Genomic DNA, 72,089 nt, shown 5'->3' on the forward strand with positions numbered 1-72,089 from the left:
GGGGCATTGGTATAAAGTAACTGACCAAAACAATAAGTTTTACGAGATAAGTTTTAATTGATATGAACCTGTTTCGTCAAGAGCAACAACCCCAGTTTCAGCAGACGACGAGTGGTAGCTTTACAAAGAAGCATTGTGGTGTGAGCACTGATCAGGTCTCTTTACCTTCATTCTCATTAATTACCATTCGTTTTCAACGTTACGCAAACGTTATCTGTATTGTTTGTTTTGTATTTCGCGCAAAGTCACATGAGGGTTATCAGCGCTAGCCTTCCTTAATTTAGATTAGAGAGAAGACAGCTAGTCATTACAACCCTTGGGCGACTCTTTTAGCAATAAATAGTGGGATTAGATGTGATATTATAAGGACTCACGGCTGAAAGAGAGAACATGTTTAAACTACTTTTATTAGAGGTCCCTGATTTTAAGCTGATAGGCTACAGGGAAGCTAGAGAATCAACAACATATACCGCCAACTTTTGAATTACTTTTATTGCATATTGGAGAGGGTAGAGATAGGATATACCTCTGAAAGGCTCTTGAATTCTACGTGTATACAACCTATATTTCGCTTCATATTTTTTCGAGTTCTTACTATTCACTTCGAGTTTCACGCCAGTAGATACAGAGACAGAAGACCTTATTACCTTTTGAATTAGCCCGAGACAGCAAGTTCAACTTCGCTAAACAACGAGGCGTCATGCCGCCCTGGGAGTCCGTAGACTTACGGCTATACTGGAGGGGGAAAGCTAATCCCCTACTACATAAACTTTTTTAAAGACAACTTAACGCCATTAGCAACAGCAACATATCTAAAAAAAAACCCTTATTTGGAAACATTTTTAACGAAACTATTTTTGTTCATTGAAAAGTGTCTAATTTCACGACTCTGGGGAAATTTTGGTGCTGGACGTTTGGTTAAAACAAATCTCTAATATTTTCTGTTATAAATTGTTTTTGTGTACAATTAATTCTTAAATCCTGTGTAAAGTTTACAGTTCTTACATTTTATCACAATTATGTTTGGATACTTGACTGAAAAAAGAAACTTCAAATATGGACTGTCATTCACTTCACTAAATAATAACACAATTCAGTCAGTTGGTTGTGGATAAAAAATAAACATTTACATATAAAATCTGGCCCGGCATGGCCAGGTGAGTTAGGGCGTTCGACTTATTATCTGAGAATCACGGGTTCAATTCCCGTCGCATCAAACATGCTCGCCCTTTCAGCCTTGGTAACATTATAATGTGACGATCAATCCCACTATTCGTTGGTAAAAGAGTAGCCCAAGAATTGGCGGTGGATGGTGATGACTAGCTCATTTCCTTCTGGTATTACACTGCTAAATTAGGGAAAGCTAGCCCGGAAAACCCTCGAGTAGCTTTGCGTGAAATTCAAAAAACAAACAAACATATCATATATTTATTTCCAGTTTTCACACGGATTCTACATCATAAATGTAATTTAATCAATCGTCTCAAATCGTAAGTACAAGAATAGCGAATTATTCGAAAGCGCTGAGTTTTGAGTCTAGTTTGAAAATCATTATAAATTTTCTAAGTGGTCGGTCCTGTGTGCTGACTTCTTAATAAAAATGGTAAAAAAATTTCATAATAGTTTTTTTCAAATCACTATATGGCCAATTTTTAATAACATGATCCACGAATAAATTTCAGATAAACTGTGATTTTACTGAACATTATCGATTAAGGTTTAGTAATTAATGTTATAATTTTTAAATTTGCTACTATTAATTAAATCTTCTTGTTTATAACTAAGCACAAAGCTTCACAAAGGGCATTCTGTGTTCTGCTCACCAGAGGTATTGAAACCCAAAGTTTGGGGTTCTAAGTCCGTAGACATTGCACGTAACCAACGAGAGGCTAGTTAGATCTTAGGATGAGTCTTTGTAGTTATAATTGAATAAGACAAAAAAAAAGAATGTTCTTTATTAACGAACCTCTATCATGCAAATATAAAGAGTTGAAAACGTTATATTATAAATGTTCTGAATATGCATATCAGCAAGTCACGTGATAGTCCCAGCTGATATATTAATTCGTAATGCAGCTGGATGTACAAAAACTACATTTTGGTTTTTGTAGTGTTTCATACGTAGGTAGTGCCATACCACCGAAAATTGATCGCTTTTGAAAAGATATGTAGTAGCTCATTCTGATGTAAAATATCCACACATACAGGCCGTAAAGATGTTACAGATCGGATATTTAGAATATCCAATACAGCGATATTTATTGTACTTAAACATCAGCTACTACGATCCTCATGGGCGTTCGACGGCTCTCATATGAGGTTCAGAATTCCGATGTCTATAATATTTCAGCAATATAGAGTCCTCTACAATGAGTTGTTTCTCCTTCTGTCGCCATCCTCAGTGTGTACAATGTATACCTGGTCAAATTTGGAAAAAAATTAAACTAATAATATTTAGTTGCAATATGGTGTTTCATATTCTTCAGAAATATTAGGCTAGGGACGGCGCAATGTGAATCTACTCGACAGACACTTTGCAAGAGAAGGGGTTTATCATTTCATTCTGACAGACATACCCAAATATGGATAGAGGATGCCATAAACAGGTGACACATCATGTGTGCTTCAGTTCATTGCTAAAAAAAGAGACAAAAGAAAAACCTACAGTGTACAAGTAATGTAATCTGAGATTTCGTTCAGACTACTTCTGAAAATACCACACTGTAAATAAATAATAAAACGTTATGAAGTAGAAATTGTACATAATAACATGAAAACGTTAAAATGTAATGTAGTGTAGAGGAAGTTGTACACAGTAAAGTGCAATTATATATATATAGATAATAATATATTAGTTTGTTATAATCTAAAAACAAGCCAAAACAAAAATAAATTATAAAATAATAAACAAATAACAAACTAATATTAGTTTGTTATAATCTAAAAACAAGCCAAAACAAAAATAAATTATAAAATAATAAACAAAAATGCTGCACTATCTGAAAAGATCCCAAACTATAATGTGGTTTATAAAATGAACCCTAGGTGCATATATATATAGTGAAGTGAAATTCTACGTACTTGAAGAACTATATACAATATTGAATTGAAAATTGTCCAAGAAATGGATACTAGTGCTAAAGGCGAGTAAATTGATATAAAGAGCATAGGTCATCCATCCCTCCAAGTTCTCCTTGTCACTCCTACTGAGCGCCTCCGGAGTTACCGGGAGCTATCAGTATGTAATATCCATAATCTCATCATTTCCAAACAAAGATTAAAAAATGTCGTTTTTCTTCGTAGCAATCTGTGTACTCTTCAATTTACAAGAACAAATATCTCTTTAGCATGTTTAATGTTTATAGAACAGAAGAAGATATAATTAAATTCCCTTTGTCGCGTCTAACACTGAAAACGAAAGTCATATGGATGAGTCTGGGGAACTCGGACCATTTAGAAAAAGATTTGCAACTATTCATAAACCGGGTAAGGACGACATGTAGACTCTCGGATTTTCCATCTGCGGAAATAAAAATTAATGTCAAATTCTGTTTATATGTTTTGTTTGTATTTTTACGATTTCCAAAGTTACGTTTAAAACCGATTATTCGGGATTTTGAACTAACCTCTATAAAGATGCAAAATATTATCAGGAATGTTGTCACTGTTTAACACCAACTGCTATTATGGACATCGCAATGAATAGTTTTACCTCAATAAAAGTAGTTTTCGTCTTACAGTCGTAAATTCCATAAAACGTCTATAAAATAAATAAATAAAAGGTTTCGTGAAATGACGCTCCTTCATCGTATTACCCATTTTTGACGCAAAATAAAAATTAAACATTTCAAAGTATATAAATCTTCAATCTTTGTGTTCTTTCTTTCAAAATTCCGCACAAATCTAAATAAAAGGCATATAGCTCACGAATTTTGAGACGATAGGCTAAATATAAGAAAGCTGATTCTCCGTGAAAGCTTGTGAAAGCTTATTTCACAAAAAGAAGGTTTCGATACTCGTGGTGAGCAGAACACATTCATTTGTGTAAATTTTTCTTAATAACAAACAAAACAGTACCACAGCATACTCTTGGGCAACTCTTGTTTGCTCTAATAAAGATATTTGTCAATACATCACAGTAGATCTGTAATCCCATAGTTCATAACGTCTTTTTTTATAACATGATACGAACTTTGGAGTCTCGGATCTACCATCCGGGGACACTAACCACTGAGAGACGCCTGGCTATAAATTTCTGGACTAAAACGTTTACTTAAAAACACACCATAAAAAGATGTATAATAATGGGTTTTACTGTAAAAATATTGGAATGTTCAACTTGGACACAAGTATGTTCCAGGTGTACTTAACGAATATGTATTTCGAAATACAAAATTTTATGTTTGTAAATATTTGCTTATAAGAGGTCGTTGACAACAAGTACTGATTAATTTAAATTTTAGTGACACTTAGTTAATATCAGTTATTAACACTACAAAGAAACTAAGCCTTCTGTAATAGAGAAGTCTGAATGACCAATGTTGTGATGGAATATTACAATTAAACTGCGTACAAGTGTATATATTAACCCATTCTTGATCTAATTTCTGCTGTCATGAACGTTGTTGCACCCGTGTGAAAACCTAGAGTTTATACATATTTTACTATAGTGAATGTTATTCTGCCTGTCTTGTGTATATGTAAACCCACTGCTGATATAATTTATATTTTTTAACGTAATTTCTACCTGTGATTATGAATTTTAAAACGTAGCACGGGTTTTACCCATATAATGAAATAAACCAAACATAGCTTCTTCGAAGAGTCCGTTTTTGTGTTTGTGTGTATTCATGTTTTGGGTTCGTTCTTATTTATCATATAGTTTTAACTCTTTCAATTGTTTTGGAAGAGAAAAAATATCCGCCTGTTTACCACATCCATCATTTAATCTATATATTAATCTGTCAGAATTTATTATACTAGTTTAGTTTAAAAATAGAGAGCGTGGACAAACTTTGATTTCATCCTGTTATCCCATCATGCTGAAGTTTGACAAGTTATACCAATACTTTGTGTCAGTGCTTACTGTCTTACTAGTTGGTAAGTGAGGGTCTACAGAGATATTTACTCTGTGAGAAGTTAGTTAAGTTTCATGTGAGTGTTTACAGTCTTGTTATTTGTCAAATTTCTCATTAGTATTCTTATAGGCAGTGTATTATAATAGGAATCTTGTAATTAGTTTTGTATATATATATATTATTTTGTTATGTAATATTATTAACATATTCTGTTGTAAGAATACGGAGTATTTATGTTTATATTCCCTTTATGAGGGCAGATTAATAAAAAAATGTCTGCTGAGTTATAATGTTAGAAATCGTTTGTGTTGCTTTGTGCATGATTAGAAAACAAACAAGCTTTACTAAAAATGTCCAAGATATCATGTTACAAAGTCTAATAATTTAACTTTTTGATTTGCCAGTTTACAGTTATAGACCGAATGAAATTTATGTGCTTTCAGAATTGTCGAGGCTTATGTTAAATTTTACACAAATTAGAACATTTTTAGTAAAAAACAAACACAATTCAAGCTATTTACTGAACACTATACCTCCATGATAATTTGTACATTTAGATATTGTTATACAAAGCTTGTGAACATAGAATCCATAAATAACTTTAGTTTCATAACGTGTATCACATATTGTGGTCAGCAGGAATATTAGTAAAATGTTTTTTTTGACAATCTTATATGTACTCCGCTGGTCAAGCGGTAAGTCTAAGAATTTACAGCGCTAAAATCAAGGGTTTGATTCCCTCGGTGGACTCATCAGATAAACCCATGTGGCTTTGTTACAAGAAAACAAAATATCAAAATCTTATACAGTTATCATTGAAAATCTAACGGCTAATAGAATACCTTATACCAGTTTAACAACATCTAATAAATATTGAATTTAGTGTTTCTGGTATAATGGGGTTCAAAAACCATTGGATTCAAAGAATACAATAAACGTTAATACCAAGTATTTTTCCAGGATCTTCTGACAAATGTTAGAACTTATCATACAAGGAGAACGTTTATAAGTTGCTCCCGTTAAACATTTAACGTAGTGCTGTGCTGTTAGCTATTCAATACATAAGTTATTAAGCATATCATTATTACTTAAACGTAAAATTAAAACAATTTGTAGTAGCCATGTATATGGTTGGTATGTTGAACATTCTAATACTTTGCTTTGAATTGTATTTGTTAGTGGGGTAGAAGTGTTTTTGTATTTTATTGTTTGTCTACATATTCAGGGTTTGTTGTGACTTAGCAATTACCGTACTAGAATGTATCTGCATAAGGCATAATCTTAAATGTGTGAATCCTAACCGACCCGGATATGTGACATCAATTTCTAGTATTTGGTTCGGTTAGTTTTGTATATGTCCAAAGCTACTCCAGGGATATCTGCGCTAACAGTTCACAGTTTAGAGGGAAGGCAGCTAGTCAACACCACCCACCATCAAGTCTTTGACTACTCTCATGTCTGGTTTGGCGCGAGCAACATGTGAAAATTATTTTTTAAGCACTTGTCTGTTAGCTAGATTACATGAAAGATCATTTATGTTGTTGAGCTAGGTGAGCTATCTTTAAAAAACACGAAGAAGGAATAAGCTAGCTTTTGTGTCTTAACAATGAAATGTTCAAAGTGATTGGACGAGATTTTTTGGTTCTTTATACTTGAACACAAAGCTATATAATGAGCTATCAGCCCACCACAGATATCAAAACCCGGCTTCTGTTGTTGCAAATCCAAAAACATACCGCGGTACCACTGAAGGGCTGGACAAGTTTAATAATAATTTGTATTATTCGAAAAGAAGAAAGAAAACTTAAAATTTTCACCTTCACATCGTAGGCTGTTTTATAAATATACACGTAAGAAAGTTTTAATGACACTGTTGTACAAAATTCCATAACTTATTTATGAATATATTTTCTGGAATCCTAGTTACATTTAACCCAGTGATGGGCAAATTTTCCTTAAATAACAAATGTATCTTTCGGAAGTGAAATAGTGTGATTATATATACAACGTATACTGTTGCAGACTGTTACGTAAGTTTAGTGATACTTTGATTTTTATTCAAATGAGGAGAGATAATAGTTCCTTACCTTTTTACTTTAGGCTATACTCTACGTATTTTTCATGTTGATTCCAAACAACTAATGGAAGCTCTAATTTTACCATTGCGAGATAAGTTTTATTTGTTTTAAACCTGTTTCGTCAGGAGCAACATTCATTGCGTCAGCAGACGGCAAGTTGGAGGTTTATTAGGAATCATTGTGGTCTGAGCATTCGAAAGGTGTATTTCTCTTCAGTCTGTTAATTATCTATCGTTTTCAACACGCAATATTTGTGAATAGAGGTTAAGCCTGATAGAAGGTTTTCTGTTAACGCTTTGTAATTTGCAAAAGATCAGAGAAGTTTGAGGCCTTAATCTTAAAACAATTACACATTTATTGGTGTACGATAATGACTTGTAATTATAAAGAAATTTTAATTTAAGATGTTTTTTTAGGTGTCATATATTTTCTTAATATATAAACTCACCTCAGATTTTAGATTTTATGTCTGAGAAATTCTTAAGTCAGTAAAAATGTGTTGTGAATCACGTAGGAAACAATGTTTGGGTCTTTGTAATCGAAGGCTAAATTATTTAAGAAATATTTTGTTTTACCTTTCTACAGAAATCGAGAAGAACAAAACTAAAAAAAAAATTCATTCAAGATGAGAACTGTTAATATCTGGTTAACTCTCTTTCTTTTCTACCTGATGCACATTACAAGAGAGGGTGACTGCACATGTGATAAGACACTGAATCATTTCCTTTTGTTACATTTTCTAACAACTTTTTAAACAGATTTGGATGATATGTGGTATCGTTATGTTAAGATGAAAAGATGTTAAGTGTCTTGATGGAGGTTTGTGTCTGCTCATCAGTTATCCAACTTCACAAGTTCTGTTTCTCCTCTTTCTGTGAAAGAAATAAGTTTTTTATGAAATATTTGGCCATACAGTCAGCTTTTAACCTTGTTACACTTATTTGACTGCTGCTGGTGTCTCCACTGGTGAGAAACTGTTGAAAATACTTAGATATTTTATAATATCAGTTTCACTGTAAGACTGGAACATTTCGCCTATCAGTACAATTCTATAGTATTTATTTTAAATGTAGTTTGCTAAATATTATATTTTCTATGCTTAGTGATCATGGTGAAATACCTAATATTTCAATGGAAAAACTGTTTTTTTTTTAAACATGATATCTCTTTGAACAATTCTAAAAAAAAAAAATTTTAGAGTATGCTGCTTTAAGAAATATTTATACAGTTCGTATACATAGAGTAAAGGTTATTGTGCCTATTTTATCCTGAAACTTGTTTTTATTTTTCATAATTTATTTAGAAGTCGTAAAAGGGAACTTTAAACCCTTTATTTATGTCTGTGTATATTTACGTCCGACTTTCTCCCTGTAAACAAATATTTTATTAACGCTCATAATATATATATATATATACTATAACTTAACACAATTAATTATGTTATTTTCATGTTATCTTCCACAGTAACAGATAATACTCTGGATGGAACACTGATGAAACACCCTTCAAAACCAGAAGTTTACCAAATTATAGATGGGTGTCGACACTGGGTGCCAAATCCTCCCACTTACAACAATCTCTACAAAACCTGGGAATGTATTAAAACGAATGTATTAGTAGAACACATTTGTAATTGTGACTCTCTTTCCAATGGTGCAGAACTTATAAAGGGAAGTGGACCAGCTGTATATTTACTGAGTAATGGAGTGAAAAGACATATTGCTAACCCTGATACTTTCAACGCCTTCTGTTTTGACTGGAACAAAATCAAGACTTATTCAGATATTGCCATCAATAATATTTCGACTGGATCTGTTATAGAACGTTGAATTTTATATTAACTTCATTTTACCACAGACACAGTTGTATTTTATTTTTTCTCATTCTTGAATAAAACATGATTATTTCTCAAATAAATTACAATCGCTTTATAAAAGTCTTTGATTTTTAATACTAGTAGTGACCACATTACAGGTAGTCCATTGTGTAGCTTCATACTTAACAACAAACTAAAAACTATAATTTAAGAACGTTATTTAAAGCAACATTAACCCTTAAACGTTAGCATTTGGTGCTGCTACCTACAACATTCCCGCTGTTTAAAAGCTGTAGCAGCTTCAAGATGATATAATCCTCCACAGATTTGAAATATTAGATCCTGTAATATTAGGATTAACCCAAACATCTGAGGACCAAAAGGGGTCTTGGCATTTTATAATAGATATTGAATTTTTGACAGAATGGAAATAACTTTTTCAAAAATAATTCTAAAACATAACAATTTTATTTCAGAGTTTTCCGATGTGTATTATACCTTAGTCAAAATTCTCGCTGTGTTTTGATCCAGAATTTATAGTTTTAATGTGTGTAGGTTCCTTCATTTCCATTCTTGTACAGTTTGTTTCGCTTTAAATAACATCAGTTTTGTCCAATTGAACTTTCTTTTAGCAACTAAAGCGGTCTTCAACAATGACAGCTAATTTTGTATCAACGAACATTAACCAGTTTCTGGTTGATTATTGCATTTCTTAACATTAGAATCATTATAGGACGAGCTGATGACAAAGTACATTTTCTTTAGTACACATTCCGTGAGGCCCGGCATAGCCAGGTGGTTAAGGCCCTCGACTCGTATTTTGAGGGTCGCGGGCTCTAATTCTCATTAAACCAAACACGCCAGCACTTTCAGTCGTGGGGTCGTAATAATGTAATGGTGAATCCCACTATTCGTTGGTAAAAAAGTATCCCAGGAGTTGGCGGTGGGTGGAGATGACGAGCTGTCTTACCTTTTGTCTTACACTGCTAAACTAGGGACGGCTAGTACAGATAGCTCTCGTGTATAAATAAAAAACAACAACAATAACAAACAAACAGATTCCGAGAGCTAAAATACATTCTAATATAACGCGGAAGTATGGCACATTATAATATCAGTTATGTTCTCCAGTTTATCTTTGTCTATCTCTGGTAGTGCCTCCCAGGTGTAGGCCTCTAGATGTAAGAACAAAAATTGGACTTTCATACTTTGGGTTGGTACACCACAAATAACGAATTGTGTAGCTAAGGAGTTAACAACAATCAAACAATGTTTGATTGTTCACTAGAGCATGGCTTTTTAAATTATGCTCCGCGGAGTATGAAACTGGTATCCAGTGGGTATTGTTAAACATTTTCTTCCTTTCTCGATAATATTTTTTAAATATTATGATTAAGTGAATAATTTTCATAAAAGTAAAAACGCGAAACATGTAGAAAATTTATAAAGACTAATAAACACGTAAGTAAATATCTAGTAAGCCTGGCTAACTAATGAACGGATATTTGCTGTAAAGTTCTTATCAATGCTACAAGTGTAGCTACCAGTTTGGTTGCCAATTTTCTTTTCATTATTTTAAGTCACATAATGAATTCTTTTCTAAAAACTCACCGTTTTTCACACCTAATGTATTTCTAATTAGATCCAATTCACCAAACCAATTTGTTATTTATATTATTTTAGTATGCTTTACATATTTTGTTCGTGATTTATCAAACAATTTGTATATCCAAGTTACCTACATCATAAGTTTTAACAACAGATTAAAGGTCCACACCGACCTTTTTCTTGCAATATAATTGAGATGTAATGATTTAAAATGGTAAACGTCAGCTCTTAAACATGTACTACTTGAAGAACTACTTTGTAGGACTTTCTCATAATGTTTGTTTGTTTTTTGGAATTTCGCACAAAGCTACTCGAGGGCTATCTGCGCTAGCCGTCCCTAATTTAGCAGTGTAAGATTAGAGGGAAGGCAGCTAGTCATCACCACCCACCGCCAACTCTTGGGCTACTCTTTTACCAACGAATAGTGGGATTGACCGTCACATTATACACCCCCACGGCTGGGAGGGCGAGCATGTTTAGCGCGACGCGGGCGCGAACCCGCGAATTACGAGTCGCACGCCTTACGCGCTCGGCCATGCCAGGCCCCTTTCTCATAATACGTTATTCTGTTTCACAATAGTATAAATATAAAAGATAATAAAGTTTTGCGAGTTTAATAAAGAATTATTAAGAGTCTGTTATTTTGAAATTAACAAATAAAGAACTTGTAGAAGTGATTCCAAGAAACGAAAATCGACAACTCCCGGAACAAGATAATTAAATGTATAAGAAATAAAAGAAATATAAGAACACAGATTTTCATTACATTTAAAGTAAAAATCTCAACAAAATAATTCACATCAACTTAGTTCAACAAAAACGACAGAACAGCAGTGCTCACAGACTCCTTCCAAGTCACGTATCCGACTGAAGGTTACATGTAGAAATATTCATCAGTGGAATCTGGTACTTGTCATGTGAGAAGACATTGTCCTTATCTGGAAAAGTCGTATTGGCCATTGATCTCGTGTTCAGATTATCATCTATCCTGACGTTTCACACAACTAGAATTTAGATTGTTAACATTGGAGATCATCGTACCAATAAATTGGTCCTCGGCTAAGAACACGTACTAAAACTAAACTAACCCTGAAATTAATGATAATATTGTTTTTACAAATACAATTCAACTCTCGGTAAAAACATTATAACTTAAATTAAAACATTACAGCCATAACAATGCCTTTTAAAAATGACTCTCTCTTTTGGATCTGAAAATAAATTTATTATTCTTTTTAAGCTAACTGAAACCATCAAACTTTTGAGGATATTTGTTTTTCCTTTGCTTATTCAACTATATCTATTTAGAGGTATTTTGAGATTTAATTTATCAGCTAAAGTACAGTAATTTACATATAAATCTGTTCATGTCGTGTCACTCGTACCTCTATTTATCTGACTACGAGTTTATTGGTCATTCAGTCTATTTTTTTCTATCTGTTTATTGGTCAACATCGTTCTATACATAACTTATTTTTATCATTTCATTCACCTGTCTCTCTCTCTCTGTTATTGATGAAAATTATTAATTATTAAAACGTTCATAAAATATTAAAGAAACAACCTGTACTTTTTGTTACTCAGGAAGCTTACTTAATGCTACCTTAAAGCAACTTATTTAAAGTTCCACCACTCGGAGATAATGTGTACTGCCGTTCTAGTTGGACTGGTGATACTTTTGTTGTTCCTCGAAACGTCTCAAGTTGAAACAAGTACAAAGTTTAACCTGAACCTCTGATAAGTGGATAAATTCACTTTTTATAAAAAATTTCCTCAAGTTCATTAGCCTTTAAAATATTAGGCTTTTTTAATATTTAGATAGACACAAATACATAAAATATTTTACTTCAATATTATTTGAAACAGTATTTAGAAAGTGAATGAAAAAGAAATACAACGTGAGTTTATGTTTAATAATGATAACAGATCATCAAATTGTTTTATCTAACGTGGTTATGAACTATACAATGCGCCCCCAGTGGCTCAGCGATATGACGATAAAAACCGGGTTTCGATCCATTTGGTGGGAAGAGCGCTAATGCCACATTGTGTAGCTTTGTGCTGAATTCAAAGGAACAACAACAGCTATACAATGCGACCTCTATGTATAACGAAATGAAAGTATAATCAAAACGCAGTAAAATGAATGATAAATTGAATTAACTGTATTTAAGAAGTGGCTGTTGTATATGTCGTATTATAATTAATCTCGGACAAGTCTCCAATTTATTATGTTAGGTATTACATTTTGAAACAGCCGGAAATTTTAATTTAGATAGTAATTGAATTTATATATATATATTCAATTTTTGATATTTGCTAACAAGACGGATGCACACAAGTTTCTTTCTTTACACTATTATATTTTAATATTCGAATACCAATACAATTTATACTAACAGTTATTATAAATAATAATTTACATACAAACCTGTTGCAAACTTACAAACCATACAGTCTTTTATCTGATATGGAACTGATTATTTTATCGACGTTTGAAGGGAAGTGAATTAATTCTAGGGTGATAAAAAGGTACAATTTACTTGACAGGGAAGCTATTTAACAGCTTCACTGAGGCCACAATTTTTTTTTCACACACGATAATATTCAATGTCCTCCTAGAAATACTAACTTCTGAAGTTTATTCCCTGAAGTTAAACGATTTGTAATGTTTCAAATCTGTAAGCATTCCTGGTCAAATATTTCTAGTTTTCAATCAATAAGCGTTTATCACAATTACAGCTTGCGAGATTTATAGAATACTAATTGTAGCAAACCAGCAACTTTATTACACTGTCTCGTGTTGTGATTTATAAACTTTAAGGCGAGGTTCTCGAAAGCTCAGTTGGCAACAATGTAAAACACATATAGCATTGTTTTCTTACACTTGTGCATTTTCTTCAAATTTAGAGATAAAGCGGTCCTTTCGCAATACTCATTAAACAGTATAAGTTGCATGCATTTCTAAGTGTATATTAGATTGACACAAACATAGATATCAAAATAAATATTAATTCCTTTACATATACAATAAAAACAGTAAATGGATATATAAACACAGTGGTTCCTAACCTTTTCTATGCCCCGCACCCCTAAAAAATTTAATATGTTCTCGCACCCCTCACAGTAATTATTTATTTAAGAATAAAGGTGAAGGTGGCCAAAACAAATTTTTATAATTAGTTTTTAATAATATATAAACATTTGTTTGTTTGTTTGTTTGGGAATTTCGCACAAAGCTACTCGAGGGCTATCTGTGCTAGCCGTCCCTAATTTAGCAGTGTAAGACTAGAGGGAAGGCAGCTAGTCATCACCACCCACCGCCAACTCTTGGGCTACTCTTTTACCAACGAATAGTGGGATTGACCGTCACATTATACACCCCCACGGCTGGGAGGGCGAGCATGTTTAGCGCGCCGCGGGCGCGAACCCGCGACCCTCGGATTACGAGTCGCACGCCTTACGCGCTAGGCGATGCCGGGCCAATATATAAACAAAAACGAAACATTTGAAAAGGAAAAAATATTACAACAAACTAAACGTTGCATAAACCCTACATGGCCTACAAAAAAATAAATTTTCATCCATGCATGAAATGAAATTTCTTTGAATATGAAATGTTCAAGTGTTCATAAACCAATTTAAATTTAATGACTCTTTTGTTCCTGTTTATTTCTTACGAGATTTTCAAAGCGTGGTTACTTTGTTGTTGATAGCAATCCACAAGTTTGTCTGTGCACCCAAGCGTTTACGTTTCGTGTGTTGTTTGTTTACAGTTGTACATTGACATTTCGGTCTGCGGCGGTGACGGTAGAAACGACAGTTTATTGTAATAAGGTAAAAAGCTACGTCTGTAACAAGAAAAATAAGAAATCAAACTCAAAAGTAACTTTTGAATATGAAGGACATACTATAAACAAAAAAAAATTAAATGTTATCTCGCACTCCTGGTTGGGAACCACTGTATAAACAGAACACCCTCTGATCTTCATATATCGTTATTAATTAATGTAATTTTATGAATATAAAGTAACTTTTTTCTAAAAATTGGGTTTGTATGCTCTCGATGGATAAACACAGATTGTACGTGTGTCGAGCTACTCTTAACAATAAATAAAAATTGTTATACATTTCTCTCAAGGTGAAAATCCTGCCTTTGTTCGTAGTAGTATCACAGTGGTGAATGACAAATTATAGAAAACAAAATAAAGTAAAATTATTACAGAAGATATTTTATAACATTGATGTATTTATAATTATTACTTGTTTGGTCAAATTTCCTTCATCGCATTGTCTCTAAATACCTTTTCATATGCAAGAAGTGCTTTGAAAGTTTCAAAGTCTTTTAAACTATGCTTTCCTTATTATTCAAAACAGATGTTTTTGCAATTTTGTTATTGTTGTAATACAAAATGTACTTGTCCTCCGGCGATAAATGGTAACTTTAGGAACTTAGCATGCAGAAATCCGGGGTTCGATTCCCTGTGCACGATACAGCAGAAAGCTCTACGTGGATTTTCTCTAAATTAACTTTAATTATATCCCTAAATAAATAGTTAGAGGATAGTGCGTACCTCAGTCCTGGCTGTGAACTAGTTATGGCAGAAGTTACATGATATAAAATTTAGTTAACACATATGTTTTTATATTACAATTTACCGAGCGAGAGATTGACTCATAAAGAATGCTTACCTAGAAATCGTTCAAAGTCTCTTACGAAAGTGAAGATATGTGTGTAGATTGAAACTACACTTTTATATAGCACTAGCTGGAGTACCCGTCAGTTAGACGGGTAAAATAAATATTCATTTGTAACAAAGGACAGGAAATTGTACTTCTATATCTTTTAACAAAATAAACATTAAAAGTGCAATGAAAATACATAAAAGTATAGATACAGAAAAAAACATATGGTTTTCAAGAGCTCAGCGACGTACAACATTTGAAGTTTTTCGAAATTTGATGGGTAAGTGCAGAACCCAACACCTATGACCTTCCTCATGTCATCCTGTATCAAAGTTTACTTATATAGATGATATAACTTATTATCATTACAATTATTATTGTTGTGGTATAAACTTCTTACAATAGAAGTCTTCTTAAGTGATCTTTTGAAAAAGGTAAGAGTCTGAGGTATAAGAGGAAAACAAAATTATTTCATTGTGAGAACTGTCTACGTTTGGTTAACCCTTGCTCTTCTCTACCTTGTACACATTACAGGAGGACGTCACAGAGTGCGTGGTGAGAAAACTTTTCATTACGACACTAAATCATGTGACGAAATCAGTAAGGTAACCCATTTAATTCTGTAACAGCTTCAAATAGTGTGTTAAACAGATTTTAATGATTTGGATTTCTTCCAATAAATGCTGTTTATATCTTCTTGTAAAGTAATTAGTCACATTCACAGAATTACCGGTAACTAAGGGTGATATCATTTTGTGTAAGTTGATTTTCTTAATAAGTCTACCTTAACACAATGTTTCATATACTTACAACCAAGTGATTTCTTTATGTTGTTGTAAAGACCATGTGAAATCATAGGTAGTGTATTATAATAGGAATATTGTAATCAGTTTTGTATATATTTTTCTGATGTAATATTATTAACATATATGTTCTACGAATACGATATATTTATGTTTATATTCCTTTTATGAGGACGGATTAATAAAGAAAAAATGTCTGCTGAGTTATACTGTTAGAAACCCTTTGTGTTGATTTGTGCATGATTAGAAAACAAACAAGCTTTACTAAAAATGTCCAAGATATCGTGTTACAAAGTCTAATAACACTGGGGAACACTCATTTTGTTGCATTTAAAAAAAGATCTTTCTATAGTCAATTTGAGTGTGTTGATTTCAAATCTGAGGTCGGTTTTTGTCTGCAAGCTACAGATTTTATGCAATTTGACATTTTTATTTATTTTTTAATTTTTCGTTATGATAGGAAATTATAGGAATAGCTTATCAATTTGTTTGTGTATTTTATTCAGGTAGGAATTTGCGTTTGTAACTTTTGCGTTTGTACACTTCATCTGGACAATCTCGTTTAATGCTCCAGCAGTAGTCAGCCATCATACTTTTGTCCCAGCGCCCTTGGTAGCGTTCTTCCATGACCTTTAGGTCTTGGTGGAATCGTTCTCCTTGTTCGTCACTCACAGCCCCCAGGTTGTCAGGGAACTTATCAAGGTGGCTGTTCAAAAAATGAAGCTTGATGCTCATGTTGCACCCGAGATCACGAAAAGCGAGGAGCATTCTGTTCACAAGTTCACTGTAGTTCTCCGCCTTATTGTTTCCAAGGAAGTTCTGAACGACTGCCACAAAGGATAACCATGCTGCCTTTTCTAAAGCGGTCATCTTAGCAACAAACTGATCATCACATATTGGGGTTCGAATCTGTGGGCCATCAAACACGCCTGCTTTGATTTTCTCAAATGATAACCCTGGTAAAGCTGTGATGATGTGTTGGAAACATTCACCTTCGGTTTCCAGTGCCTTGACAAATTGCTTCATCAAACCTAATTTGATGAGAAGAGGAGGAAAGATGATCTTCTCTCTGCTTACAATTGGGTCTTGTATGATATTTGGCATGTCTGTTTCAAGGGTGTCACGAATAGGCCAGTCCTTCTGGACCCAATGTCTGTCTCGTGCTCGGCTGTCCCACACACAGAGGAAACATGGAAACTTGGTGAAACCTTTCTGTTGTCTAAGAAGAAAGTTGACCATCTTTTAGTCTACACAAATGATCCAATTGTGCTCATGATATTTTAATAAGTCCGTGACCATTCTCATATCATCATAGTCTTCCCGCAAATGCACTGAGTGGCCGACAGGTACTGCTCCATAAACATTCCCATTATGTAAAAAAACACACTTTAGACTGCGTTTTGAACTGTCTAAAAAGAGTCTCCATTCAGCAGGACTATATTAAGGTACACCCAGTTCTTTGAGAAGCCCTTGGATGTCATGGCAGTAAACAAACTGTCTGTCTTCTGAAAAGAAGGTCACAAAAAGCTGGTCACGCTTTCTGAAATATGATACTTTAACAGAGTGATCAACAAGATTTCTGCCTTGTAATATTGATGCCAAAAGCTCTGCTGCTTTCTTTGAAAGACCTAAATCCCGCACTAAATCATTCAGTTCAGCCTGGGGAAGAGGCTTCGGGACGGGGAAAGGTTCAGTGTCTGAAGAACAGTTCTCCGATTGTGTACACTTTTCTGACAATTCACTGTCACAACTGTCTTGTTCGCTTGTATCATGTCCAATGTCTTTATCGTCCAATGAAGGCAAGCCTTTGAAAACTGGAACAGGAACTTCTTCAGAGTGCGGAGCAGGCCGAATAGCTGAGGGAATATTCGGATACGTAATCTTATGTCGGTTTTTCTTCCCAACACCCGTTGTGTATACCATGCAGAAATAACAGTCAATTACATGGTTGGTGGGTTCGCGCCAAATCATTGGAACACCAAAAGGCAGACCATTGCGTTTTCCTTTGGTCCAGTCTCGAAGCATTTCCTCACAATTGTGGCACACAACATGAGGAGCCCATTGCTTGTCTTGATCACCAAGATGAACTTCAAAGTATGCCTTGTAGGCACGCTTGACGAACGAAGATATGTTACGTCTCTGACGATTGAGTGTGTAGCATCCACATATGTAGCAGAAGGCATCAGGCTTGTTTCTGCAATGATATCTATTTTTGGAAGCCATGTTTGATCTGAAACAAAAGAAGAATGATCAAAATATTAGAAGCTATCTATATATATGGACGTGAAAATGCTTATACATGGTTTACACAAGTTCACATTTGTACAATTTCATTAACCTCAAATTGCATACAAACTAGAGCTTGTAGAGAAAAACTAATTTCAGATTTGAAATCAGCGCCTAAAACTCCTTCAGAATCAGTTAAAATATCCAATGCAACTCAAAGTAACTGAAAAAGTGTTCCCCAGTGTAATTTAACTTTTTGATTTACCAGTTCACAGTTATAGACCGAATGAAATTTATGTGCTTTCAGAATTGTCGAGGCTTATGTTAAATTTTACACAAATTAGAACATTATTAGCCGAATAAAACGCAATTCAAGCTATTTACTCAACACTGTACATCTACGATAATTTATACATTTGGATATTGTTATACAAACTTGTGAACATAGAATCCATAAATAACTTTAGTTTCATAACGTGTACCTCATATTGTAGTTGACAGTAATATCAATAAAATGTTGTTATTTTTTTGAAAATATTGTATGTTTCCCGCTGGTCGAGTGGGAAATGTAAGGATTTACAGGGCTAAAATCAAGGGTTCGATTCCCCTCGGTGGACTTCCCCGATGTGGCTTTTCTGCAAGAAAAGAAACAAAACCTTATTGAAAATTGAAAATCTATCGGCTTATAGAATACCTTATACCAGTTCAACAACATCTAATGAATAGCGAATTTGGTCGTTTTAGATATATATAATGGCGTTCAAAAACCACAAGTTCATAGAATACAATAAATGTTCATACTATTCCAGTAAGTACCTTTCAGGATCTTCTGCCGAATATTTTTCAGTTATCATAGAAGGAGAACGTTTAGAAGTTACTCCCGTTAACCATGTAACCTTATTACGTATTTAACACAAACAGATGTTAATGAGTTAATACAGACACGTAATGCTGTTAGCCATTTAGTACATAATGTTATGCTGTTATCCATTCACCACAAGTTGTTGACCATGAAGAGAGGCAAAAGAAGCAGTTGAAAGTTAAATTAACGTCAGCTGGAAAAATTTAAAGTTCCAGTGAGAGACAATGTGTACCATTGCATTACTAGAAACCTCATTTCTTAGTTTCTATACCGTGAAATTTTATTAGGTAATAAGAACTACTGTGTTTGGATATATTGTTGACTGACCCAGACTAAAGAATAAAACAAATGTTAAGAGCTGGATTCAAAATAACAAAAGTTACTTTGAAAACGAAATCCAATTAAACTTTTGGTTAGAACGTCTCTACAGTAAATTAATATTTATTGTTAGTGACGGCATTTAGAATTGTTGATCAAATAAGCAAACAAGAAAACTAAATATGAATAAAACGAAGTTTTTTGTCAGAATGAAAGATAAAATTTTCATACATGTTTCAGACGACTACTTTTGGTAATACAGATCACGTCCCCAACTAAGAGAGCGGTAAATTTACAGATTTACAATACTAAGTCAGGATGTGATTTGTTATCAAAAACAAACAAACAAAACTGGCATCATTAGGGCTAGTTAGTGCAGTGTTAGCTTAGCCAATATTGTAGTCACTAGGCCCGATTGTGGGAACTGTGTTTCTGAAACTAGATGACTGAAATATCTAATAAAATTTTATGTTTTATTTTGCAAAGAAACATTGTTTTTTGTGGTTTAATATAATAGTACAGTGTGCCTAAGATGAAATTGTAAAACCAATTTTAGAAACGCGCACTAACATGAAGAAAAAATAAACCAAAATGAACATATTCCAGATTTCATGGTACGCAGTTTTGTTTTTCTAATGATTTTTATATAACAAGATTATTTTTCATTGAACACTTGAAGCGACTTCGAGAAATATTCTCAGAAGATCTTCAAACATTATTTTCTAACATCCTGCTTGCATTTCTCCAAGCATGGGTCTGTTTCCTTGAGATAATTTATGTTCTTCCCGGAAGTGAACTGTATAATATTATACATATATGTATATCCGGTTTACACTCTTTCCTTTCTCCTTTCGTTGTTCTTGTTCATCACGTAGCCACGTAACTTCAAATGTGGTAAGATATTTTTCCTTTTTACACAAGTGTATGTGAAAAAGTTCGTTAGGTTAACCATTTTTTAAGATATGAAAATTAAGTTAACTATACATATATATAACATAGATTTCTTTTATGTATTCCCTGGTTTCTGTCTTCTTGTTCAGTTATTGTTCATAATTTCAAATATCAAATCTTAAACTGTTGTCTTCTCTACTTGAATCCTAGGCCTACTTTTTCAACAAGTATAATACACCTAAACTGTGATAAACTTACATACACTAATTCTACTACATTTTCAACAAAGTGAATCCCTTAAAAGTAGGTAAAATCCCATTGAATCTGATATTCGTGAATCCTGTTAATTTAATCAATAGTCCACTTTAAGCATGTGTTACTCTAAACATTATGTAGCCACAAGTGAAGAAAATAATATTCTCCTCTGTAAAAGGGCAGTCCACCTATCTTTCTGATTATTCTATTTAATATTTAAATATTTGTTCAATCTTTGTTATCATGATGGTCACATGTTCCTATGTATTCAGAAAGTTTACTCCTTTAGTTGTTAGCCATGTTCTTTTATGTGAATAAAATTATGAGTTAAGAATGTGAATAAATTTGTTAAAATCGTAACTCTTATGGATCACAGAGATAGGATTCACTCTATAAAATTAAGTTATTAAACATATTATTATTATTACTTAAGGTATGTCACTAAATATATTAAAAACGTAAAATTAAAACAATTTGTAGTAGCCATGTATATGGTTGGTATGTTGAACATTCTAATACTCTGCTTTGAGTATTTTTGTATTTTATTGTTTGTCTACATATTCAGGGCTGGTTGTAATTTAGCAATTACCGTACTGGAATGTATCTTCATAAGGCATATTTATAAATGTGTGAACCTTAATCGACCCGGATATGTGACATCAATTACCAGTATTTGGTTTGATTTGTTTTGTATATGTCCAAAATTACTTCAGGGATGTCTGCGCTAACAGTCCACAGTTTATAGGGAGGGCAACTAGTCAACACCACCCACCATCAACTCTTTGACTACTCTTTTACCAAAGAATTGTGGAATTGACCCTTGCTTTGTAACTTCACCAAAGCTGAAATGGCCAGCATATTTCGTAGAATGGGGATTCGACTTTGCGATTATCAAACTCTGATTTGAATGCTGTAGGCCATCCCATGAGGCTTAGAAAAACTGTAACGTCATGTCTTGTTTGGCGCGAGCCACATGTGAAAATTATTTTTTAAACACTTGTCTGTCAGCTGGGTTACATGAAAGGTCATTAATGTTGCTGAACTAGGTGAACTATTCTTAAAAAACGAAGCAAGCACTGAGATAGTTCTTGCATCTTAACAATGAAATGTTCAAGGAGATTGGAAGAGTTTGTTTGGTTGCTTATAGTTAAGCACAAAGCTACAAAATGAGCGATAAGCTCACCACAGATATCGAAACCCGGTTTCTGTTGCAAATCCATTAACACACCGCGGTAACACTGAAGGGCTGGACAAGTTTAGTGATACTTTAGCGTGTTGGAGATTTACAGGGAAACATTGTGGTCTGAGCATTCCTAAAGGCGATTTCCCTTCAGTCTGGTCAATTATCTGTTGTTTTCAACACGCGATATTTGTGAATAGAGGTTGTGTCTGACAGCAAGATTTTTTTGTTAACGCTTCGTAATTTGTAAATGACTTGAGAAGTTTGAGATCTTAATCTTAAAAAATTACATTTATTGGCGAACGATAATGACTTGTAATTGTAAAGAAATTTAATTTAAGATGCTCTTTTTAGGTGTTGTATGTTTTTTAAATAAATAAACGCACCTTACATTATGGATTTTATGTCTGAGAAATTCTTAATTCAGTAAAAATGTACAGTGAATCACGTAGAAAACAATGTTTGAATCTTTGTTATCTAAGGCTAAACTTATTTAAGAAATATTTTGTTTTACCTTTCTACAGAAATAAAAAAGAACTAAACGAAAAAAAAGAAAATTCCTTCAAGATGAGAACTGTTAATATCTGGTTAACTCTTTCTCTTTTCTACCTGATGCACATTACAAGAGAAGGTGACTGCACATGTGGTAAGACACTGAATCATTTCCTTTTGTAACAACGTATTAAACAGATGTGGATAATATGTGGTATAGTTATGTTGTTGTAAAGCCCATAAAAGATGAAACGATGTTAAGTCTCTTGATGGAGATTTGTGTCTCCTCATCAGTTATCCAACTTCACAAGTTCTGTTTCTCCTCTTTCTGTGAAAGAAATAAGTTTTTTATGAAATATTTGGCCATACAATCAGCTTTAACCTTGTTACACTTATTTGACTGCTGCTGGTGTCTCCAGTGGTGATCAACTGTTGAAGAATATTTAGATATTTTATAATATCAGTTTCACTGTAAGACTGGAACAAAGTTTATTGATTTACTCAGTTCATTTATCAGTACAGTTATATGGTATTTATTCTGAATGTAGTTGGATAAATATTACATTTAGTTTGCTAGGTGATCAGGGTGTAATCTCTAATATCTCAATGGAAAACTGTATATTTTTTATATAAGATATCTCTTTGAACAATTCTAAAAAGAAATTTTAGAGTATGTTGCTTTAAGAAACATTTATACAGTTCGTACGTATACACGGAGTAAAGGTTATTGTGCCTATTTCATTTTGAAACTTGGTTTTATTTTTCACAATTTAATTAGAAGTGGTAAAAGGGAACTTTAAACCTTTTATTTATGTCTGTGTATATTTACATCCGACTTTCCCCCTGTAAACAAATATTTTATTAACACTCATAATATATATATATATATATACTATAACTTAACACAATTAATTATGTTATTTTCATGTTATCTTCCACAGTAACAGATAATACTCTGGATGGAACACTGATGAAACACCCTTCAAAACCAGCAGTTTACCAAATTATAGATGGGTGTCGGCACTGGGTGCCAAATCCTCCCACTTACAACAATCTCTACAAAACCTGGAATTGCATTAAAACGAATGTATTAGTAGAACACATTTGTAATTGTGACTCACTTTCCAATGGTGCAGAACTTATAAAGGGAAGTGGACCAGCTGTATATTTACTGAGTAATGGAGTGAAAAGACATATTGCTAACCCTGATACTTTCAACGCCTTCTGTTTTGACTGGAACAAAATCAAGACTTATTCAGATATTGTCATCAACAATATTTCGACTGGATCTGTTATAGAACGTTGAGCTTTATATTAACTTCATTTTACCACAGACACAGTTATATTTTATTTTTTCTCATTCTTGAATAAAACATGATTATTTCTCAAATAAATTACAATCGCTTTATAAAAGTCTTTGATTTCTGATACTAGTAGTGACCACATTACAGGTAGTCCATTGTGTAGCTTCATACTTAAAAACAAACTAAAAACTATAATTTAAGAACGTTATTTAAAGCAACATTAACCCTTAAACGTTAGCATTTGGTGCTGCTACCTACAACATTCCCGCTGTTTGAGGGCTATAGCAGCTTCAAGATGATATAATCCTCCACAGATTTGAAATATTAGGTCTTAATATTAGGATTAACCCAAAAGGGGTCTTTGCATTTTATACTAGATATTGAATTCTTGACAGAATGGAAATAACTTTTTCAAAAATAATTCTAAAACATAACAATTTTATTTCAGAGTTTTCCGATGTGTATTATACCTTAGTCAAAATTCTCGCTGTGTTTTGATCCAGAATTTATAGTTTTAATGTGTGTAGGTTCCTTCATTTCCATTCTTGTACAGTTTGTTTCTCTTTAAATAACATCAGTTTTGTCCAATTGAACTTTTTTTTAGCAACTAAAGCGGTCTTCAACAATCACAGCTGATTTTGTATCAACGAACATTAACCAGTTTCTGGTTGATTATTGCATTTCTCAACATTAGAATCATTATCGGACGAGGTGATGACAAAGTACATTTTCTTTAGTACACATTCCGTGAGGCCAGGCATATCCAGGTGGTTAAGGCCCTCGACTCGTATTTTGAGGGTCGCGGGCTCTAAGTCTCATTAAACCAAACACGCCAGCACTTTCAGTCGTGGGGTCGTAATAATGTAATGGTGAATCCCACTATTCGTTGGTAAAAAAGTATCCAAGAGTTGGCGGTGGGTGGAGATGACGAGCTGTCTTACCTTTTGTCTTACACTGCTAAACTAGGGACGGCTAGTACAGATAGCTCTCGTGTATAAATAAAAAACAACAACAATAACAAACAAACAGATTCCGAGAGCTAAAATACCTTCTAATGTAACGCGGAAATATGACACATTATAATATCAGTGATGTTCTTCAGTTTATCTGTTTTTCTATCTCTAGTAGTGCCTCCCAGGGTAGGCCTCTAGATGTAACAATAAAAATTGGGCTTTCATACCCAGGGTGGGTACACCACAAATAACGAATTGTGTAGCTAAGGAGTTAACAACAATCAATCAATGTTTGATGGTTCATTAGAACATGGTTTTTCAAATTATGCTCCGCGGAGCTCTTGAGCTCCGCCATAGTTACCTGGGGCTCCGTGAGGAAATTTCAAAATGTTAATATTTTTTCCTAAACCTATAAAATTGAAACTGAATACACTGTAGAAAAAAGAACAATATATCTTTAATATAACACATTTAACGCGTATTGAGCCTTTTAATATTTTATTCTCCCTAACGCCAGACGATTTTATTTAGCTTAGGGGAAGTTCTCGCCGTGAAAATGTTAATACAATCTGAAATAGTTCGACCAGTGCACCAACCACTGTTTGCTGGTAGATATGGCACCATCTCGAAATTGCATGCGTCATTGGAGATGGAAGATAGCCTACCAACTTTCGTATGAAACATCGGTCAACCATAGGTAGTGTTGCTAATTGCCTTTTAACAGCCAGCTTTGGATTAACAGCTAAATCTCGAACGAAAATAAACAAAATGAAACATGACGTTATAGCTGATACTTGTCAATATTTGAAACATTGTGATACAATTAGGTGCAGTATGAATTGTTTCAATTTCAAAGTATATTTATATGAAGTATAATTATATTTACGACAATTATAATTGGCAACTGTTACGTTAAGTTAGAATTGTTGTAGTTATGATGTTATGTTTCATTTCGTTTTAGATTTAGACATACGACAGATTTGACTTAATATTTTCTTATTTGCCTTTAAAATTTTTATAAAAAACAAAAAGTGTAAATATAATAGGTTACCCTTTTCTTTTAGAAAAATATATTCTTCTAGTGGCGTAGTTTTTTTCCACAAATCTTGGCAGCTTTTGTCAAGTGTTTTGCACTGATGGGACTGCAGGTATGATTGGAAAGTTTTCAGATGTAGTCGAACTAATAAAAAAGAAAAACCCGAACATCGATAGTATCCACTGCTGTCTTCATTGTCATGCACTTGCAATTAAACGAATGCCAGAAGACTTAAAAGAGGTATTGGATGATATCATAAAAATAGTTAATTTTACAAAATCAAGACCACTCAATGTGATGATCTTCAGTTTACCCGGTGAGGATATGGGAAGTTTGCATGAAAATTTGCTTCTTCATATTGAAGTCAGATGGCTTTTTCGGGAAAAAGCGCTTGCACGGTTTTATTAATTGCGTAAAGAGATAGATTTCTTTTAATCCGAATGTCATTTTGAACTTGCATACAAATTAAAGAACAAATGCTGAATACAGAAAGTGGCTTACCTTTTGGACAAATTTGCCAATCTAAATGAAGTGAATGCTACAATGCAGGGTTCTAATGTAACATACTTCAAGGCTCCGAGTGAAATGGAAGCGCTTCAACGTAAGTTAAAACTTTGGGATGATTATTTTTTTTTACTTATGAATGACATTTTTTAAAGTGAAAATGCCAAAATTCAGTCTTTGCGCACATATCTGATTTGTGTACAACTATTGAGGAGTACTTCCCTCCTCATTTAGTGAGTTTGTTTTTTTTTGTGAATTTTTCGCAAAGCTACAAGAGGGCTTTCTGCTCTAGTCGTCACTAATTTATCAGTGTAAGACTAGAGGGAAGGCAGCTAGTCATCACCACCAACCGCCAATTCTCGAGGTACTCTTTTACCAACGAATAGTGCAATTGAGAGTCACATTTAACGTCCCCACAGCTGAAAGGGCGAGCATGTTTGGTACGACGGAGGTTCGAACCCGCGACCCTCAGTTTACGAGTCAAACGCCTTAACCCACCTGGTCATGTAGGGCCGTGATCATTTAGAAATATTACTGTGAATTCAAAATTCCTGCAAATATCAACGATTTGCTTTTGAAAGAGAAAAAAACAGCTAATAGAAATTTCAACTGATTACACCCTAGAAAACATTCAGCAAGAAAAAATTACACAATTTTGGATCCAAATGGCCATGGAATACCCTGAATTGAGTAACAGAGCTTTGAAAATTTGATGCGTTTTCCAACAACATATCTTTGCGAGCAAATATTTTCACTGTATACAGCTACAAAGACCAAATTTAGAAACAGGCTAAATATTGAAGATGATTTGAGCTTACGGGTAACAACCATAACTCTAAATATTGAACTACTTTGTGAACAAAAGCAAGCCCATCCAAGCCACTAATAAATAAATAAGTACTCTGTACTTTTACTGATATAAATTTTGTAAGCAGAAATTTCTGAACAAGTTAAGTATAAGTAAAATATTTTCTTTAAATATTAATATTTTTAATAAATTTATATTCTAAAAGTTTGAAGTAATCTTCATCTGGTGCTAGTGACCGATTGTTTCTATTTTTAGTGTATTTGTTTTATTAAGGTTCTGGAATGTTTTTTCTTTCTGATGTGAAGCTCCGCAGGTCTAAAATGTTTGGAAATCACGGCACTAGAGTAAAGTTGGATAATTTTATCACAATAGATGTAGTTATTACTCAATAGGCTGATCAAACATCCTAAACATTTTTTTTGTTTTCAGGTAGTTTACATATATATTGATATCAGTAGTATTTATTAAACCTGCCAAAAGTTATTCCGTATATATATTTGATCCTATCCGTAATATAAATTGAGAATTTTATGTTAGATCCAAAGTCAGATAATTATAAATTTTGCTTGTCTCAAACGCTCAGACATTATTTTGGTGAAACATAGAGTTGTCATTTTTGTTTCTTGCGTTCTGTTACAGTACAAATAATCTTTTTGTACACTTTGTTATAAGAATAACAATAAAACAATACAATTCGGTCTGTCAAGAGTTGACGGTGTGGTGTTCACTTACTACCTTCCTTCTCCTCGTTCGTATTTTCAAAAAAAAACTTTGTATAAAGTAGTAACAAAAATACAAACAATACAATTACAATTATTCTTGTTTGGTACTAATTGTAAACTGTTAATTAAAAGTAACGTTTGCAGCAATACAACTCATCTGAACGAATATACAAAATCCCTGGAAGATATAATCTGATGAAACATTCACAAAAACTTTATCAGTAAAAGATCTAAGATGGGATTGTACGCCGAATATGAAACCATTCCATTTAAGAAGAAAACTTCTATAAAAATTATGATACCTTAAACTGAATGTATGGCAGAATAATTTATAGAACTTCATAAGGGAAACGGACCGATTGCACTTACTGAGTGATGTTCAGGTGGCTAAGTCATTAAATTCACAAACTGAGAGTCGCAGGTTCGAATCCTCATTATATCAAACATATTCGCCCTTTCAGTCATGAGGGCGTTATAAAGTTACGGTCAATTCCACTATTCGTTAGTAAAAGAGTAGCCCAAGATTCAGCGGTTGGTGATGATGACTAGTTGGCTTCCTTCTAGTCTCAAACTACTAAATTATTGACGGTTAGCACAGATAGTCCTCGTGTAGTTTTGCGTGGAAAGTCAATACAAATCAAAACCAAACAAATACTGTGTGGTGGTGTCAATAAACATATTGGTAACCTTGAAACCTTCAGTAGTTTCTGTTTCGACTGCAATAAAGCCTAAACTTTTTCAGACATTGTCATCAACACTCTTGCCTTAGATTTTGTATGAAATGGCTTTTAACTTTACAGATTTAAAGGCCTTAAAAAGTTTTATATTAATTGTTAATACATAAACTCAACTTTGATAGTAATTTTATTAATTTTTCAGATTAATTCGATCCTCCCCATACTGTTGTGGGAAGAGAAAATGGAAAACTGATTTTTGATGCTAATTTCCATTAACAGTTATATTCGAGTTTAAGTCGTTACTTTTAAGAATTTTCTTGCGCAGATGAGCCACACGAAGGCCGAATGTAATAACAGCAGATACGATTAACACGAATCTTTTTTTACCCATGATGTTGCTTTGAGCGGTTATTTTATACTAATATAATTAGTCCGTCACAGACAATGTTAAAACATCAGGCTTTCATTTCACAATTCACTTTATAGCATCCTATAAAATTCAAGATGTGTTTTGGTCCAGAATGTCTGTTTTTAATACATATAGATTTATCGATTACCATCTTATGTAATTTGATTTAGTTTCAATCACCCAAGTTTTATTCTTTAATTTACTCTTAGCAACTAAATCAGTGATAAGCGCGTGGAATATTTTTTATTTGTGACAAAATTCTGAATCATTTCGGGAAAAGGTGACTGTAAATGTGGTGAGTTCTCTAATGTTTGTTTCATACACTGAAGGAAGAGGTGACTGTAAATGTGATGAGTTCTCTAATGTCAGTTTTATATACTGAAGGAAGATGTCACTGTAAATGTGATGAGTTCTCTAATGTCAGTTTTATATACTGAAGGAAGAGGTGACTGTAAATGTGATGAGTACTCTAATGTCAGTTTTATATACTGAAGGAAGAGGTGACTGTAAATGTGATGAGTTCTCTAATGTCAGTTTTATATACTGAAGGAAGAGGTCACTGTAAATGTGATGAGTACCCTAATGTCAGTTTTATATACTGAAGGAAGAGGTGACTGTAAATGTGATGAGTTCTCTAATGTCAGTTTTATATACTGAAGGAAGAGGTCACTGTAAATGTGATGAGTACCCTAATGTCAGTTTTATATACTGAAGGAAGAGGTCACTGTAAATGTGATGAGTACCCTAATGTCAGTTTTATATACTGAAGGAAGAGGTGACTGTAAATGTGATGAGTTCTCTAATGTCAGTTTTATATACTGAAGGAAGAGGTCACTGTAAATGTGATGAGTACCCTAATGTCAGTTTTATATACTGAAGGAAGATGTCACTGTAAATGTGATGAGTACCCTAATGTCAGTTTTATATACTGAAGGAAGAGGTGACTGTAAATGTGATGAGTACTCTAATGTCAGTTTTATATACTGAAGGAAGAGGTGACTGTAAATGTGATGAGTTCTCTAATGTCAGTTTTATATACTGAAGGAAGAGGTCACTGTAAATGTGATGAGTTCTCTAATGTCAGTTTTATATACTGAAGGAAGAGGTGACTGTAAATGTGATGAGTTCTCTAATGTCAGTTTTATATACTGAAGGAAGAGGTGACTGTAAATGTGATGAGTACTCTAATGTCAGTTTTATATACTGAAGGAAGAGGTGACTGTAAATGTGATGAGTTCTCTAATGTTCGTTTTATACACTGAAGGAAGAGGTGACTGTAAATGTGATGAGTTCTCTAATGTCAGTTTTATATACTGAAGGAAGATGTCACTGTAAATGTGATGAGTTCTCTAATGTTCGTTTTATACACTGAAGGAAGAGGTGACTGTAAATGTGATGACTACTCTTCTGTCCGTTTTATATACTAAAGGAAGAGGTCACTGTAAATGTGGTAAGTACTCTAATGTCAGTTTTTTATACTGAAGGAAGAGGTAGACGCATGAAAGATGTTGTCCTCTTGCAATAGAGTGATTTATAAATCTTGTGGGGAAATTTGATATACTTTTGATATACTGTCCTTACAAAAGAAACGTGTACAATGAAAGCTACGATGTGGAGCTATTAAAATGTTTTACAGCTGTAAGATCAAGTGTAACCAGAGGTAAACTATTATAACTCAGCGATTCTCCACAGTCCTTTAAATAGAATGTTCTCAACATGTATGGAAGATAAAGAAGCAAAAAACAACATGAAACACGGTGTAAAACATTCTAAATATCGAAATAATTAAAAGTGTTTAAATACAACGCTTGCAACTTACTTTGTTTACTGGAACCATTAATAACGATTTTAGTCGAAAATTATACAAATCAAGTCACGTTGCTAATTGTAGCTCACAGCAGTGGCTTTTATCTTCATTTTTGTAGCTATAGACAAGTTTCTGGATGGAAATCTTACGAAACACCCAGAAAAACCTGAGGAGTACCAGAGTTTAGGTGGGTGTCGACACTGGGTTCTCAATCCTCCCACTTATAACAATCTCTATAAAAACTGGGAATGTATTGAACCAAACAGTTTTGTGGAACACACAACTTGAAAAACTTGAAAAGTGACTGTCGTCATGGGCATCAGCAGAAAGTTTTTCCAGGGAGGAGAAAAGTTTTTCAGGGTGTCAAATTAATGTGAAAATGATGTCAATTGAATAAAAATATATATAGACGAAGGGCGGAAGACATTCGAAACGCCGTCCTCTACACTTGTGTCTCCACAGCAGGCTGTTCTCGCCTATTCTACAAAGTTTTATCAAGAATACTCTGCCTAAACAATCTATCAAAGAATACGATAAAGAAGGAATTATGGTTTGATTTTCCAGAAGGCAAATGTCTCATCCTTGTGGACGCCCACGTCTGGCATTATCTCTGTTTTATATATCTAATGAACATCTTATCGATTACGATAAATTTTCTTTGTTTCAAATCATGAACATTCCTTTGTTTCTTACCAACATTTGTTCCAGAATTTTCTAAAACATTTTACTTTTCTTTAGAAGTTGTTGAAATTGTGAAAATATAAATTTTACCTAGGGTTTTAGAATAACCGATGTTTCGTTCTTATGAGGACCAGTGAATCTTTTTTGTGTTTACCTATGAGCAACACCTCATTAGGTCACACCAAACATGCTCGCCCTCTCAGCCGTGGGGGCGTTATAATGTAAGGTCAATCCCACTATTCGTTTGTAAAAAGAGTAGACCATTAGGTGGCGGTAGGTGGTGATAACTAGATACCTTTTCTTTCGTCTTACACGCAGATAGCCCTCGTGTAGCGTTGCGCGAAATTCAAAAACAAACAAACATATCAAATGCTTTTTTTCAGTTCCCACATTGATTCCACATCATAAGTACAATTTAATCAATCGTCTCAAATCATGAGTATAGGAATAGCGAATTATTCGAAAGAGCTCGAGGTTTGAGTCTCGTTTGAAAATCCTTACAACTTATCCAAGTGGTCGGTCCTGTTTGCTAATTTCTTAATAAGAAAGGCCAAAAATTTTCAAAATATTTTTCTCAAAATCACTAGATGGCCAATTTTCAATAACATGATTCATGAATGAAATTCAGATAATCTGTGATTTTACCGAACATTTTCGATTCACGTTTAGTAATTAATTTCTACTTCATTAACTTTCTACCGTTAATTAAATCTTGTTGTTTATAACTTGTTTATTTGTTTGTTTTTGAATTGCGCACAAAGCTACTCGAGAGCTATCGTGCTAGCCCTCCCTAATTTAGCAGTATAAGATTAGAGGAAAGGCAGCGAGTCACCACCACCCACCGCCAACTCTTGGGCTACTCTTTTACCAACGAATAGTGGGACTGACCGTCACATTATAACGCTCACACGGCTGAAAGGGGGAAGATGATTGGTGCGACGGGGATACGAACTCGCTACCCTCAGATTACGAGTCGCACACCTTAACGGCCCGGCAAGGCCTAGCGCGTAAGGCGTGCGACTCGTAATCCGAGGGTCGCGGGTTCGCGCCCGCGTCGCGCTAAACATGGTCGCCCTCCCAGCCGTGGGGGTGTATAATGTGACGGTCAATCCCACTATTCGTTGGTAAAGAGTAGCCCAAGAGTTGGCGGTGGGTGGTGATGACTAGCTGCCTTCCCTCTAGTCTTACACTGCTAAATTAGGGACGGCTAGCACAGATAGCCCTCGAGTAGCTTTGTGCGAAATTCCCAAACAAACAAAACGCACGCCTTAACACGCTTTGCCATCCCAGGCCACGTTTATAACTAACACGAAGCTTAAAAAAAAGCATTCTGTGCTCTGTCCGACACGGATATCGAAACCCAAAGTTTCCGAAAAAAAGAATGTATTTTATTAATGAACCTCTATCATGCAAATATAGAGAGTTGAAAACGTTATGTTATAAATATTTTGAATATGCATATCAGCAAGTCACGTGATAGTCATCACAGCTGATATATAAAGCCGTAGTTGATCCGGATGTAGGAAAACTACATTTTGGCTTTGGTTGTGTTTCATACATAATTGGTGTGATTCCACCCAAAATTGATCGCTTTTGAGGAGGATATCTAGTAACCCTTTCTGATGCAAGAGGGTTACACATTCAGATCGTAAAGATGTTACAGATCGGGTATTTAGAATCTCTTCTTGTGCTTAAACATCAGCTACTACGATCCTTATGATAGTGCGACACTCCTCATATGAGGTTCAGAATTCCGCTGTCTATAATTTTTCAGCCGTACAGAGTCCTCTACAATGCGTTGTGTCTCCTTCTGTCGCCATCCTCAGTGTGTTCAATGTATACCTGGTCAAATTTGGAAAAAATTAAACTAATGGTATTTAGTTGTAATATGGTGTTTCATATTCTTCAGAAATATTAGGCTGGATTAGGCTAGGGACGGCGCAATGTGAATCTACTCGACAAACACCTTACCAGAGAAGGGGTTTATCATTTCACTCTGACATACATACCCAAATATGGATAGAGGATACCATAAACAGGTGACACATCATGTGTGCTTCAGTTCATTGCTAAAAAAAGAGACAAAAGAAAAACCTACAGTGTACAAGTAATGTAATCTGGGATTTTGTTCAGACTAGTTCTGAAAATACCATACTGTAAATAAATAATAAAACGTTATGAAGTAGAAATTGTACATATTAACATGAAAACGTTAAAATGTAATGTAGTGTAGAGGAAGTTGTACACAGTAAAGTGCAATTATATATATATAGATAATTATATATTAGTTTGTTATAATCTAAAAACAAGCCAAAACAAAAATAAATTATAAAATAATAAACAAAAATGCTGCACTATCTGAAAAGATCCCAAACTATAATGTAGTTTATAAAATGAACCCTAGGTACATATTTATATTTAGTGAAGTGAAATTCTACATTGTTGAAGAACTGTATATAATATTGAAGTGTAAACTGCACGTGGAATAAATACTAGTGTTAAAGGCTAGTAAACTGATATAAAGAGCATAGGTCATCCATCCATCCACGTCCTCCAAAGCCTCGCCTCCTTGTCCCTCCTACTGAGGGCCACAGGAGTTGCCAGGAGGTATCAGGATGCTATATTCATAATCTCATTCTTTCTAGACAAAGATAAAAAATGTCATTTTTCTTCTTAGCTTTCTGTGCACTCTTCAATTCTACAAGAATAAAATATATCTTTAGTATATTTAACGTTTATAGAACTAATGAAGATATAATTAAATTTCCTTTGTCGCGTCTAATTTGTTTATAATATTGAAAACGAAAGTCATATGGATGAGTCTGGGGCATTAGGACGATTTAGAAAAAGATTTGGAACTACTCAAATTTGGATGAGGACGACATCTAGACTCTCGGATATACTTCTCGCGAACATAAACATTAATGTCAAAATCAGTTCACATGCTCTGTTTGTAATTTTATTATTTCCAAAGTTACGTTTAAAACCGATTATTGGGGATATTCAATTAACCTGCATAAAGATGTGTAATATTACCATTATAATTGTGTCTTATCAGGAATATTGTCAGTATCTAACACCAATTGCTATTATGGACATCGCAATGGATAGCTTTACCTTAATAAAAGTAGTTTTGGTCACCCATAACAGACTTAGAGCTGTAAATTCCATCAAATATGTGTTAAAAACAGAAAAATAATAGGTTTCGTGAAATGACACTCATTGACGCAAAATAAAACGTTAAACATTTACAAGTATATAAACCTTCCGTCTTTGTGTTCTTAATTTCAAAATTACTCACAAATCTAAATGAAAGGCATGGATACCACTAATTTTGACACGATTGACTATATTGAAGAAAGGACTTAATTCTGAAGAAACAGGGTTTCAATACTCATGGTGAGCAGAACACAGATGTCCATTTGTGTAACTTTTTGTTTTAAAACAAAACAAAACTATGGGGAAACTCATGTTTCCTCAAAGAAAGATATTTGTCAATACATTACAGTACATCTGTAAATCCCACAGTGCATAACCTCTTTTCCTGAACACCATACGAACTCTGGACTCTCGGATCTTCCATCCGGGGACACTAACCACTTAGACATGCCCGAGGATAAGTTTCTGTGCTAAAACGTTTGCTTAGAAATATGCTCTAAGATGTATGATGATGTGTTTTGCTGTAAAAAGTTTGGAATGTTCAACTTGGACACAAGTATGTTCCAGGTATACTCTACAAATATATGTTTCGAAATAAAAAATTTTATGCTTATAACAGTACGTTGACAACTAATACTGATTAATTTAAAGTTAAACTTTATTGGCACTTAGTTAATATCAGTTATTAATACTACAAAGAAACTGACCCTCCGGATATATAGAAGTCTGATGGACCAATGTTGTGATGGCACATTACAATTAAACTGCGTGCAAGTGTGCATATAAACCCACTGTTGATCTAATTTCGCTGTCATGAACGTTTTTCCACCCGTGTCCTGTGAAAACCTAGAATTTATCCATATTTTACTATAGTGAATGTTATTCTGCCTGTGTTGTGTGTGGGTAACCCCACTGTTGATATAATTTATATTCTTGTGAACATTTTCTACCTGCGATTATGAATTTTAAAACGTAGCACGTGTTTTACCCATATAACGAAACGGACCAAACATAGCTACTTCGAAGAGTCCGTGTGTGTATTCATGTTTTGTTCGAAGAGTCCGTCTTTGTGTGTGTGTATGTGTATTCATGTTCTGGTTTACCCTCATTTATCATATAGTCTCAGCTCCTTCACTTGTTCTGAAAGAGAAAAAATATCCGCCTGTTTATCACATCCATCATTTAATCGATATATTAATCTGTCAGAATTTATTATACTAGTTTAGTTTAAATATGAACGTAATTTAACCTTTAACAAAATATTCTATATTAACTTCTGAGGACACAGATTAAATCATGAAGCTTTTCACGAAGGGACCTTCTCCTTATCTAGTTAGTTTATTTATTCGAATTTCTTCAGTTATCTATTTTCACTGATAATTCAGGTACATTTTGATGTTTTGTCGTTAATAGAGAAACCGATGAATGACATTTTGAAATAGGCTTATGTAAAGAGTGATGTTCACAGGTAGACAGCTAGAAAAAACAACAGACTGAATTGGTAGTCAGATAAATAGATGAACTAGTGAAACAAGATATGAATACAAAGTGATTGATGTCTAGACAAGAACAGTTTTTTGTGTGTAAGTTAATACACTTGTTGTTAATAATGATATTGGCCTTTGTTTTTGTAGCCTTTATCTATAAATATTGTTTGTTAAGACACCAACATATGTTGACATTCAGTAGATATCCAACAGCTGTTTACATGGAAGATGTTGATAAGTGTTACCGTTATACCTGTTTCAGGTCAAACGTTGACAATTAAATATCTCTTAATAGCTGCACAAAAATCTTTTCTTTAAAAAATAAACAACCCCTTCTTAAGATTAATCAAACTTCAACCCAGGAAAAGTTTCTGTTACTGTCCTAGCTCCAATAATGAGAACTGAAAATATCATGGTTTGACAAACAAGAATTTGTCTTGTTTATAAATTCGAATAAAACCTTTGATAACATAACATTTTTTATTCTTATAATCAAAAGGTACAATAATCAAAGCTGTTTCACACTCTAATTCAATGAATTCAAAACCAAAATTGAAACTTCGTTTCAAAATTATCCAATAAACTGTTATATCGACACTTTATAAAAGGATGCAATGTTACATAATTATAAAGCAATACCAGAATATTAGCGATTGATAAAAAAAATTCTGTAAGAATAATTGATAATATTTCAATGTAATGTTGAACAAACAGCCACTAAGAATTTTTAATTCCCAGGAAAGTTATTCGACGGGATAAACTTTCAAAACATGAAGACAGTTGGTATTACTTCCATCTTGACGGCAGTTGTAAATAAACATTTCTCGACATTTACCTCTCTCTACAGAATCAAAATGAATATCGGTTTGTTTAGAAGACTGCAATGTGTATTGTTGAGAAAAATACTTTGATCCAGGCCAACCACACCAGCTGATCCACTGGTCAACAACAAATGTGACACCAGCACAGGACGTGTTCACGATCCTAATTCGATTTCGTGGCCAGTCATCTTTGCCACAACGTATTTCACTGCCCTTCCAAGACTGACATTGTAAGTTACTCCGGCGGACGATTCCACCAAAACAGGGGGAGATGGAAGCCAGAAGTACACACCCCAGAAGGTAAAGTAAACTGAGGTTTATCCCCTTGACCATCTGAAAAAATTTAGTTTCATATCAGAATGTTATCATCCTTTATCTTTAAGAAAGGTAATTAAAGTTAATTGAGCAACAGTTCACAAAGAAAGAGAAGACGGAAAATAATATTGTTTTTATACAGCAAAGCCACATCAAGGTTCTGCTGTGTCCACCGAGGGGAATAGAACCCCTGATTTGAACATTGTAAAGTCGTAATTATATTACCTCTGAAGATAAATAACTACTTTAGTTTCTTCACACATGAATGAATAGTATTAACTACTTTAAACCGATATTTCATTGAAAAACCACAGAAATGTGATTTTATGTTGTTTAAAGTCACACAGCAGACTATTTGAGCTGTGGCCATAACGAAGAATTGATTTCTAACTTTTAGCTTTTGTAAGTACATTAACTTATCGCTGACTCGTAAGGGGACAAACAATAAAATTACATGAATAGTTACAATAAACTTAAAATTTAAAGTAACAGCGATATGAATGTTTACTGATATTAAAGGTTTAACTGAACAAGGACATGAACAGTTAATGTTATTGAGGACATTACTGAACAATGAGAGAAAAAGTTGACCTTACCCTAGATCTCACTGAAGAAAGATATGAACCATTACTGGTAGTTTAGATAGCATTGAACATAGGTATGAACCATCACAACAGCTTTAGGTATCACTTACAATGGCACGAACCATCACTGCTTCTTCAAATATCACTGTACAATGATACGAATGATCACTGCTGCTTCAGATATCACTGTACAATGACATGAGCCGTTACTTATATTCTAGAAATTATTGAACATTGATAAGAACCGCTGCTGCTAGTTTATATATTATCTTTTAGTTGTTGGTTACCTTAGGCATATCATGTTCTCTTAAAGGTTGGTTTTCAATATAATAGTGTTCATTTGATCCTGGATTTGGGTATTTTAACAATCGTTTGTTAAGGGATTTCAATTGTGTTGAAGCCGTTTTAGTTTTATTACATTGAAATCGGGGTTGACCTTTCCATCTTCAGGATATTTGGTTGTGGAAAACGAGAATGAAAGATATTATCAAACACTTTTCTCCAGCTTATAGTGTTCGCCGGACTCGTGCTACTAATGCATGTCAGGCAAATTTCAAGATGGCTATAGAGCGTGGGCATACTTTGATTTCGTCCTGTGATTTTCGATCCCATATTGTTGAAGTTTCAGAAATTACAGTAATACTTTATATGAGTGTTTACTGTCCTGTTCGTTGATGAATGAGGATCTACAAGGATATGTACTGTGCGAGAAGTCATTTAAATTTTCTGTGAGTGTTTACTGTCTCGCTATTTGTCAAATTTCTCATTAGCATTCTTATAAACAGTGTATTATAATAAGAATCTTGTAATTAGTTTTGTGTATATATATATATACAAAGGGTTGATTAATAAAGAAAAATGTTTGCGGACTTATACTGCTAGAAACCCTTTGTGGTGGTTTGTGCATAGTTAGAAAACAAAAAAGCTTTACTAAATATTTCCAAGATATCGTGTTATAAAGTGTAATAACTTAACTCTTTGATTTTACCGTTTACAGTTGTAGACAGAATGAAATTTACGTGCTTTCAGAATTGTCTGGGCCTATATTAAATTTTACATAAATAACAACATTTTTAATCGAAAGAAACACAATTCAAGCAATTTGAATATAAATATTTCTATGAAAAATAAATTACTATTATTATTAGCATTTAATATTTTTATTTTTGTAGATGAAAACAAACTAAGTCATACTTATTGAAGAAGACTGAAACTGGAAATACAAAACTACAATAAAAGTTGTAACCAAGCAAACTCTTACCTTATTTTATAACAGTTGTGTTCAGAACAGGGAACTCGCTCTTTGCAAAACGAAACTACTATTGTAGATTCTCACAGAATCTCATAAAATACAAAGAGAAGGTGTGTTATTATCACAGCGACTTTTATTGAGTCACAGCGGAAGTACGTTTACATACGTTATATTTTGGACACGATCGAATTGGCTGTTGATTTCAGCGTTACATTTCATACAATTACTTAACACTTTGTGTTGCTATTAAGTACAGAGCCACGCAAAGGGCTAACTACGCACTGTCCACCACGGGTATTTCACTGTGGGGTGAGGGTATGACAAAACAAACATAATTTGATGGATCCAGCGAATAATAATTTCATAAAAAATATTAACATTAACTTACCACGTACTTTTCCAGTGTCTTCTCACAAATATTATTCATTTATCATTCAAGGATCAAAACGAGTTATACTGTAACGTAATGTTTAGAAGTTACTCCCGTTAACCATGTAACACAGCATGTAACATTATTACTTATTCAACACAAACAGGGGACTCTGTAAATCATTTAATACAGACACGTAGAACTGTCAGCCATGCAATACATTATGTCATGCTGTTATCTATTCAACACACGTTGTTGACCATAGAAAAGAGGCATAAGAAACAATTGAAAGCTACATTAAAGTCAGCTGGAAACAATGTAAAGCTTCAATGAGCGACAATGTGTATCATTGCATTGCAAGAAACCTCGATTCGTAGTTTCTATACTGAGAAGTTTATTAGGTAACAAGAACTACTATGTTTGGATATATTGTTCACTGAGCCATACTAAAAAATAAAACCAATGTTAACAGCTGGATAGAAAATAACAAAATTACTTTGAAAAAGAAGTACAACTAAACGTTTGGTTAGAACGTCTTTTTAGGAAATTAATGTTTATTTTTAGTGACGGTTTTTAGATGTGTTAATAAAATGAGCAAACAAAAACTAATTATGAGTAAAGAATGTGAATAAATTTGTTAAAATCGTAAGTATTATAGATTTTATATTTATCACAGAAATAGGATTCAATCTACAAAATTAAGTTATTAAACATTCTTATTATTTCACTAAATATATTAAAAAGTGAAGTTAAAACAATTTGTGATACCATGTTTATGGTTGTTATGTTAAAAATTATATTACTCTGCTTTAAATTCTATTTGTTAGTGGAGTAGAGGTATATTTATATTTTGTCTGCAAATTTGGAATTGGTTTACAGCAGTGGTTCTTAACCTGTGTTTAATCGAACCTCAGGGGTTCGGCGGAGCTCAAGACGCACACACTGTGTGTGTGTCTGTTCATTTCACCCCACTCGTATGATTCGTGACATCATGCTCCACTTGGCCATCATTGGCTGCGGCTGATCACGTCACATTACGTGGCCTTAATATCTGTGCTGCAGGGAACTTCGTGCGCTTAGCAGTCGACTTGTGACTGTAGTAATCGCTCGTCATTTGTGATTTTTCCCTAATCTTTCAATTCCTTCATACTAACTATGTCGAGCAAAAACAAAAAGTAGTCGGACAAATACGTACTATATGGATTCACGTGTATAACGGAACATGATGGGAGTCAGCGTCCTCAGTGGATGATTTGCAATGCCAAGTAGAGTAATTCTAGTCTAGCACTGGGAAAACTAAGAGAACGCTCCCTAAAGCTGCATGGAGATAAAAAATACAAGAACACAACGCTTGCTGAATTCAAGGTAAAGAGAGCCAGGTTCAATGAAAAGGCTACTTTTCCTGTTCTTGGCTTTGTACCCATCGACAAACCAATCCTCACAGCATCGTACAAAGTTGCGTACTTGATCGCAAAGCAGGGTAAACCACACATCATTAGTGAAGCACTCGTAAAACCAGCTGCGTTGAAGATGGCAAATATCATGCTGGGAAAATCTGCTGAAAATAAGTTATCCCAAATTCCTCTTTCAAATCACACCATCAGCAGCAGAATAGACGACATGAGCGATGACATCTTGGCTCAAGTAGTTGCAGATCTGATTTCAAGCCCAGCAAAATTCAGCCTTCAACTCGACGAGACCACCGATGTTTCCAATCTAAGCCAGCTTGTTGTATTCGTGCGCTATGTGAAGAACGACGAGATAAAAGAAGATTTTTTATTTTGTAAGCCTCTTACAACAACAACTAAGGCAGTCGACGTGAAGAAACTTGTGGATGGCTTCTTCAGAGACAACGATCTTTCGTGGGATATTGTTTCTGAAGTTTGTTCGGACGGAGCTCCAGTCATGCTGGGACGAAACTCTGGTTTTGGTGCGCTGGTGAAAGCCGATGCACCACACATCATTGTAACGCACTGTGTTCTGCACAGGCATACGTTGGCAACAAAAACCTTGCCTTCAAAATTGGCAGAAGTATTAAAAATTGTAGTGGAATGTGTGAATTTTGTGCAAAATAGTGCCCTGAAGCACTGTATCTTCAAGGAGCTGTGTAATGAAATTAACTCTGAATTTGAGTACTTCTGTACCATTCTTACCTTTGGAGGTTATCCCGAGGAAAGGTGCAGAATCGTGTTTTTGCCATGCGTGTGGTAATAGCCCTGTTATTGCGAGAGCACCAACATTGTTATGCAGATTGCTTCGAAAAATTTGAGTTCATTCTCATTTTGGCGAACATGGCCGATATCTTCAATGCTCTCAATCATCTCAATCAACAGATGCAGGTCGGTGAAATCAACATCATGGAAGCGGAAGAAAACCTGAAGGCTTTTCAAAAAAGCCACCGTTATGGAAAGGACGAACAGACAATGATAACTTTGCAAACTTTCCCCTGCTGGACGACTGTGTAAGTAAGATCGAAGATGTGTCTGAAATCGGAAACATTTCTGTACCCGGGTAACTGAAGCAAGCAATTGCCATGCACTTAGATGAGCTCGAAAAGTCTCTCGACGGATACTTCCCCACCAGAGAGTCATATCCAGCATGGGTGAGACAGCAGTTCACGTTTAGTGTTGCGACAGCAGATGTCAATGATGAATATCTCGACGAAATCATTGAACTTCAGTAGAGCCAGGTTCAACAGCAACTTTTCAGAACAACAACGCTCTCAACGTTTTGTTGTCATCAAATCGTAGATACCCTCTTATTTCTAAGAAAGCCCTTGAGATACTCATAACGTTTGTTACAACGTATCTTTGCAAGCACTCATTTTCGAGGATGGTAGACATAAAAACAAAGAATAGGAACAGACTTTGTCTCTGAAATGGAACAGCAAAAGTCACATTGATTTACAGTAAATATTAATTGAGTTATGTTTTTGTTTTTGTGTGAAATTCATGCTTTGTTGTTGTTTTTTTCTTTGAACACAGTGATATTGTGTGCAACTGATGCATGGTTCATTTTGTGCACTAATAAAATATCTACTTATGTTTTGAATTTGAAAAAATCATATTTTATTTTTCCAATTACGAAGGATTCAGTGAATGCAAGTACGAAATTTCCGGGGTTCAGTACCTCCAACGAGGTCAAGAACCACTGGTTCATAGTCTACCGAAATGTGTATTCATAGGGTATAATTATAAAAGTGTGAACTCTAATTGACCCGGATATTAGACATCACGTTCTAGGAATAGGTTTCGTTTATTTTGGATATGTCTAAAGCTACTCCTAGGATATCTGCACAAGCATTCTATAGTTTAGAGGGAAGACAGCTTTTCAACATCACCCACCAATAAATCTTTGATTACTCTCTTACCAACGATAAGTAGAATTAACCCTCTCATTAAAACTTGACTATGGCTGAAACGGCAAGCATATTTTGTACGTATCGTGAAATGGGGATGCCAAATTGCGATTTTCAGATTATGAGTTGAATGCCGTAGGCCATACCATGAGATTTGTAGGAACTGTAACGTCATTTCAGGTTTGGCGCGAGTGAGATGTGAAGATTATTTTTCAAGGACTTGTCTGTTAGCTAGATTACATGAAAGGTAATTTATGTTGCTCAGCCAGGTGAGCTATCTATAGAAAAACGAAGCAAGCGTTAAGCTGGTCCATGGACAAACAACAACCAATAAAAAAAAACGTTTCTTCTCCCTTCTAACGAAATCTGAAATGTCGCTCCTGAACTCAGTTCGTATCTTAACAGTGAAATGTTCAAGGTGATTCAGTGAGTTTGTTTGGTTGTTTATAGTTAAGAATAAAATTACACAATGAGCTATCAGTGCTGTGCTCAACACAGATACCGAAACCCGGATTCTAGTATTACAAATCCACAGTCATACCGCTGTGCCACTGGAGGGAGGGCAAGTTTAGTGATACTTTGTATTATTCAAAAAAGAAGGAATAAAACTAATAATTTTTAACCTTCACATAATAAGGTGTATAATGGGGTTTATAGCGATTCCAAAAGCCAATGTGTAAGTTGGAATGCTGAATACCCTTTATTATATCATTTCTATTTCATTAGAAGCGAAAAAAAATCATAATGAGTTGAGGGCGGAGAAACGATGTAGGTTTGGACACATACAATGGATCCTAGTTGTTGGTTTGGTTAATATGTTTCTATTTCAACATGCAAAATTTGTGAATAGAGGTTAAGTCTGATAGACGGAGTTTCCTTAATATCTTATGAATATTAGAATTCTTGAGAAGTTTGAGATATATATATTTTTACTTCTGTAGTGAGGGTGTTTCAAAGTGAATTGTAATTCTAAAGAAATTTGAAATTGCGAAGTTGTTTAGATGTCATGTACTTTCTTACTACTACAAATTCAACACTGCATTTGAGTTGTATTACCTACATCGTAAACAATGTATTTTAATAACATGGCAGCACAGTTCTATATTATTGTTACCCATTTAGTATTCTATGTATTGTTGTTTGCTAGTAAACAAGTAATGAAAACAACAATAATAATGAGAAAATTTGTAATTAAGTAATCATGTTTTAAATTTCAATTTACATGGTCTATTCTGTTGCAGACTGTTACGTAAGTTTAGTGATACTTTCATTTTTATTCGAAGGACGAGACAAAATATAATGGTTTCTTACCTTCTTACATTAGGCCGTAGTGTATGTATTTTTGATGTCGATACCAAATAAATGTGAAAGTTGTAATTTTACCTTTACGAGAAAATATTTATTTGTTTTAAATTTGTTTCATCAAGAGCAACAATCTCAGCACCAGCGGACGATGGTGGTAGCTTTACAAGGAATCGTTGTTGTCTGACCACTTGCAAGGGCTATTTACCTTCAGTGTGATTAAATATCTGTCGTGTTTAACGCACGATGTTTGTGAATAGAAGTTAAGTCTTAGTCAAGGTATTCTATTAATGTTTTGTTACTTGCAAAAGAGCTGAGAAGTTTGAGGTTTTAACTGAAAAAATACAGTTATTGGTGTACGATAATAACCTGTAATTGTAAAAAAAAGTTAAATTTATGATGTTTGTTTTTTGATGTCGAATATTTTCTTAATAAAAAACACGTTAAATTTTATGTCTGAGAAACCCTTAAGTCAGTAAACATGTATTTTGAATTACGTAAAAAACAAGTTTGGAATCATTTCTAATCGAAGGCTAAACTTATTTAAGTAAGATTTTGTTTTACCTTTCTATAAAATTCGAGAAGAACTAAACTAGAAAAAGAGAAAATTTATTCAAGATGGGAACTGTTAATATCTGGTTAACTCTCTCTCCTTCCTACCTGATACGCAATACAAGAGAAAGTGACTACACATGTGGTAAGACATTGAATCAATTCCTTTTTTAACAACTTATTAAAGATATTGCCCTGGCATTAGCAGATGGTTAAGGCACTCGACTCGTAATCAGATTGTCGCGGGTTCGAATCCCCGTCACACGAAACATGCTTCTTGTGGGGACGTTACATATGAGGGTTCATCGCACTATTAGTTGGTAAAAAAGAAGTCAAAGTTGTCCTTTCCAGTCCTAGTTTCGAGTTATTTGACGTTACGACCATTTTCAGATTTCAAATCGACCTAGATGAACTTTGATTCTTAAAAGGGAATCACATTTAATAAATTTAAATAGCATTAAAAAGATTAATGGCCTTGAAAAAATTAAAAACATTTCTAAGGTGGACAGTTTCACAACCACCAATAACACTGTCTAAGATTACGGATAAACCTTGGGACAAAACATGCTTGAAACTGTGCCATCACAGAGAGTCGTAACGGCGGCAAGACAATGAAATGTGGCTTATTTTGACCTGAGTGTTACATAGGCAACACATTGGTACATCAGTCACAGATAACAGAAATCGATGAGTTAAGAAACTGTGACAAATGCATAGTCTACTTAGAACAACTTCTTCTTTCCGATCCTTCCAGAAGCAAAACAGCAATAGAGTGTTTTATTTGGAAAATCACGTTTTGACGTTGCTCACTCAAAATCGACTGCCGACTGGCACGGAGCCAAGCCTTGAATACAGAACCATACTTTACGTATGGAACAGGCAAAGAAGTGACAGTGTCAGAGAGCAGACAGATTTAGCTGCAGTGTCGGCTAGCCCGTTCCCGAGAATACCAATGTGGCCTAGTATCTAGAAAAACTGGACAGAAGTAGATGTTAAAGAGAAATGGGATAGTCGGTTTTTAATATGAGCAAGAACAGGGTGTTAACTAACGTAAAGCGATTTCTGGGCCAGTATGGAACAAAGTGAATCATTATAATTAGCGCAATTTGAGTACTGTTCAGCTTCTCTACGATACAGGGCAAGAGAAATGGCCTACAGCTCAGCAGTGAACATAGAAGTGGTAGAGGGGAGTTTGCACGCAATCACAGAACAACAAACCAGCAGAACCACCTGACTTCGAACCATCTGAATAAATAGGAATGGAAGAATAGGTCGATAGATGTTCAGCAAATAACAGACAGTACTTCCAATCGAGAGTGTCTGCTTTTCTCCGATGATTTAAAAGATAGGTCACATTTGGGGACTGTAATAAGCCATAGTGGGATGGGCTGACCAGTGGAGATCCAAATCATGCAACTGCGCCTGAATCCAAAGGTAAAAATAAACAATAGCAGATCTTTTGTTCTGAAAAAGTATGATACACTGAGGAAGGAAAACAGAACCCAAGATGGGATGCTTTGGTAAGGAACGAAATTTCGAAGTATATAGTAGAGACAGTTGCAAATGGAAGAGGTGCAAAGGAGATTCATAAGACTCTGCGTATAAGCTCTGTTGTGGTGAACGGGTTTCAGAATATTTAATGTTGAGGTCCTGGCAAAGCCACAGATCAGTTCTCCATAATATAGTTTTAATCGAATAAGAGCATGATATATCTTTACGATAGATCATCTGTATGCTCCCCAAAAAGTAAAAGAGAGGACACGAAGGATGTTCAGTGCTCCTGTACATTTGACACACAGCTGCTTGATGTGATATATAGAGAGAAGTTAAAACCATTTGCTGTGGTCCATTTCAGCAAATGAATGAGGTCAATCTATAGCTGCTGCTCAATATACCTCATATTTGACGATTGACATGAGATGTGAAAGTCTTCGACATAGATCCCGTTCACAACAGTAACTAAGAGTTGTTCAGAGATAGCTCTAATCTTTATACTGGAAAGAATGATTCTGAAAACACAGCTTTGAGGAACTCCAAGCTCCTGTAGAAAAGAACGGAGAAGTGTCGAACCCATACCAACTTGGAATCGCCTGTCCATTAAAATGTTTTTCTATAAAAATGGGCAAATGGCCACGTAACCCATATGAATAGAGGTCTCGCAAAACGCCATGCCTCCATGTTGTATGATAAGCCTTCTTAATGTCAAAGAATATTGATACAAGATGTTGTCGTTTGAGAAATGCTTCTGTGGATGAGGTTGTTTGATTCGAGGAACCAAACAAGATGAGCATTAACCATCCTCTATAAGGTGTTACAGAGACAGATCGTGAAAGCAATTGGATGGTATATTGAAGGAACCTTGGGATCCTTTCCAGGTTCAGGAAAGGGTAGGACAATAGCTTGGCGCCAGGCATCAGGAAAAACATTCTCCTGCCGGATCCGGTTTACACCAGTGTAAAGACACGTTTATTGTCATAGAGATAATCAGCTCAGAATGAAAGAAGTGATCACTCTGCTCAAGTCTTGATGGCTATGGAGGTGGAGGATGAAACAGAAGTGCTAAATACCTGGCAAAAGTTTTCACTTAGAGTGTCGGTGATTCTTCGGGTATTAGCTACTTCCTGGCCATCAGAGAGCAAGATCAAGAGGATGACAGAATTATATAGCCCTCTGACCTTTCGAGTATTGTCCCATATGACTTTGGAACTGGTGGTAGAAGATACGCTGGTTGTGAACTTAACCCAAGAGTACTTCTGGCTTTGACGTCTTACCTACTGATCATGTGCACTGGATTGCTGGAAAGCAATGCGATGAGAGAGTGTGATATACCTAAGAAAAATATCCCAGGCCCGTTTTAGAGCCTCCTGTGCCTTGTGGCAGGCAGGATTCCACCATAGATGAGGATATTGCTGAACACGTGTCGAGGTTTTATGAATACACTGAGCAGCTGCCAGTATAGTACAGTCAGTTACTGCTGCCTCACAATTGTCAATTGATGGCTTACAGGCGACGGCAGCATAAAGTTCTGTAAGAGCAGTGAAAGAGGGCCAGTTTGCTTGATCGAGCTTTCACCGGGGCATTCGTGTCGGGTGGCGTCGATCATGGCCAGTCTCTCTCAAAATTATAGGAAAATGATCACTGCCTAACAGGTTATTGTCAACCATCCATGAAAAGTGTGAGAATAGTAAAGGAGAACAAATTGAGAGATCAATAGCAGTAAAGGACTGACTAGTAGCATGAAAATAAATATAAGAACTGCTATTGAAAATAGAAATGTTGTGATCAGAGAGTATACACTCTACTAAGCGACCCATTCCATCAATATCAGCACTTCTCCAGAGGGGATGATGTATATTAAAGATTCCAGGATGAAAAAGGAAGACGGTAGCCATTCAATGAGACCATCAAGGTCTAATTGATTATAAGTTTCTCCAGGCGACACTTATAAAGAACAAACAGTAATGGTACAACCCAAGGAAACACGGATGGCTACGGCCTCCAAGGGTGCGTCGAGTGGCAAAGAAAGGGTGGGCACATGCTAATCAACCAACAGCGCCGCCCTCCATGCATTCATAAATCACACAGTCTGTCATTTCTGTACAAAGAAAACTGCCAGTAGGATTCAGAAATATTTCCTGTAATCAGAGACATACAGAATAGTAGAAAGCAATCAGTTCCATTGTATCAAGGTGGCCATTTTTATTCAAGTGTATACGAATTGGTTTGAGAGCCTTTCTGTTTATGACCACGTCTTGTTTCTTTATTTTTTTTATTCGAGGGAAGTCTGTCGAGCTCCATGGATCCTTCCTTGGGTCGATTGGGCTGGTCTTTGTTGTTTGAAGAGGATTCCAGCAACTTAGGACGTGTACGAATGATTGTTTTGCATCTTGGGGTGGAAGAAGAAGATGTTTCCGAGGAAATGCTTGTATCCAGAACCAAAGTAAGTGGGTCTTGGGGTTTGCTGGAATGTATATTACGGACAGAGATGATTTTAGCGTTGATTCATCAACTTTTTTAAGCATGGAGGTCAAAAGACTTTTCATTTGGTTTGAAAACAATTCTTTTGGAGGCACACTAAGATCTATCTGCACTCCTACTCTAGTAGTGGAACAAAGTGCAGCAGCATAAATCCGAGATAAAGTGGTGGACGTTAACTTGTGAACCTGAGGGTTAGTAATGTTTTGAATCACCTTCAAACACCGCAGCTCTTTTTCTTTCAACCATTGATATATTATCAATGCTCTTAATAATTATAAACATTTCATTCAGTTTTCATTTTAACCTTCTCCTCTCCAGAGAAACGAAGTTTAAAGATTTCAATCTCTCCTTATATGAAACGTCCACCATACCAGGTACCATTCTGGTGACTCTTGTCTGAACCTTCTCCAACTGTTAAATGTCCTTCTTGAGGAAGAGAGTCCACAACTGTATACAACATTCTAAATGAGACCTTACAAGTGATCTATACAGTGAAACAATAGTAACCCTTGTTTTATATTCAATTTTTGTACAGATTCTACCTTGAATCATACTAGTCCTATTGCTAACTACATTACACTGATTAATGACTTAAAAGTGGTTTTTATCACAACATCAAAGTATGTTTCTTCAACCACAGTATTTATCGTAGTCCCATTTAAATTGTAACAATCATTTGAAGTTTGAAAACATATATGCACCACCTTACCTATTGGATACTTAAACATCATCCGCCACGTACGTATCCAATACACCAAATGATCTAACTCTTCTTGTAAGACTGCAGTACCTTTGATACAGCTAGCCATCACAAAAATCTTCATGTCATCTGCAAACATTTTGTTGGTCATTCCAGAGTCAATATCAGTAATATAAATCACAAACAGCAGACGACCCAGTACAGAGCCCTGTGTCACACCACTTGTGATTCAGTCAGATCTAACTCCATATATTACTACTTTCAGCTTTATAATCTTCATTCCATTTTCTGTTCAGTTTAATAAGAGTTCTTCCATACTCCCATATTTAACTTTTGTAATAAGTCCTTACATCTTATCAAATGCTTTATGAAAATCAAGGTAAACCAAATGCACAGTATTTCCTTCATCAACTCTTACAGTAACATCCTCTAAGTGAAAAACGTTGGCTCATTGAAACTATATCAAACTGCTTTAAGTGACTCTGCAAAGCATCTTTAACACACTCTCCAACAACCTTCCTACTGCTGATGTATGACTAAGATAAAAATTTTCTGATCCAGGGAATTTATCAACCTTGAAGTTTCCAAACATTTCTATTACAATTTCAGAACTTAAAGGCACATCTCTTGCATCATTATTTCCCCAAACATTAAAATATCTTATTGTTTGATATAACTCTCTTAGTCAGTATTCATTCATATTCAGTTTTGCTCTTTTAACTTCCTTTTTAACCAGCTCTCTGGATTTTCTGTTTTTTCAGTAGGTTTAAATTTATTGAATTTATTAAGTTTATTCTTAATGTAATCTCTTAAACATTTATTAAAAGAAAATGACTCATTCCGTTCACGCATAATGCAGTTAAATCACTATGTGCAGTCACCAGGTTAGTTTATCAAACTTTTCTATAACATAACGGCCAGTTTCTTTGTAGTATTGACAACTGATATTAACATAATACTAATAAAGTTAAATTTTAAATTAACTAGTATTTATTGTCAACGTTTTATTTTATATACAGATGTTTAGAAGAATTATTTATGGAAGTTTAGAATACAAATTCATACAGAGTATATATGGAGCTTTCTCTTGTCAAGATTAAACTTTCTAAATCTTTCACAGCAGAATTCTTCATTGGACATCTTCTTGAAGAGTGATCCTAAAGATCTCTATTGTCGTAGTGGTTAGTGTCCCCGGATGATAGTTCCAAGAGACCAGAGTTCGAGTCCTGTTACAGCAAAAGATGCTCTTTACATCGTGATTATGAGTTTGTTGTAAGAGTGATGCCAAATCCAACTATTTAAGTAGATAAGAGATGTTGTAGAGTCGGCATTGGGTGTTGTTCCATAGTTTTTCTCTATAGCTTACCAGATGAGAATTATGGACATCCTCCTTCACGTAGTATTTGTATAACTAAATACAAAATTTTGAAACAAATAACACAAAGTCTGAACACTTAAATACCTGAGAAAATAGTATATTATGTTACATCAAATACGCGTTATACGAAAAAGGAGAGTCATTAGAAAAGCCTGTCGTTTGCTTTATTTGTAAAACTTTTGTGTTCGGAATTCATAGTCCTAAAGCCATTAAGGGTGGCCATAGTTACTTCTACTAAGATAAACTTACTCATTGTAATGTCCATAATGGTAGTTTTCTCGGAGAGTCCATCTGTCAGAGATTTGTACTTCACTGCAGGATACCATAATTTTAAAATACTCCTAGTCTTGCACAACTTAAGATTGATGTCATAAAGAAATGATATAATTAGTATTTCATTTAAGATTATGTCAATATGCAGTTAGCCTGGTGAAAGAAAGTACTGAAGAGAGAGTCTTGTGAGTAGCAGTGTGCAAAGCTGCCAGTTAGTGATATTTGTTATTAATTAAGCAACACCATTAACTAACTACAGTGTTACTCAAACCGTTATACATACAAGCAGACTTAGGCAATCAGTTTTCCTTTCATCAAGTGAGAAGTTTTAAAACTGTAACAGTAACAGACAGCCTTAGTACTTTGCCATAACAAGGACAGAATGAGCAAATTTTGTGGTGCGATAACAGTAATATTAAACGTTGTAGTCACGACGACTATGTGGTTGGTGAAACTTATATCATGATAATATTCCTGATAAGGCTTATAATTGTAATATTCCACATCTATATTGTGATGAAATTAGAGATCTTTAACAGCTGGTCTTAAACGATGCTGGGTGATAGTTCAAATAAAAATTGTCATAAAACACAAAATTAACCAACCAGTCTAGAGAAAATAATTCGTCTTCAAACAATCACTTCAAACAATAGACTGATTTTGGAAAATATGTGGGGGAAGAGTGATGTACTTTTGATATTCTGTCCTTAGAAAAGAAATGTGTGCAATGAAAACTACCATATATTTTTTTAAAACCCTAGCTAATCTGTATATGAAGATGAGGTTGGTATACATCTAATTTATCTACTTTTGAGATTTGTGCTGGGTACAAATAGAATGATACGATTGATTATGAAGTTGAATTATTTATAAACTGTACAATACAAGGAAACTATCAACTATCAGCTTTTTTTTTTTTTTTTGCAAAGGAAGTTTAAAACCTGCTCGGACAGAGATACTGTTATGTAGTTAACATAAGCCTAAAATAACGTTTTCACATTAATTAATCATTGATAAATGATTAACAGTATCGAATATAATAAAACAACGAAAATTTCGAAGGAAGGGCAACGTTGTACTAGCTTAATATGGTATCACCAAGAAAAACTATAAAGATCTATTCTGTGAAAATTATTGAATTTATTATTTTTTAAAATTTAAATAGCGTGTGTTTTCTTATAGTAAATTCACATAGGGCTATCTGCTGAGACCACCGAGAGGAATCGAACTCGTAATTTTAGCGTTGTAGGTCCGTAAACGTACCGTTGTACCAGCGGAGGGCAAAATCTAAAGAAAGTCATCAGTTTTCAAGAACATCATATCTAATAAATATTTGGATTGACACATCCCTCTACAAGATTTTTTTTTTACTTTATTATGAGACACACAGAAAATTGATATGAAGGATATCGAAGCTTTAAAACGCTTACTTAAAAAAATGAACATTAAGTTTATGTCAATTTATATTAATATGTATCAAATAATGTTTTAAGTCACAGTTTGAGAATCAACGAATCATTCAATGATTAAAAATTTCCAATATCTGAAGGCAGGAACTGAGTGATAAAAGAAACAGAACAATAACTAAACAGCATCCGGTATTCGAATGTCTTATATGATTTTATACTTTATTGAGGTATTCTACTGTACATTTCGGTTTCAAAATTTGTTTTCTGACTTTTATATTATTTGTCTATATTTTACTATACCGTAGTAATTAAGAAAATTCGAGTTGAGTAAACCTCTTGATTGTATGTTTCAGATGATGTAGAGGGTTTGTTTGTTTTGGAATTTCGCACAAAGCTACTCGAGGGCTATCTGTGCTAGCCGTCCCTAATTTAGCAGTGTAAGACTAGAGGGAAGGCAGCTAGTCATCACCACCCACCGCCGACTTTTGGGCTACTCTTTTACCAACGAAAAGTGGGATTGACCGTAACATTATAACGCCCCCACGGCTGGGAGGGCGAGCATGTTTTGGCGCGACTCGGGCGCGACCCCGCGACCCTCAGATTACGAAGTGCACGCCTTAACGCGCTTGGTCATGCCAGGCCGATGTAGAGGGAGAGACCGAAGGATCGTCATAGTTTTAAAAAGTGACGTCAGAGGGCGGGTAGCCATTTAGACGCGAGAGAAGCTAGATAGAGGAAATTAGAGAATTGTAATAAATGGAGTTCAGTCACACTAGATCACTGTCACACTCGAGGAACCTCAGAGTTCAGACTTAGAAACTTTGCTTTCTTTAATTTACATCAGTGGCACAGATGAAGAAAAGGACAATAATTAATATTTGCTGATGACGTGTTGCTAGATATGAAGAGGATACTGCTACTTTACAAAAGATTTAGATCATTTGGCCCGACCGAATAAATAGCAGACGTATTTAAATTATTTTTAAAAATGGAAGATAATGCGTGTGGGTTATCGTAATTTGAATTATAAGTACAATTTAGGTTGGAATATTTATAACAATATTATGGAAGAAAGATATCTTAGTGTAACAGTTGATCAATCTTTTGAACCATCCAAGCAGTGTGCTATAGCAAATGGTAATAAGAACTTAAGTTACTTCTGCACAAATAAATAACCTAATGACTTTTAACGTCTCTATATGATATTTTGGTATTCTGTAATGACTTTAGAAGAGCAAATATCTTATATGACTTTATGTATCACTTAGGTGTGTTATTATAGTTTTAGAACTTTAAACATCCTTTATGATTTATATATTATCAACTGTTCTACGATATCTTTTGAAATGTAAAACATCTTTTATGACTTTATATATTAGTGATAGAGATACTCATCCTTTGTAACAGTATAACTGCTAGTTCCTGGAAGGCTGTTACGCCTGCGACGTCTTCTGGAATTGTCTGACAGATTTACAACAATGTACTCATATTTGACATACAATCATTTTCACCATTCATGAGAAAATGTATTTTATTCAAAATGTAGTTTGAAACTGAACTATCATTACAGCATTAAGTCACAGAGTAGGTTTTATTGAAGTATTTGATTGTAGGCACAGTTACCAGTGAAAGTGTCTTGCTTTCCTGTTGCATGAGATTTTCACTGAATTTTTTAAGTTTATTTCTTGATCGTTTCGTATTTGAAACTTATTCTTTTGTGTTTTTAGTTGTTATTACTTAAATCTCAAACATACGAGATATTATATATCGTATATTATATAACTTATTATCCTTACATTTTTTATATGCTTGACAAATATGGAACACTCACTGTATTAGACCAGGGACGACACAATGTGAATCTACTCGACAGACTCCTTGCCAAAGAAGGAGTTAATTGTTTCTTTCTGATACACATACACAATGATCGATAGAGGACGCCATAAACAGGTAACACATCATGTGTGCTTCAGTTCATTGCTAAAAAAGAGACAAAGAAAAACCTAAAGTGTGCAAGTAATGTAATCTGGGATGTTGTTTGGATTACTTCTGGAAATACCACACAGTAAATAAATAATAAAATGTAATGAAGTAGAAATTGTACATAGTTGTATGAAAATGTAATATAGTAGTGAAAGAAGTTGTACACAGTACAGTGCAATTATATATATATAGATAAATATATATTAGTTTGTTATAACCTAAAAATAAACTAATAATAATAAAAAATGCTGCACTAACTGAAAAGATCCCCATTATAATGTGGGATACAAAATGAATCCTAGGTACATATTTATATTTAGTGAAGTGAAATGCTACGTAGTTGAAGAATTGTGTATAGTATTCAAGTGGAAACTGCACATAAAATAAATACTAGTGTTAAAGGGTAGTAAACTGATATAAAGAGCATAGGTCATCCATCCATCTACGTTTTCCAGTACCTCGCCTCCTTGTTACTCCTACTGAGCACCACCGGAGTTGCCGGGAGTTATCAGTATGCTATATTTATAATCTTATCATTCCTAAACAAAGATAAGAAAATGTCGTATTTTTTTCGTAACCTTCTGTGTACTCTTCTTCAATTCTACAAGAACAAAATATCTCTTTAGCATGTTTAATGTGTATTTCCAAAGTCAGGTTTAAAATCGATTAATGGGAATTTTCAATTAACCTGTATAAAGATGTAATATAACCATTACAATTGTGTCTTATCAGGAATATTGTCATTATCTAACACCAATTGCTATTATGGACATCGCAATGGATAGCTTTACCTTAATAAAAGTAGTTTTGGTCATGGATTCGTAAATTACATTAAACGTATATAAAATAAATAAATAATAGATTTCGTGAAATGACACCCTTTCATCGTATTACCCACTCTTGATGCAAAATAAAACATTAAACATTTCCAAGTATATAAATCTTCAATCTTTGTGTTCTTTGTTTCAAAATTCCGCACAAATCTAAATAAAGGGTATGGATGCCACTAATTTTGGCACGAGAGACTAGATAGAAGAAAGCTAAGTTTTCGGACTTATTTCTCAAAAACAGGGTTTCGATACTCTTGCTGAGCAGAACACAGCCATTTGTATAACTTTTTGCTTAATAACAAACAAAAGAGTACCCACAGCCTACTCTTGGGCAACTCTTGTTTGCTCTGATAAAGATATTTGTCAATACATTAAAGTAATGTGTAAACCCATTGCGTATAACGTCTTTTTCTACGACATGATATCAACTTTGGACTCTCGGATCTTCCATCCGGTGACACTAACTATTGAGACACGCCTGGCTATAAATTTCTGGACTAAAACGTTTACTTAAAACACAGTATAAGAAGATGTATAATAATGGGTTTTACTGTAAAAGGTTTGTTTGGAATGTTCAACTTGGACACATATAAATTCCAGGCATACTAAACGAATTTGTATTTCGAAATAGAAAATTTTATTTTTGTAAACATTTGTTTATAACAGGACATTGATATCAAATACTGGTTAATTTAAAGTTAAACTTTATCAGCATTTAGTTAAAATCAGTTACTAATACTACAAAGAAACTGACCCTCCGGATATATAGAAGTTTGATAAGCCAATGTTGTGATGGGACATTACAATTAAACTGCGTGCAAGTGTATATATAAACCCATTCTTGATCTAATTTCTGCTGTCATGAACGTTGTTCCACCCGTGTTTTGTGTAAACCTAGAGTTTATCCATATTTTACTGTAGTGAATTTTATTCTGCCTGTGTTGTATTTGGGTAATTGCACTGTTGATATAATTTATATTCTTGTGAACATTTTCTACCTGCGATTATGAATTCTAAAACGTAGCGCTAGTTTTACCCATATAACGAAACAGAGTCCGTCTTTGTGTGAATGTGCGTGTGTATTCATGTTTTGGGTTAGTCCTTATTTATCATATGGTCATAACTCTTTCAGTTGTTCTGGAAGATAAAAAAAAATCCACCACTTAATCGACATACTAATCTGACATAATTTATTATATTAGTCTAGTTTAAACATCAACGTAATTTTACCTTTAACAGAATGTTCTGTATTAACCTCAGAGGACACAGGTTAAGTAATGAAGCTTTTCACGAAAGGACCTTCTCCTTATCTAGTTAGTTTATTTATTCGAATTACTTCAGTTATCCATTTTAACTGATAATTTATGTACATTTTGATGTTTTGTCGTTAAGAGAGAAACGGATGAATGACATTTTGAAATAGGCTTATGTAAAGAGTGATGTTCACAGGTAGACAGCTAGAAAATACAACAGACTAAACGATCAATCAACTGGTAGCTAGATAAACAGATGAACTAGTGAAACAAAATTTGGATACTCAGAGATGAATGTCTAGTCAGGGATAGTTAAACGACTTTGAGTGTAAAGTTAAGAGTTCTATCGTGTGTTTACGGGACCAGGGAATTTATAATGGTATCAGGTTTGGGTGCGTGAGAATATTTCTGGTTCCCGTACATCTTTGTGATCAGAGTGTTCGAGCCTTTAAGTAAAAGTCTTTATTAAAATAAAACATGACCATCAACGTCGTGTATATAATTTGTTTCTCACTGATGGTCATCTCTACAAGGACTGTCCCATGCTCATTTGTCGCCGGCAAGGTCACGTTGCCGGGGGTTTGAGGAACAGCCTGCAATCGAGGCACCTTTATATTCTGAGGTTGTAAAGGTGAACAATACAAGCCTGGATGTGGACCGTGAAGCTTGCGATTTTAATGGACCTGTTGCCATAGATTCTGTATCAATTCAACCATTTTCTTCGTCTACTGAACGTGATGAAGAACTCCTCAATCTGGAAGTTTTTATCCGCGATGACGAGAAAACTCACTTCTAGAGAATACATGTAGAAATGGCTGGTGTGAGTAGAGAAAGCTTTATGTAGAGAAAAATATACATGTAGAAATGGCTGGTGTGAGTAGAGAAAGCTTTCTAGAGAAAAATATACATGTAGAAATGGCTGGTGTGAGTAGAGAAAGCTTTCTAGAGTATACATGTAGAAATGGCTGGTGTGAGTAGAGAAAGCTTTCTAGAGAATACATGTAGAAATGGCTGGTGTGAGTAGAGAAAGCTTACTAGAGTATACATGTAGAAATGGCTGGTGTAAGTAGAGAAAGCTTTCTAGAGAAAAATATACATGTAGAAATGGCTGGTGTGAGTAGAGAAAGCTTTCTAGAGAAAAACATACATGTAGAAATGGCTGGTTAATAAGTAGAGAAAGCTTTCTAGAGAAAAATATACATGTAGAAATGGCTGGTGTGAGTAGAGAAAGTTTTCTAGAGAAAAATATACATGTAGAAATGGCTGGTGTGAGTAGAGAAAGCTTTATGTAGAGAAAAATATACATGTAGAAATGGCTGGTGTGAGTAGAGAGAAGCTTTCTAGAGAATACATGTAGAAATGGCTGGTGTGAATGAGAGAAAGCTTACTAGAGTATACATGTAGAAATGGCTGGTGTAAGTAGAGAAAGCTTTCTAGAGAAAAATATACATGTAGAAATGGCTGGTGTGAGTAGAGAAAGCTTTCTAGAGAAAAATATACATGTAGAAATGGCTGGTGTAAGTAGAGAAAGCTTTCTAGAGAAAAATATACATGTAGAAATGGCTGGTTGATGAGTAGAAAGTTTTCTAGAGAAAAAATATACATGTAGAAATGGCTGGTGTGAGTAGAGAAAGCTTTCTAGAGTATACATGTAGAAATGGCTGGTGTGAGTGAGAGAAAGCTTTCTAGAGAATACATGTAGAAATGGCTGGTGTGAGTGAGAAAGTTTTCTAGAGAAAAATATACATGTAGAAATGGCTGGTGTGAGTAGAGAAAGCTTTCTAGAGTATACATGTAGAAATGGCTGGTTTGAGTAAAGAAAGCTTTCTAGAGAAAAATATACATGTAGAAATGGCTGGTGTGAGTAGAGAAAGCTTTCTAGAGAAAAATATACATGTAGAAATGGCTGGTGTGAGTAGAGAAAGCTTTCTAGAGAATACATGTAGAAATGGCTGGTGTGAATGAGAGAAGCTTTCTAGAGAATAATATACATGTAGAAATGGCTGGTGTGAGTAGAGAAAGCTTTCTAGAGAATACATGTAGAAATGGCTGGTGTGAGTAGAGAAAGTTTTCTAGAGAAAAATATACATGTAGAAATGGCTGGTGTGAGTAGAGAAAGTTTTCTAGAGAAAAATATACATGTAGAAATGGCTGGTGTGAGTAGAGAAAAATATACATGTAGAAATGGCTGGTGTGAGTAGAGAAAGCTTTCTAGAGAAAAATATACGATGTAGAAATGGCTGGTGTGTGAGTAGAAAGCTTTCTAGAGAAAAATATACATGTAGAAATGGCTGGTGTGATGAGTAGAAAGTTTTCTAGAGAAAAATATATACATGTAGAAATGGCTGGTGTGAGTGGAGAAAAATATACATGTAGAAATGGCTGGTGTGAGTAGAGAAAAATATACATGTAGAAATGAAGCTGGTGTAAGTGAGAGAAAAATATACATGTAGAAATGGCTGGTGTGAGTAGAGAAAGCTTTCTAGAGAATAATATACATGTAGAAATGGCTGGTGTGAGTAGAGAAAGCTTTATGTAGAGAAAAATATACATGTAGAAATGGCTGGTGTGAGAGAGAAAAGCTTTATGTAGAGAAAAAATATACATGTAAAGAAATGGCTGGTGTGAGAATAGAGAAAGCTTTCTAGAGAAAAAATATACATGTAGAAATGAAATGCTGGTTAATGAGTAGAGAAAGCTTTCTAGAGAAAAATATACATGTAGAAATGGCTGGTGTGAAGTAGAGAAAGCTTTCTAGAGAAAAATATACAGAGTAGAAATGGCTGGTGTGAGTGAGAGAAAGCTCTAGAGAAAAATATACATGTAGAAATGGCTGGTTGAGTGAGAAAAGCTTTCTAGAGAAAAATATACATGTAGAAATGGCTGGTGTAAGTAGAGAAAGCTTTCTAGAGAATAATATACATGTAGAAATGGCTGGTGTGAGTAGAGAAAGTTTTCTAGAGAAAAATATACATGTAGAAATGGCTGGTGTGAGTAGAGAAAGCTTTCTAGAGTATACATGTAGAAATGGCTGGTGTGAGTAGAGAAAGCTTTCTAGAGAATACATGTAGAAATGGCTGGTGTGAGTAGAGAAAGTTTTCTAGAGAAAAATATACATGTAGAAATGGCTGGTGTGAGTAGAGAAAGCTTTCTAGAGTATACATGTAGAAAAGGCTGGTTTGAGTAAAGAAAGCTTTCTAGAGAAAAATATACATGTAGAAATGGCTGGTGTGAGTAGAGAAAGCTTTCTAGAGAAAAATATACATGTAGAAATGGCTGGTGTGAGTAGAGAAAGCTTTCTAGAGAATACATGTAGAAATGGCTGGTTAATGAGTAGAGAAAGCTCTAGAGAATACATGTAGAAATGGCTGGTGTGAGTAGAGAAAGCTTTCTAGAGAATAATATACATGTAGAAATGGCTGGTGTGAGTAGAGAAAGCTTTCTAGAGAATACATGTAGAAATGGCTGGTGTGAGTAGAGAAAGCTTTCTAGAGAATACATGTAGAAATGGCTGGTGTGAGTAGAGAAAGTTTTCTAGAGAAAAATATACATGTAGAAATGGCTGGTGTGAGTAGAGAAAGTTTTCTAGAGAAAAATATACATGTAGAAATGGCTGGTGTGAGTAGAGAAAGTTTTCTAGAGAAAAATATACATGTAGAAATGGCTGGTGTGAGTAGAGAAAGCTTTCTAGAGAAAAATATACGTGTAGAAATGGCTGGTGTGAGTAGAGAAAGCTTTCTAGAGAAAAATATACATGTAGAAATGGCTGGTGTGAGTAGAAAAGTTTTCTAGAGAAAATATACATGTAGAAATGGCTGGTGTGAGTGGAGAAAAATATACAATGTAGAAATGGCTGGTTGAATGAGTAGAGAAAATATACATGTAGAAATGGCTGAGATTAATGAGTAGAGAAAAAATATACATGCAGAAATGGCTGGTGTGAGTAGAGAAAGCTTTCTAGAGAATAATATACATGTAGAAATGGCTGGTGTGAGTTAGAGAGAAAGCTTTATGTAGAGAAAAATATACATGTAGAAATGGCTGGTGTGAGAGAGAAAGCTTTATGTAGAGAAAAAAATATACATGTAGAAATGGCTGGTTAATGAAGTAGAGAAAGCTTTCTAGAGAAAAATATACATGTAGAAATGGCTGGTGTGAGTAGAGAAAGCTTTCTAGAGAAAAAATATACATGTAGAAATGGCTGGTGTGAGTAGAGAAAGCTTTCTAGAGAAAAATATACGATAATAGAAATGGCTGGTGTGAGTAGAGAAAGCTTTCTAGAGAAAAAATATACATGTAGAAATGGCTGGTGTGAATGAGAGAAAGCTTTCTAGAGAAAAAATATACATGTAGAAATGGCTGAGTGTGAATTAGAGAAAGCTTTATGTAGAGAAAAATATACATGTAGAAATGGCTGGTGTGAGAGAGAAAAGCTTTATGTAGAGAAAAAAATATACATGTAGAAATGGCTGGTGTGAGTAGAGAAAGCTTTCTAGAGAAAAAATATACACATGTAGAAATGGCTGGTTAATGAGTAGAAAAGTTTTCTAGAGAAAAATATACATGTAGAAATGGCTGGTGTGTGAGTAGAGAAAAATATACATGTAGAAAAATGGCTGGTTAATGAGTAGAGAAGCTTTCTAGAGAATAATATACATGTAGAAATGGCTGAATTAATGAGTGAGAGAAAGCTTTATGTAGAGAAAAATATACATGTAGAAATGGCTGGTTAATGAGTAGAGAACGCTTTATGTAGAGAAAAATATACATGTAGAAATGGCTGGTGTGAGTAGAGAAAGCTTTCTAGAGAAAAATATACATGTAGAAATGGCTGGTTAATGAGTGAGAAAAACTTTCTAGAGAAAAATATACATTAGAAATGGCTGGTTAATGAGTAGAGAAAGCTTTCTAGAGAAAAATATACATGTAGAAATGGCTGGTGTGATGAGAGAAAGCTTTATGTAGAGAAAAATATACATGTAGAAATGGCTGGTGTGAATTAGAGAAAGCTTTATGTAGAGAAAAAATATACATGTAGAAATGGCTGGTGTGAGTAGAGAAAAAATATACATGTAGAAATGGCTGGTGTGAGTAGAGAGAAAGCTTTATGTAGAGAAAAATATACATGTAGAAATGGCTGGTGTGAGTAGAGAAAGCTTTATGTAGAGAAAAAAATATACATGTAGAAATGGCTGGTGTAGTGAGTGAAAAAGCTTTCTAGAGAAAAAATATACATGTAGAAATGGCTGGTGTGAGTGAGAAAGCTTTCTAGAGAAAAATATACATAATAGAAATGGCTGGTTGTGAGTGAGAGAAAGCTTTCTAGAGAAAAATATACATGTAGAAATGGCTGGTGTGAATGAGAGAAAAGCTTTCTAGAGAAAAATATACATGTAGAAATGGCTGGTGTGATGATTAGAGAAAGCTTTATGTAGAGAAAAAATATACATATAAAATGAAGCTGGTGTGAGATAGAGAAAGCTTTATGTAGAGAAAAAATATACATGTAGAAATGGCTGGTGTGAATTAGAGAAAGCTTTATGTAGAGAAAAATATACATGTAGAAATGGCTGGTTAATGAGTAGAGAAAGCTTTATGTAGAGAAAAAATATACAATAATAGAAATGGCTGGTGTGAGTGAGAGAAAGCTTTCTAGAGAAAATATACATGTTGAAATGGCTGGTGTGAGTAGAGAAAACTTTCTAGAGAAAAATATACAATAAGAAACATCGGTGTGAGTAGAGAAAGCTTTCTAGAGAAAAATACATACAATATAGACATGGCTGGTGTGAGTAGAGAGAAAGCTTTATGTAGAGAAAAATATACAATGTAGAAATGGCTGGTATGAGTAGAGAAAGCTTTATGTAGAGAGAAAAATATACATGTAGAAATGGCTGGTGTGAATTAGAGAAAGCTTTCTAGAGAAAAAATACATACATGTAGAAATGGCTGGTGTGGAGTAGAGAAAGCTTTCTAGAGAAAATATACATGTAGAAATGGCTGGTGTGAATTAGAGAAAGCTTTATGTAGAGAAAAATATACATGTAGAAATGGCTGGTTAATGAGTAGAGAAAACTTTCTAGAGAAAAATATACATGTAGAAATGGCTGGTTAATGAATAGAGAAAGCTTTCTAGAGAAAAATATACATGTAGAAAATGGCTGGTGTGAGAGAGAAAGCTTTCTAGAGAAAAAATATACATGTAGAAATGGCTGGTGTGAGAGAGAAAGCTTTCTAGAGAAAAAATATACATGTTGAAATGGCTGGTGTGAGAGAGAAAGCTTTCTAGAGAAAAAATATACATGTAGAAATGGCTGAGGTGTGAGTAGAGAAAGCTTTCTAGAGAAAAATATACATGTAGAAATGGCTGGTGTGAATGAGAGAAAGCTTTATGTAGAGAAAAAATATACATGTAAAGAAATGGCTGGTGTGATGAGAGAAAGCTTTATGTAGAGAAAAAATATACATGTAGAAATGGCTGGTGTGAGTAGAGAAAGCTTTCTAGAGAAAAATATACATGTAGAAATGGCTGGTGTGAGAGTAGAGAAAGCTTTCTAGAGAAAAATATACATGTAGAAATGGCTGGTGTGAGTTAGAGAAAGCTTTATGTAGAGAAAAATATACATGTAGAAATGGCTGGTGTGAAGTAGAGAGAAAGCTTTCTAGAGAAAAAATATACATGTAGAAATGGCTGGTTAATGAATTAGAGAAAGCTTTATGTAGAGAAAAAATATACATGTAGAAATGGCTGGTGTGAGTAGAGAAAGCTTTCTAGAGAAAAATATACATGTAGAAATGGCTGGTGTGAGTAGAGAAAGCTTTCTAGAGAAAAATATACATGTAGAAATGGCTGGTGTGAGTAGAGAAAGCTTTATGTAGAGAAAAATATACATGTAGAAATGGCTGGTGTGAGTAGAGAAAGCTTTCTAGAGAAAAATATACATGTAGAAATGGCTGGTGTGAGTAGAGAAAGCTTTCTAGAGAAAAATATACATGTAGAAATGGCTGGTGTGAGTAGAGAAAGCTTTATGTAGAGAAAAATATACATGTAGAAATGGCTGGTGTGAGTAGAGAAAGCTTTCTAGAGAAAAATATACATGTAGAAATGGCTGGTGTGAATAGAGAAAGCTTTCTAGAGAATACATGTAGAAATGGCTGGTGTGAGTAGAGAAAGCTTTCTAGAGAATACATGTAGAAATGGCTGGTGTGAGTAGAGAAAGCTTTCTAGAGAATACATGTAGAAATGGCTGGTGTGAGTAGAGAAAGCTTTATGTAGAGGAGCGAAGGAGCTTCCGACCTTCTTCAATCATCGTTAGAAGTTTGTACGATGTTCATTTCGTTGGGAGAGAAAACAGAAGGACAGGCTGTCCTTCTGTTTTTTCATTGTTGAACATGGTTAAGTTTGGCGTCTCTACCCCACAAGACTGGTTTTGGTTTCCTTAGGCAGATTATGTTCTCTTGAAGGTTTCTTTTCAATTTTATAGTGTTCTTGTGATCCTGGGTTTTGGTATTTTAATAATCGATTGTTGAGGGATTTTAATTATGTTGAAGCCGTTCCTCTTTTATTATAGCAAAGTCCAGGTTGGACTTTTTATTTTCAGGATATTTGGTAGTGGTACGTGAAGATGAAGGATATTAACAAACACTTTTATCTAGCTTATAGTGCTCGCCGGCCTCGTGCTAATAACACATGTGAGGCAAAATTCAAGATGAATATAAAGCGTGGGCATAATTTGATTTCATCCTGTTATCTCTGACCCCATCATGTTGAAGTGTGAGAAGTTACAGTAATATTTTATGTGAGTGTTTACTGTTTTATTAGTTGATGAGTGAGGGTCTACAGGGATATTTGCTGTGTGAGAAGTTAGTTAAGTTTTATACGAGTGTTTAATGACTTGTTATTTGTCATTTCTCATTTCTATTCTTATAGGCAGTGTATTATAATAGGAATCTTGTAATTAGTTTTGTATATATATATATTATTTTGTTATGTAATATTATTAACATATTCTGTTGTAAGAATACGATGTATTTATGTTTATATCCCCTCTATGAGGGCAGATTAATAAAAAAATGTCTGATGAGTTATACTGTTAGAAATCTTTTGTGTTGCTTTGTGCATGATTAGAAAACAAACAAGCTTCACTAAAAATGTCCAAGATATCATGTTACAAAGTTTAATAAGTTAACTTTTTGATTTGCCAGTTTACAATTATAGACCGAATGAAATTTATATGCTTTCAGAATTGTCGAGGCTTATATTAAATTTTACACAAATTAGAACATTTTTAGTAAAAAAAAACACACAATTCAAGCTATTTACTACAACACTCTACATCTACGATAATTTGTAAATTTGGATATTGTTATACAAAACTTGTGAACAAAGAATCCATAAATAACTTTAGTTTCATAGCGTGTACCTCATATTGCAGTTGGCAGGGATATCAGTAAAATGGTTTTTTTTGACAATCTTATATGTATATCTTGTATCTTATATGTACCCCGCTGATTGGGCGATAATTCAAAGGATTTACAGCGCTAAAATCAAGGGTTCGATTCCCTCGGTGGACTCATTAGATAAACCCACGTGGCTTTGCAATAAGAAAACAAACCATCAAAATCTTATACAGTTATCATTGAAAATCTAACGGCGAATAGAATATTTTATACCAGTTTAACAATATCTAATAAATATTGAACTTAGTCGTTTCTTATATAATGGCGTTCAAAAACCTCAGGATTCAGAGAATACAATAAATGTTAATACTGACGAATATTATTTACTTATCATTCAAAGAGAACATTTTCAAGTTACTCCCGTTAACCATATAACACAGCATGTAACCTCATAACTTATTCAACAAAAACAGGTGACTTTGTTAATGAGTGAATACAGACACTTAGTGCTGTTAGCCATTCAGTACATAACGTGATGCTGTTATCCATTCAGCACAGGTTGTTGACCACGAAGAGAGGCAAAAAAAAACAATTGAAAGCTACATTAAAGTCACCTGGAAACAATGTATAGCTTCAGTGAGCGACAATGTGTATCATTGCATTACTAGAAATCTCGATTCGTAGTTTATATACTGAGAAGTTTCATTACGTAACAAGAACTACTATGTTTTGGATATTTTATTCACTGACCCAGATTAAAGAATAAAACAAATGTTAACAGCTGGATTCAAAACAACAAAAATTACTTTGAAAAATAAATCCAACTAAACTTGTGGTTAGAACATCGTTACAGGAAATTAATGTTTATTTTTAGTGACGGTTTTTAGAATTGTTGAAGAGAGAGCGGTAAATTTACAGATTTACAACAGTAAGTCAGAGTAAGTCGATTCTCATCGTTCGTCACAGGAGACAGTCTGATGTGATTTGCTGTTAAAAACGAACAAACAACAAAACTGGCATCATTAGAGATGCAGTTAGTGCAGTGTCACCTTAGCCAATATTGTAGTCACTAGGCCTGATAATGGGAATTGTGTTTCTGAAACTAGATGACTGAAATATCTAATAAAATTTTATGTTTTATTGTGCTAAGAAACATTGTTTTTTTGTGATTTAATATAATAGTATAACGTGTCTAAGATGAAATTGTAAAACCAATTTTAGAAACGCGCACTAACAGAAAGAAAAACAAAACAAAATAAACGTTTTCTAAATTTCATTGTAAGAAGTTTTGTTTTTCTAATTATTTTTGTAAAACAAGATAACTTTTTTTGAACACTTGAATCGACTTCGAGAAATATTCTCAAAAGTTCTTCAAACATTATTTTCTAACATCCTGCTTGCATTTCTCCAAGCATGGGTCTGTTTCCTTGAGATAATTTATGTTCTTCTCGGAAGTGAACTGTATAATATTGTACATATGTGTATACCCGGTTCATCTTCTTTCTCCTTTCGATTGTTGTTTTCGTTGCTGTTGTTGTTCATTACGTTACCACGTAACTGTAAATGTGGTAAGATATTTTTCCTTTTTACACCAGTGTATGTGAAGAATTTCGTTAGGTAAACCATTTTTTAAGAAATAAAAATTAAGTTAACTATACATATATATAATATACATTTCTTTTAGTGTGTTCTCTGGTTTCTAGCTTCCTGTCCAGTTATTGTTCTTAATCTGAAATGTGAAAACTTAAACTGTTACCTTCTCTACTTGAATCCTAAGCTTACCTTCTCAACAAGTATAACACACCTAAACTGTGATAAACTTACATACACTAATTCTACAACATTTTCAACAAAGTGAATCCCTTAAAAGTAGGTAAAATCCTATTGAATCTGATGTTCGTGAATTCTGTTAATTTAATCAATAGTCAAGTTTACGCATGTGTTACTCTGAACATTATGTAGCCACTGATGAAGGAAATAATATTCTCTTGTGTAAAAGGGCAGTCCACCTACCTTTCTGATTATTCTATTTGATATTTAAATATTTGTTCAATTTTTGTTATCATGATGGTCACATGTTCCTATGTATTCATAAAGTTTACTCCTTTAGTTGTTAGCCATGTTCTTTAATGTGAATAAAATTATGAGTCAAGAATGTGAATAAATTTGTAAAAATCGTAACTTTTGTGGATCTTATATTTATCACAGAGATAGGATTCACTCTATAAAATTAAGTTATTAAACATATTATTATTATTACTTAAGGTATTTCACTAACTATATTAAAAAGGTGATATTAAAACAATTTGTAGTAGCCGTGTATATAGTTGGTATGTTGAACATTCTGTTACTCTGCTTTGAATTGTATTTGTTAGTGGGGTAGAAGTGTTTTTGTATTTTATTGTTTGTCTACATATTCAGGGTTTGTTGTGACTTAGCAATTACCGTACTAGAATGTATCTACATAAGGCATAATTTTAAATGTGTGAATCCTAATCGACCCGTATATGTGACATCAATTTCTAGTATGTGGTTCGGTTTGTTTTGGATATGTCCAAAGTTACTCCAGGGATATCTGCGCTAACAGTCCACAGGCAACTAGTCAACACCACCCACCACCAACTCTTTGACTACTCTTTTGCCAAAGAATTGCGGAATTGACCCTCGTTTTATAATTTCACCATAGCTGAAATGGCCAGCATATTTCGTGGAATGGGGATTCGAAATTACCAGATTCTGAGTTGAATGCTGTAAGCCATATCATGAGGCTTATAAAAACTGTATCGTCATGTCTTGTTTGACGCGGGTCAGATGTGAAGATTATTTTTAAGCACTTCTCTGCTAGCGAGATTACGTGAAAGGTCATTTATATTATTGAACTAGGTGAACTATCTTTAGAAAAAAAAACTAAGCAAGCTCTAAGCTAGTTCTTGTATCTTAATAATGAAATGCTTCAAAGTGATTGGAAGAGTTTGGTTGCTTACAGTTAGGCACAAAGCTGTACAATGAGCTATCAGCTCACTACAGATATCGAAACCTGGTTTCTATTGTTGCAAATACACAAACATACCGCTGTACCACTGGAGGGCTGGAAAAGTTTAATAATAATTTGTATTATTCGAAAAGAAGAAAGAAAACTTAAAATTTTCACCTTCACATCGTAGGCTGTTTTATAAATATACACGTAAGAAAGTTTTAATGACACTATTGTATCAACTTCCATAACTTATTTATGAACATATTTTCTGGAATCCTAGTTACATTTAACCCAGTGTTGGGCATGGTTTCCTCAGATAGCAAATGTGTCTTTCGGAAGTGAAATAGTGTGGTTATACATAAAACGTATACTGTTGCAGACTGTTACGTAAGTTTAGTAATACTTTGATTTTTATTCAAAGGAGGAGAGAAAATATAATAGTTTCTTAACTTCTTACTTTAGGCTACACTCTATGTATTTTTCATGTTGATACTAAACAACTTATGGAAGTTTTAACTATACCTTTACGAGATAATATTTATTTGTTTTAAATCTGTTTCGTCAGAAGCAACAATCTTACCCCCAGCAGACAACTGTGGTAGCTTTACAAGGAAACGTTGTGGTCAGAGCACTTGCAAGGGCTATTTACCTTCATTGTGGTTAATTATCTGTCGTTTTCAACACGCGATGTTTGTGAAAGAGGTTAAGTCTTAGTCAAGGTATTCTATTAACGTTTTGTTACTTGTAAAAGATCTGAAAAGTTTGAGGTTTTAACTAAAAAAATACAGTTATTAGTGCACGATAATGTCCTGTAATTCTAAAAAAAATAAATTTATGGTGTTATTTTTAGATATCCAATATTTTCTTAATAAAAAAACTTACCTTGAATATTATGCCAGAGAATCCAGTAAAAATGTATTGTGAATCACGTGGAAAACAGTTTTAGAATCTTTCTAATCGAAGACTAAACTTATTTAAGTAACATTTTGTTTTACTTTTCTTCAGAAATCGAGAAGAACTAAAATAAAAAAAAAATTCATTCAAGATGAGAACTGTTAATATCTGGTTAACTCTCTTTCTTTTCTACCTTATACACAATACAAGATAAGGTGACTATATATGTGGTAAAACACTGAATCATTTCCTTTTGTAACAACTTACTAAAGATATTGGCCTGGCATGGCCAGGTGGTTCAGACACTCGACTCGTAATCCGAGTGTCGCGGGTTCGAATCCCTGTCATACCAAACATGCTCGTCGTGGGGACGTTGTATGTAACGATCAATCCCACTCTTCGTTAGTGAAAGAGTAGCCCAAGAGCTAGCGGTGTGTGGTGATGACTAGTTGCCTTCCCTCTAGTCTTACACTGCTAATTTAAGGACGGCTAGCACAGATAGCCCTCGTGTAGCTTTGAGCGAAATTCAAACCAAACTAAAGATATTTCGTTGCCCACCCTTCAATGGTACAGTTGACGGATTTTTACTGCTAGAAATCGGATATCCATACCCGTGGTGTGAAGCGCACAAATAGTCCTTGTGCTTTACAACAAGCAACAACTCCTTTTGTTAAGTAGTTTTAATGTGAATACTTGAATTGTAAACAGATATGATTTTTAATAAATTATTCGTTTGTTTTTCTTATTAAGCACACCAACCTTCACATGATTGTGGTTTTTCTTCACATACACCAGTGTTAATATATTTAAACAAGTGATTCCTGTACGTTGTGTTTCCTGGTGAAAACAAGCAACACTTTCTGGTAAGAAATAGTTGGCCGCACAATCAGTTTTGTAACCTTGTTCCAGTCATTTGACTGCCTCTGGTATTTCCACTAGTGATTCAGTTTTGAAATATAATATCAGTTTAATTGTAAAGTTTGGAACACAGGTTATTGATTTATCTTGCTTCTCTGTTAGCACTAATCTATAGCATTTACACTGACTGTAGGTAGTTACATTGTGCACAAGATGAAATATATAATATCTCAAATTTTGTAAAACATTATATATAATTTTGATCAACATTGGCAACAAATTTTATAGTTCAGTACTTTAAGATGCGTTTGTATATCAAACCTTCAAAACCATTAAAATAGTCTAATGAAGTTTAAAAGAATAAAGTGCCTGTATTGTCCTAAAACTATATCTTCTTTTTCAAGATTTTAAGTAGATGTAGTTAAAGAAACCTTATAACCCCATATTTATATCCGTTTACAACTAATCTTATATAAAAATAAAATTGCATACCAGCTCGTATCCTGCTCTAAAGATGGCAATAAATGACTGTGATCAACCAGTTAAAATGGTTTAACACTATACAAGTTCAGGTCACTTCTGTCTTGTAACTGACGCCATCAGCAGCACCTTATCAGTGTACAGATTTGGCGGAGTGATACCATCCCTACTTTCGAACCACCGACCACATTGCAGGCAACCAGCGGCACTACACCTTTACATGGTTATTATTTATGTCTATATAATTTATGTATCGAATATTATAATTATTATATGTATATATTTAACCACAAACCCCGAACGTTGTACATTTATCAATCAAGTTTCTTGATTGCCCTTCAAGCCATCTCTAGACCCGGTATGGATAGGTGATTCGGGCGCTCAACTCGTATTCTGAGGGTCGCGTTAGTCCAACCGAGACACAGTTTCACTCACTGAAGCCTTATGTGTTTTTTATTTGTCTTAGTTTAGCTTTTAATCTGTTACACTTTTATGACTGTTTTGCATTGTTGCAGTGTTACACGGTGGTACAAGTTATCACTCACTGAAGCTCTATAACATTTTCAATTACAAACGAAAAATGTAATTTATGGACAGAAATGAAGACATTTTATTCGAGAATAAGGATCAAAACTGAAATATAATTAATTTGTGATAATAAAAAATTAAAGAAAACCTTTACTGCTCAAACTTTATTTGCTTCTTATAAAATGTTCCGTGAGAATACTGCGGATCACAGTATCTGGATACATCTTGATTTTATTTACGTTGAAACAGAAATGGAAGAAAGTTTAGTGTTAGCAATAGACCTTCTGACTCCATTACTCAGCAGATATACTATGGCTTTCTTTCCCTTTACAAGTTCTGCTCGTCGAGAGAGCTCAGAACATCTACACAATTTGTTCAACATATCATTATTATCTGTTTGAATACAGTTCTCTCTTCTAAAAAGGTTATTATAGGTAGAAGAGTCAAATACAAAGTGTAGACATCCATCCACGATCAGGTACACCTTAGTTTCGTTACGGTGTGTTATAAGCTTTCCATTTGGAGACATGTTTCTCTTTGTGTAAAAACGAGGGGTTAAAGAAAAGATAATTTAAATACATAATGGTTTTATACAAATATTTTTGACTAAAATCATTTATTTTTGAAATATGTTTTCATTCTTAGATAATACGTGCTTATGAATATGGTTTTCAAAAAGTGAGAAATAAGTTTCAGTGTTTTATTTTCATTGGACGAAAATAGTTGTAAGAGTTTAAAACTATAAAAGTTGTTCTTTTTTATGTGTCGAACTGGAAAATGTGTCACCAGTTTTATTAAAAAAATTACATTGAAAAAAACTGTCTTGTATTTGAGATATTAAACATTTCATATTATTCACCACTGTGTTCCAAGCCTTACATTTAACTTGATATAATGTCATATTTGAACCTTCCTCAACACTTGATCACCAGTGAAGACATCACTAGCATTAAATAAGAATAACAAGGTTACAAAACTGATTGTTTAGCTCACTCTTTTATACAATAAAACGTTGTTTCTTTCATTAGGGAACACTGTTCACAGGAAACTGCAGTAATACGTTTTAAAAACTGTCAAATTGATGAGCAGTCACAAAACATGATCATGAAACATAAAATGATTTTACATGGACTTTGAAAAAATATAATGGGACCACTTGGTTTTAGATACATTGACCATCGTGTAAATATGGAAATAGTAAGAAAAACAATTCATAACAAACTGATATAACCTTTCTTTACAAGTACTTATATTAAACTGACTAATTATTTTACATAAAGACAAGAACAATATTTTATCGGAAGATGTATAGGTTCTTAATATCTGTTTAACACTTTATTTGTAGCTGTTGCGGAATAAAATACATTATTTTACTAATTTCGTCATATAATTTAGTGTCAAAACGAAAAGTGTTTCACCACATCAGTTTTTACTTTCCTCTGTAATGTGGGTAAGATAGAGAAGAGCAAGGGTTAAACAAACATAGACAGTTCCCATCGTGAAGGAATTTTCTTTTTCTCTTATATTTCAGACTGTTATCTTATACAAAAAAGATAAAACAAAATTTTACATATACCACAATATTATTTAAACGTGTCTTCAATTTGAAGACTCATAATGCATTAGCATTGTAATGGTATTTTCAAGGGACTGTGATTTACATTTTTCTCTAAAAAATGCAGTTCTAAAACAAACAAAATCAGTAAATTTAAATTTCTCTGTGAATTACAATTTCCCTCTCAGATACCATTACA

General features: G+C 34.1%; 3 protein-coding genes across 7 annotated transcripts in view; all 3 read left to right on the forward strand.

Annotated features, from left to right (window-relative positions):
• Positions 1-7,338: 7,338 nt before the first annotated feature.
• LOC143238958 (uncharacterized) lies at positions 7,339-9,073 on the forward strand. Its single transcript, XM_076479633.1, has 3 exons — positions 7,339-7,356; positions 7,742-7,859; positions 8,620-9,073. Exons 2-3 carry the CDS (start codon positions 7,782-7,784, stop codon positions 8,983-8,985), a joined length of 444 nt encoding a protein of 147 aa, XP_076335748.1. The 5' UTR covers positions 7,339-7,356; positions 7,742-7,781; the 3' UTR covers positions 8,986-9,073.
• Positions 9,074-20,149: 11,076 nt separating this feature from the next.
• Positions 20,150-23,687, forward strand: LOC143240397 (uncharacterized). 3 transcript variants are annotated; one of them, XM_076482743.1, is made up of 3 exons: positions 20,150-20,369; positions 22,326-22,447; positions 23,235-23,687. In XM_076482743.1, the coding sequence occupies exons 2-3, from the start codon at positions 22,369-22,371 to the stop codon at positions 23,597-23,599; spliced, it is 444 nt and encodes a 147-aa protein (XP_076338858.1). In that variant the 5' UTR covers positions 20,150-20,369; positions 22,326-22,368; the 3' UTR covers positions 23,600-23,687. The 3 variants fall into 3 exon arrangements, with proteins under 3 accessions (XP_076338858.1, XP_076338860.1, XP_076338859.1); XM_076482745.1 differs by lacking the exon at positions 20,150-20,369 and adding an exon at positions 20,376-20,669; XM_076482744.1 differs by lacking the exon at positions 20,150-20,369 and adding an exon at positions 21,621-22,003.
• A 42,345-nt stretch (positions 23,688-66,032) lies between these two features.
• The window catches only part of LOC143240398 (uncharacterized), a 13,777-nt gene continuing 7,720 nt past the window's right edge, over positions 66,033-72,089 (forward strand). Inside the window, exons 1-2 of one of the 3 annotated variants that reach the window (XM_076482748.1) lie at positions 66,106-66,166; positions 68,141-68,294. Coding sequence is in view for 2 of the 3 variants with exons in the window: in XM_076482746.1 (XP_076338861.1) it covers positions 66,076-66,215 (140 nt within the window). In the remaining variant the exon portion in view is untranslated. Of the gene's footprint in view, positions 66,216-68,140; positions 68,295-72,089 lie in introns of all 3 variants that reach the window. The other 2 variants (XM_076482747.1, XM_076482746.1) reach the window with 2 other exon arrangements.

This window comes from Tachypleus tridentatus, chromosome 13, assembly GCF_004210375.1.
Source record: "Tachypleus tridentatus isolate NWPU-2018 chromosome 13, ASM421037v1, whole genome shotgun sequence".
Lineage (NCBI taxonomy): Eukaryota > Metazoa > Arthropoda > Merostomata > Xiphosura > Limulidae > Tachypleus > Tachypleus tridentatus.

Coding starts and splice junctions, on each gene's coding strand:
- LOC143238958 (XM_076479633.1), top strand. CDS start 7,782: ATGAGAACTGTTAATATCTGGTTAACTCTCTTTCTTTTCTACCTGATG. Junction 7,860..8,619: donor GAGAGGGTGACTGCACATGT/GATAAGACACTG, acceptor TTATCTTCCACA/GTAACAGATAATACTCTGGA.
- LOC143240397 (XM_076482743.1), top strand. CDS start 22,369: ATGAGAACTGTTAATATCTGGTTAACTCTTTCTCTTTTCTACCTGATG. Junction 22,448..23,234: donor AGAAGGTGACTGCACATGTG/GTAAGACACTGA, acceptor TATCTTCCACAG/TAACAGATAATACTCTGGAT.